General features: G+C 51.0%; 7 long non-coding RNA genes across 7 annotated transcripts; all 7 read right to left on the minus strand.

Annotated features, from left to right (window-relative positions):
- Positions 1–4,317: 4,317 nt before the first annotated feature.
- LOC308186368 lies at positions 4,318–7,405 on the minus strand. Its single transcript, XR_013944036.1, has 2 exons — positions 5,280–7,405; positions 4,318–5,165 (listed from the first exon to the last, which is right to left on the minus strand). It is a non-coding gene; the product is annotated as an uncharacterized lncRNA (long non-coding RNA).
- A 3,984-nt stretch (positions 7,406–11,389) lies between these two features.
- On the minus strand, positions 11,390–14,476 carry LOC308186365. The gene is made up of 2 exons (XR_013944034.1): positions 12,351–14,476; positions 11,390–12,236 (listed from the first exon to the last, which is right to left on the minus strand). It is a non-coding gene; the product is annotated as an uncharacterized lncRNA (long non-coding RNA).
- A 3,972-nt stretch (positions 14,477–18,448) lies between these two features.
- LOC308186364 lies at positions 18,449–21,610 on the minus strand. The gene is made up of 2 exons (XR_013944033.1): positions 19,412–21,610; positions 18,449–19,297 (listed from the first exon to the last, which is right to left on the minus strand). It is a non-coding gene; the product is annotated as an uncharacterized lncRNA (long non-coding RNA).
- A 3,937-nt stretch (positions 21,611–25,547) lies between these two features.
- On the minus strand, positions 25,548–28,690 carry LOC308186366. Its single transcript, XR_013944035.1, has 2 exons — positions 26,492–28,690; positions 25,548–26,377 (listed from the first exon to the last, which is right to left on the minus strand). It is a non-coding gene; the product is annotated as an uncharacterized lncRNA (long non-coding RNA).
- Positions 28,691–32,631: 3,941 nt separating this feature from the next.
- LOC308186373 lies at positions 32,632–35,152 on the minus strand. The gene is made up of 2 exons (XR_013944039.1): positions 33,576–35,152; positions 32,632–33,461 (listed from the first exon to the last, which is right to left on the minus strand). It is a non-coding gene; the product is annotated as an uncharacterized lncRNA (long non-coding RNA).
- A 4,563-nt stretch (positions 35,153–39,715) lies between these two features.
- LOC308186369 lies at positions 39,716–40,902 on the minus strand. The gene is made up of 2 exons (XR_013944037.1): positions 40,660–40,902; positions 39,716–40,545 (listed from the first exon to the last, which is right to left on the minus strand). It is a non-coding gene; the product is annotated as an uncharacterized lncRNA (long non-coding RNA).
- Positions 40,903–47,319: 6,417 nt separating this feature from the next.
- On the minus strand, positions 47,320–47,993 carry LOC308186370. Its single transcript, XR_013944038.1, has 2 exons — positions 47,751–47,993; positions 47,320–47,636 (listed from the first exon to the last, which is right to left on the minus strand). It is a non-coding gene; the product is annotated as an uncharacterized lncRNA (long non-coding RNA).
- Positions 47,994–59,418: the final 11,425 nt, after the last annotated feature.

Genomic DNA, 59,418 nt, shown 5'->3' on the forward strand with positions numbered 1-59,418 from the left:
CCTAATATTAAAAGTTCTTCCGCCCAATTTTGGGGGACCCCACAATTTTGACGTTCCTTCCCCTAACTTGGGGCTTCAACCCTTCAATTTCGGGGGGGGCTCCCACCCTCTTATTTTGGCCTTCCGCCCTAATATTAGGCCTAACCCCTAAGAACCTTGACCCCTAACGCTATGGCAACCACGGATCTAACCCTAACCCCTACCCCAACAAACCCTAGAAACCCTAACCCTAACCCTTACAGTCCTAACCCGATAAAATTTACCACCTAGACCTACGCCTAAAAGCCCTAACCCTAAAAATTAAGACCCTCTAAACCCTAACCCAAAACGTAAAGATTCTCAAAGCCCTAACGCTGGAGACCCTAACCTTAAAAAAACCCTAACCCTAAATACCTGACCATAACTAAAACCCTAAGACCCTAACCCTAAAAACCCTATCAACACTAAAACCACAAAATACTTTAAAACCTTAACACACTAACCCGCAAACCCTAACCCTTATAACTCCAACCCTAACAACCTTACAATCCTAACCCTAAACCCTGGAAACCCTAACCCTGAAACCCAACCCTAGTGCCTTAGCCCTGAAACCTTAAAACCCTAACACCTTATTAGAAACACTCTGTAACCAATACCATAGGCTCAGGCAAGTATCTCAGTGAGGTAGCATTTTTATTCACGATTGCAATGGCAGGCGTCCCACAAGCCACCTACTAGTTCCATAACACAGTTTATATAATTTTTTTTTTCCTCTCGGTGACCAGGACCCTCCCCAGTTTCCCCATTGACTGGGTAATCCATGTTCACGATCTATCCAGTGCTTCACAGAAAATACACAGCTGCTGGCCTGTTACTAGTCAATTTTATTTTTTTCTTGACTGTTTTCCTCTTTGAGGTGGTAATGTTTCTTACACCTTGATTTCCACCCAATTGCTCTAAGGATTCTGGTTGTCTGCATTTTACAAGGTTGTCTGTTAAGCTTTCTTATCACTGCAAGCATATATCAATACCACCTTCCTTCCCTCTAAACGATGTAACTCTGTGCAAAAACATTTTTATTCCCACAACCTTGATCCCTTACCCTAAAATCCTTATTCTCTTTAACCCTAACAACTCTAACCACAACCCTAACCCTTCATATCAACCCCCCGACGCTAATGACACTGACTAATGATCCAAACCCCAAACCCCAGGCAACCAACAAAGAAACAGACACAAAGCTGAAAACTACAAAAAAGGCAAAACCCTGGATACAGACCCCAAATCACAAACACGCTACCAAAATGCTACAGAAAAGCCCCAGACGCAGGCCCCAAGCACTACAGCTAGGCCCCAGAAGCTCTAGACACATCCCAAAGCCAAAATGCAATCCCCAAACACTACAGAAAAGCCCCCAAACACCAGACACAGGCTGCAGAAGTCTACAAGCAGGCCCCCAGCCCCCCCCCCCCCCCCCCGGATGCAGACCCCAACTGTCCACAAGCAGCTCCCAACCCACCCCCCCCATGAACTGGACCCCCCCCCACCACCACCCAGATGCATGCCCCAGGCCCCAGGCCTCAGCCCCAGCCCCCACACCCCAGACTCAGGCCCCAAAGGTGTACAACCAGCTCCCAACTGCCCCCCTCAAAGGGAGGCCCCAAAGCCTGCCAGAGGACCCTAGAGCGTACAAGCAGCTCCCAACGCCCCCGGCACAGGCCCCAACCCCCCCCGCAGACACAGGCCCCAAAGGTGTACAAGCAACTCCCCATCCTCCCCAGAGGCACGCCCCAAAGGTGTACAAACAGCCCCAACCCCCCAAGACCCAGACCCCTACAGCGTAGAAGCAGCTCCCAACCCCATGCCCCCAAGGCACATGCCCCAACCCCTCCCCCAAGGCAGGCCCTAACAGTGTACAAGCAGCTCCCACCCCCCCCCCAGACGCAGGCCCCAAAGGTGTACAAGCAGGCCCCTACAGTATACAAGCAGCTCACAACCACCCCCCCAAAGGCAGGCCCCAACCCCCTCCAGATGCAAGCCCGAAAGGTTAAAACCAGCTCCAACCCCCCAACCCCCCCCGCCCCGCGCAGACGCAGGCCCCAAAGGTGTACAAGCAGTTCCCAACCCCTCCAAGGCAGGCCCCAAAAGTGTACAGGCAGGCCCCTACAGTGTAGAAACGCTCCAACCCCCCCCGCTTCCACCTCGAGGGAGGCCCTCCCCCCCCAGTATACACGAAGCTCCCAACCCCCTCTCAGAGGAATGCCTAAAAAAGTATACAAGCAGCTCCTAACACCCCCCCCCCCCCCCCCCCCCAAAAGAGGCAGTCCCCAAAGGTGTACAAGCAGGCCCTCAAATCCCTTAGGTGTACAAGCAGGCCCTTCAAATCCCTTAGCCCCTGCGCCAGCTTTATTGGCGAGCAGCGAGGCTGGGGGGGGAGGGGGGCAAGACAGCCTTAAATAAAATACAAATATAAAAAGTGTTATAAATGGCTGTTATAAATCCAAATAGGATTACAATCAAAGTTTACAATTTATTAAACGAATAGAGGCAAGCAAGCAGCGCTGGGTGCGCCGGGAGTCTCTGCTCCCCCAGGACGCACGTCTGTTACGTAAGGCGGCTGGTTTTGATGCTCCCAGGCTAATACATATTCATTACTACTTCGAGAAGAGGCAGGGTTATTAGAATTGGTTTCCGGAATCCGAAACCCCTCCCAGGGGCGCCTGCGTACCAGTCTCTGGTGGTCTCTCGGGGCTTGCTCGGGCTGAATGCTGGTTGTCTTCCTCTCAGGCTTTTGTCCTTCAATTGTCCTTCAGCTCCCCCTTCCTCCTCGTTTGGGAGCCTCTGCGCCGGATTTCAGAAACTCTAGCAACATCCCCTGCAGTAGTCAGCACTTTTCCCTAAAAATCCCTTTGTTCTCTTATCACCTAGACCCGGGCCTCGATGTTAACCCTTCAAATCCCTTAGTGACACGAATTGCTGGACCATTCCTTACAAAAGGAAGGATAAAATATGTAGAGGAGCAATGGCACACGCGAAAGCCCAGCGCCGCGGGCAGAGGCAGCGAAGGTTGACGGCAGAACAGTGCTCGGTTTGAACACGGAGAGGGAAAGCGAGGGGAAGGTGGCCGAAGCCGGCCGCAGTCTCTGAGCTCTCCTCCTCCTGATTGTTTTCTCTCAAAGCCATTTCTGTGTGTGTGCGGGCACCCGGAGCCGGCAGAAGTCCCCGTGAAGTCCTTCGGCAGGACGGAGGGCTGCGTGGGCTCCAGTGAGAGAGGGAGTTAGGAGAATCTTATCAAGTAGAGATAGAGCGCTGACGGCGTTAAACTAGGATGCTACTTAGCGTCTTTGCTAACTATGGTGCATTGTGCCAATTAACTAAAGCAAGAAGCCTTGGGCCCCTTACCAAGGTCAGTCTCCTAATAAGAGAGTGAGCCTGTCTTAAGAAACTGGGAGAAACTGGTCCTGCAGATGGACAAGAGCCAAGGAGCAACTGAGTCTGTGCAAAGACAAGAGGTCAACTAGCGGTGACGAGGAAGAGTCATCAGTCTTCATGCCCACAACCTCCCGTGCTGCCCAGCGCTGAATAAACATACCTACTTTACAATCTCACTGATTGTGGAGTCCCTTTTCCGCAAGTCACTAGCAGCAGTTTCTTCCGCAGAGGTTTTCCCAGAGCCGCTTCAAAGCTTCCCTCGCGGAGCTGGGGCGTCGCAGGGGGTCGTCAAAGCACGCACACACACACACACACACACACACACACACACACAGGCGTTGTTGTCCAAACAGAAAGTATTTACAACAAATTCGACAAGCGGTTTTCCTCTGCCAGCAGCAAATGCCTGAGGGCCCCTACAGCTTCACAAATCATAGCACAAAGAGCCTAAAGTTCCTCTAAAATTTAGGGAAATGATTCAAAATAGATCTGCTAGGGGAAAACGATCACTGGCGGCAGGGTACACAATACACGCGAGTCTCAGCTCTCCTCCGCAGGGTCAGTGCCCACGCCCAAGTGCGACGCTGATGGCACCCGAACATTTGCTGTAGCAGGCAGCAGAGCCAGCAGCTCAGGGGAGCAATTTTAAAAACCAGGAGGCACTTAAACCAACCCTTAATTGACCCAGTTACTGCAGGAGAGTCCCGACTACTCGCCCTGGAGTCCTACTGTCACCAGCAAAAAGCACCAACCAAAGCTTGGGGGAACTTTGGTACAGGACAAGAGAAGGGAGTGGGGGTAGCGTAGCCGTATCGCAGAGCTGCTGCTTTTCACACCATTTTATCATCCCTGATAATTGAAAGTAAGGCCGGGTGGGCTGACCCCACCACCACCACTCCTGGCAGCATGTTTGGTCCACAACGCTAGAATAATTATTTTGCTCCCTCCCGCCCTTACAGCTTCATCATCTGAAAAGATTACAGTCAAAACAATGGCATACACAAATAAAAGTCAAGAGTTGACATAGTAACTCCGGGATTTGGGTATCAACTGTCCGAGAAATCAGAACACCCAGGCTTCACAATGTGCCCAACATCGAGCTGTGCCAAGGGGGGGCGGAAGGAAGAAGCTTTCCGTTTAAGCCTTCAGAGCATCGCTCCATCACTACGTCAATTCACAGCCACCACAGCGTGCCGATGGACATCTTTCTGTGCCAAAAGAAACAAGTGTTTTGTCCTCTTGATATCAAAGGTAGCCACCTCTACTTACGGAACCATGCACAAGACCTTAACTCTGACCAGCAGGGAAACTTAGGACAACTGAGTGCAAATCCTGCCAATTTCTACCAGTTCCAACTGTGCTTTAAGTCTCATTGCAAAGCCTCAGTTAGAAAAAGGATCACCTCAGGGTATCCAACAAGAAGAAGAGTTGTTTTTTTTTTTGTTTTTTTTTTGTTTTTTTTTTTTTTTAATATACCATAGGACTATGCAGTTCAATCATCAATCATCTTGGAAAGCTCAAGGAGGAGGTCATCCTCATCCTTCCCTGGGTCCAAGTCAAGCTCGGCTTCCAGTATGCCGTCTGAGAGTTCCCAAAGTAGCATCTCTAAATCCTCGTCTACAGATACGGGCGCGTTGCCTGTGGAACTCAGCCGGCGTGTCCTTGCTTCTTCTAGCTGGGAAGAAGCTGAAGTCGAGCTTGAGAACTCCATTGGCTCCACGGATTCTGCCTGGCTTCCAAGATGTGCTTCAGGTCTTGGCAGAGCAAGGAAGAGAACAATCAGTATATGCCATTTCTTAACGGGAAATCCCTTTTCTGCAAACCGGCTCTTAAAACCGTAGCCAACCCCTCCTGCACTTCAATCTTACCCAGGGATTGTTATTCAATTAACCCAGGGCTACATTTAGAGCCCAATATATTAGCAGGTACATTTTTCAGTTTGGGGGTTTCTCTGTGAAGCCAGAGCACCCGGAGTCTAGCAAAGATGGGAAACCAACATGGCCTCCCGGAAGCCCAGTGTCCGAGAACTACATCTCCCGGCATGCTCTGGGAAAACAATATGGACTCCCGGAAACCCGGTGGCCAAGAACTACATTTCCCAGCACTCCCCAGAAAATTGAGCCTCGCAGCGTGCCGTAGGACGCCATTTTTTGCTCTGTTACATTACCGGTTTCGTGTTTATGGAGGGTTTTCCCGCCGTTTTGGGGGGTTTCCCCTCAATTTCGGGTTTTCAGCTCTCCATTTCAGAGTTCTTCCCCGCAATTTTGGGGTTCCTTCCCCTAATTTGGTGCTTCGCCCCCCCCCCCACTTTTGGGGTTCCCCCTCCATTTTGGGGATTCCCCCCAATTCCAAGCCCCCCACAATTTTGGAGGCCCCCACCATCCTTTCTTGGCCTGCCACCCTAATATTAAGGTTCTTTCCCCCAATGTTGGGGTTCTCACCACATGTTTGAGGTTCCTTCCCTTAATTTGGGGCTTAGCTCCCCGGGATCTGGGGCTTTAACCCCAATTTTGGGGGTCCCCCCCAAGTTTGGGGATTCCTCCCCAGGTCTGGGGGGGGTCCACATTCAATTCTGGAATTTCACACTTCCATTTAAGTCTTCTTCCCCCCAATTTGGGGGTTCACCCACCCAATTTTGGGGGTTCCTCCCCTAATTTGGGGGGACCCGACCAATTTTGGGGGTCCCCCCCAATTGTAGAGTCCCCCACCCTCCTTTTTTGGGTTCCCCCCTAATATTAAAGAGTTCTTCCGCCCAATTTTGGGGGACCCCACAATTTGGCCGTTCCTTCCCCTAACTTGGGGCTTCAACCCTTCGATTTTGGGGGGGGCTCCCCCCCTCTTATTTTGGCCTTCCGCCCTAATATTAGGCCTAACCCCTAAGAACCTTGACCCCTAAGCCTATGGCAACCACGGATCTAACCCTAACCCCTACCCCAACAAACCCTAGAAACCCTAACCCTAGAAACCCTTGCAGCCCTAAGCCGATAAAATTTACCACACTAAACCCCTGAAGACTGTTCTGGGGGGTCCACATTCAATTCTGGAATTTCACACTTCCATTTAAGTGTTCTTCCCCCCCAATATGGGGGTTCGCCCACCCAATTTTGGGGGTTCCTCCCCTAATTGGGGGGGACACAACCAATTTTGGGGGGGACACAACCAATTTTGGGGGGGACACAACCAATTTTAGAGTCCCCCACCCTCCTTTTTTGGGTTTCCCCCAATATTAAGAGCTCTTCCGCTCAATTTTGGGGGACCCCACAATTTTGACGTTCCTTCCCCTAATTTTGGGCTTCAACCCTTCAATTTTGGGTGGGCTCCTCCCCTCTTATTTTGGCCTTCCGCCCTAATATTAGGCCTAACCCCTAAGAACCTTGACCCCTAACCCTATGGCAACCACGGATCTAACCCTAACCCCTACCCCAACAAACCCTAGAAACCCTAACCCTAAAAACCCTTACAGCCCTAACCCAATAAAATTTACCACACTAAACCCCTGAAGACTGTTCTGGGGGGTCCACATCCAATTCTGGAATTTCACACTTCCATTTAAGTCTTCTTCCCCCCAATTTGGGGGTTCGCCCACCCAATTTTGGGGGTTCCTCCCCTAATTTGGGGGGGACACAACCGATTTTAGAGTCCCCCACCCTCCTTTTTTGGGTTCCCCCCTAATATTAAAAGTTCTTCCGCCCAATTTTGGGGGACCCCACAATTTTGACGTTCCTTCCCCTAACTTGGGGCTTCAACCCTTCAATTTCGGGGGGGGCTCCCACCCTCTTATTTTGGCCTTCCGCCCTAATATTAGGCCTAACCCCTAAGAACCTTGACCCCTAACGCTATGGCAACCACGGATCTAACCCTAACCCCTACCCCAACAAACCCTAGAAACCCTAACCCTAAAAACCCTTACAGTCCTAACCCGATAAAATTTACCACACTAGACCTACGCCTAAAAGCCCTAACCCTAAAAATTAAGACCCTCTAAACCCTAACCCAAAACGTAAAGATTCTCAAAGCCCTAACGCTGGAGACCCTAACCTTAAAAAAACCCTAACCCTAAATACCTGACCATAACTAAAACCCTAAGACCCTAACCCTAAAAACCCTATCAACACTAAAACCACAAAATACTTTAAAACCTTAACACACTAACCCGCAAACCCTAACCCTTATAACTCCAACCCTAACAACCTTACAATCCTAACCCTAAACCCTGGAAACCCTAACCCTGAAACCCAACCCTAGTGCCTTAGCCCTGAAACCTTAAAACCCTAACACCTTATTAGAAACACTCTGTAACCAATACCATAGGCTCAGGCAAGTATCTCAGTGAGGTAGCATTTTTATTCACGATTGCAATGGCAGGCGTCCCACAAGCCACCTACTAGTTCCATAACACAGTTTATATAATTTTTTTTTTCCTCTCGGTGACCAGGACCCTCCCCAGTTTCCCCATTGACTGGGTAATCCATGTTCACGATCTATCCAGTGCTTCACAGAAAATACACAGCTGCTGGCCTGTTACTAGTCAATTTTATTTTTTTCTTGACTGTTTTCCTCTTTGAGGTGGTAATGTTTCTTACACCTTGATTTCCACCCAATTGCTCTAAGGATTCTGGTTGTCTGCATTTTACAAGGTTGTCTGTTAAGCTTTCTTATCACTGCAAGCATATATCAATACCACCTTCCTTCCCTCTAAACGATGTAACTCTGTGCAAAAACATTTTTATTCCCACAACCTTGATCCCCTTACCCTAAAATCCTTATTCTCTTTAACCCTAACAACTCTAACCACAACCCTAACCCTTCATATCAACCCCCCGACGCTAATGACACTGACTAATGATCCAAACCCCAAACCCCAGGCAACCAACAAAGAAACAGACACAAAGCTGAAAACTACAAAAAAGGCAAAACCCTGGATACAGACCCCAAATCACAAACACGCTACCAAAATGCTACAGAAAAGCCCCAGACGCAGGCCCCAAGCACTACAGCTAGGCCCCAGAAGCTCTAGACACATCCCAAAGCCAAAATGCAATCCCCAAACACTACAGAAAAGCCCCCAAACACCAGACACAGGCTGCAGAAGTCTACAAGCAGGCCCCAGCCACACCCGGATGCAGACCCCAACTGTCCACAAGCAGCTCCCAACCCACCCCCCCCATGAACTGGACCCCCCCCCACCACCACCCAGATGCATGCCCCAGGCCCCAGGCCTCAGCCCCAGCCCCCACACCCCAGACTCAGGCCCCAAAGGTGTACAACCAGCTCCCAACTGCCCCCCTCAAAGGGAGGCCCCAAAGCCTGCCAGAGGACCCTAGAGCGTACAAGCAGCTCCCAACGCCCCCGGCACAGGCCCCAACCCCCCCCGCAGACACAGGCCCCAAAGGTGTACAAGCAACTCCCCATCCTCCCCAGAGGCACGCCCCAAAGGTGTACAAACAGCCCCAACCCCCCAAGACCCAGACCCCTACAGCGTAGAAGCAGCTCCCAACCCCATGCCCCCAAGGCACATGCCCCAACCCCTCCCCCAAGGCAGGCCCTAACAGTGTACAAGCAGCTCCCACCCCCCCCCCAGACGCAGGCCCCAAAGGTGTACAAGCAGGCCCCTACAGTATACAAGCAGCTCACAACCACCCCCCCAAAGGCAGGCCCCAACCCCCTCCAGATGCAAGCCCGAAAGGTTAAAACCAGCTCCAACCCCCCAACCCCCCCCGCCCCGCGCAGACGCAGGCCCCAAAGGTGTACAAGCAGTTCCCAACCCCTCCAAGGCAGGCCCCAAAAGTGTACAGGCAGGCCCCTACAGTGTAGAAACGCTCCAACCCCCCCCGCTTCCACCTCGAGGGAGGCCCTCCCCCCCCAGTATACACGAAGCTCCCAACCCCCTCTCAGAGGAATGCCTAAAAAAGTATACAAGCAGCTCCTAACACCCCCCCCCCCCCCCCCCCAAAAGAGGCAGTCCCCAAAGGTGTACAAGCAGGCCCTCAAATCCCTTAGGTGTACAAGCAGGCCCTTCAAATCCCTTAGCCCCTGCGCCAGCTTTATTGGCGAGCAGCGAGGCTGGGGGGGGAGGGGGGCAAGACAGCCTTAAATAAAATACAAATATAAAAAGTGTTATAAATGGCTGTTATAAATCCAAATAGGATTACAATCAAAGTTTACAATTTATTAAACGAATAGAGGCAAGCAAGCAGCGCTGGGTGCGCCGGGAGTCTCTGCTCCCCCAGGACGCACGCCTGTTACGTAAGGCGGCTGGTTTTGATGCTCCCAGGCTAATACATATTCATTACTACTTCGAGAAGAGGCAGGGTTATTAGAATTGGTTTCCGGAATCCGAAACCCCTCCCAGGGGCGCCTGCGTACCAGTCTCTGGTGGTCTCTCGGGGTTTGCTCGGGCTGAATGCTGGTTGTCTTCCTCTCAGGCTTTTGTCCTTCAATTGTCCTTCAGCTCCCCCTTCCTCCTCGTTTGGGAGCCTCTGCGCCGGATTTCAGAAACTCTAGCAACATCCCCTGCAGTAGTCAGCACTTTTCCCTAAAAATCCCTTTGTTCTCTTATCACCTAGACCCGGGCCTCGATGTTAACCCTTCAAATCCCTTAGTGACACGAATTGCTGGACCATTCCTTACAAAAGGAAGGATAAAATATGTAGAGGAGCAATGGCACACGCGAAAGCCCAGCGCCGCGGGCAGAGGCAGCGAAGGTTGACGGCAGAACAGTGCTCGGTTTGAACACGGAGAGGGAAAGCGAGGGGAAGGTGGCCGAAGCCGGCCGCAGTCTCTGAGCTCTCCTCCTCCTGATTGTTTTCTCTCAAAGCCATTTCTGTGTGTGTGCGGGCACCCGGAGCCGGCAGAAGTCCCCGTGAAGTCCTTCGGCAGGACGGAGGGCTGCGTGGGCTCCAGTGAGAGAGGGAGTTAGGAGAATCTTATCAAGTAGAGATAGAGCGCTGACAGCGTTAAACTAGGATGCTACTTAGCGTCTTTGCTAACTATGGTGCATTGTGCCAATTAACTAAAGCAAGAAGCCTTGGGCCCCTTACCAAGGTCAGTCTCCTAATAAGAGAGTGAGCCTGTCTTAAGAAACTGGGAGAAACTGGTCCTGCAGATGGACAAGAGCCAAGGAGCAACTGAGTCTGTGCAAAGACAAGAGGTCAACTAGCGGTGACGAGGAAGAGTCATCAGTCTTCATGCCCACGACCTCCCGTGCTGCCCAGCGCTGAATAAACATACCTACTTTACAATCTCACTGATTGTGGAGTCCCTTTTCCGCAAGTCACTAGCAGCGGTTTCTTCCGCAGAGGTTTTCCCAGAGCCGCTTCAAAGCTTCCCTTGCGGAGCTGGGGCGTCGCAGGGGGTCGTCAAAGCACGCACGCACACACACACACACACACACACACACACACACAGGCGTTGTTGTCCAAACAGAAAGTATTTACAACAAATTCGACAAGCGGTTTTCCTCTGCCAGCAGCAAATGCCTGAGGGCCCCTACAGCTTCACAAATCATAGCACAAAGAGCCTAAAGTTCCTCTAAAATTTAGGGAAATGATTCAAAATAGATCTGCTAGGGGAAAACGATCACTGGCGGCAGGGTACACAATACACGCGAGTCTCAGCTCTCCTCCGCAGGGTCAGTGCCCACGCCCAAGTGCGACGCTGATGGCACCCGAACATTTGCTGTAGCAGGCAGCAGAGCCAGCAGCTCAGGGGAGCAATTTTAAAAACCAGGAGGCACTTAAACCAACCCTTAATTGACCCAGTTACTGCAGGAGAGTCCCGACTACTCGCCCTGGAGTCCTACTGTCACCAGCAAAAAGCACCAACCAAAGCTTGGGGGAACTTTGGTACAGCACAAGAGAAGGGAGTGGGGGTAGCGTAGCCGTATCGCAGAGCTGCTGCTTTTCACACCATTTTATCATCCCTGATAATTGAAAGTAAGGCCGGGTGGGCTGACCCCACCACCACCACTCCTGGCAGCATGTTTGGTCCACAACGCTAGAATAATTATTTTGCTCCCTCCCGCCCTTACAGCTTCATCATCTGAAAAGATTACAGTCAAAACAATGGCATACACAAATAAAAGTCAAGAGTTGACATAGTAACTCCGGGATTTGGGTATCAACTGTCCGAGAAATCAGAACACCCAGGCTTCACAATGTGCCCAACATCGAGCTGTGCCAAGGGGGGGCGGAAGGAAGAAGCTTTCCGTTTAAGCCTTCAGAGCATCGCTCCATCACTACGTCAATTCACAGCCACCACAGCGTGCCGATGGACATCTTTCTGTGCCAAAAGAAACAAGTGTTTTGTCCTCTTGATATCAAAGGTAGCCACCTCTACTTACGGAACCATGCACAAGACCTTAACTCTGACCAGCAGGGAAACTTAGGACAACTGAGTGCAAATCCTGCCAATTTCTACCAGTTCCAACTGTGCTTTAAGTCTCATTGCAAAGCCTCAGTTAGAAAAAGGATCACCTCAGGGTATCCAACAAGAAGAAGAGTTGGTTTTTTTTTTGGTTTTTTTTTTTTTTTTTTTTTTTTAATATACCATAGGACTATGCAGTTCAATCATCAATCATCTTGGAAAGCTCAAGGAGGAGGTCATCCTCATCCTTCCCTGGGTCCAAGTCGAGCTCGGCTTCCAGTATGCCGTCTGAGAGTTCCCAAAGTAGCATCTCTAAATCCTCGTCTACAGATACGGGCGCGTTGCCTGTGGAACTCAGCCGGCGTGTCCTTGCTTCTTCTAGCTGGGAAGAAGCTGAAGTCGAGCTTGAGAACTCCATTGGCTCCACGGATTCTGCCTGGCTTCCAAGATGTGCTTCAGGTCTTGGCAGAGCAAGGAAGAGAACAATCAGTATATGCCATTTCTTAACGGGAAATCCCTTTTCTGCAAACCGGCTCTTAAAACCGTAGCCAACCCCTCCTGCACTTCAATCTTACCCAGGGATTGTTATTCAATTAACCCAGGGCTACATTTAGAGCCCAATATATTAGCAGGTACATTTTTCAGTTTGGGGGTTTCTCTGTGAAGCCAGAGCACCCGGAGTCTAGCAAAGATGGGAAACCAACATGGCCTCCCGGAAGCCCAGTGTCCGAGAACTACATCTCCCGGCATGCTCTGGGAAAACAATATGGACTCCCGGAAACCCGGTGGCCAAGAACTACATTTCCCAGCACTCCCCAGAAAATTGAGCCTCGCACCGTGCCGTAGGACGCCATTTTTTGCTCTGTTACATTACCGGTTTCGTGTTTATGGAGGGTTTTCCCGCCGTTTTGGGGGGTTTCCCCTCAATTTCGGGTTTTCAGCTCTCCATTTCAGAGTTCTTCCCCGCAATTTTGGGGTTCCTTCCCCTAATTTGGTGCTTCGCCCCCCCCCCACTTTTGGGGTTCCCCCTCCATTTTGGGGATTCCCCCCAATTCCAAGCCCCCCACAATTTTGGAGGCCCCCACCATCCTTTCTTGGCCTGCCACCCTAATATTAAGGTTCTTTCCCCCAATGTTGGGGTTCTCACCACATGTTTGAGGTTCCTTCCCTTAATTTGGGGCTTAGCTCCCCGGGATCTGGGGCTTTAACCCCAAATTTGGGGGTCGCCCCCAAGTTTGGGGATTCCTCCCCAGGTCTGGGGGGGGGTCCACATTCAATTCTGGAATTTCACACTTCCATTTAAGTCTTCTTCCCCCCAATTTGGGGGTTCACCCACCCAATTTTGGGGGTTCCTCCCCTAATTTGGGGGGACCCGACCAGTTTTGGGGGTCCCCCCCAATTGTAGAGTCCCCCACCCTCCTTTTTTGGGTTCCCCCCTAATATTAAAGAGTTCTTCCGCCCAATTTTGGGGGACCCCACAATTTGGCCGTTCCTTCCCCTAACTTTGGGCTTCAACCCTTCGATTTTGGGGGGGGCTCCCCCCCTCTTATTTTGGCCTTCCGCCCTAATATTAGGCCTAACCCCTAAGAACCTTGACCCCTAAGCCTATGGCAACCACGGATCTAACCCTAACCCCTACCCCAACAAACCCTAGAAACCCTAACCCTAGAAACCCTTGCAGCCCTAAGCCGATAAAATTTACCACACTAAACCCCTGAAGACTGTTCTGGGGGGTCCACATTCAATTCTGGAATTTCACACTTCCATTTAAGTGTTCTTCCCCCCCAATATGGGGGTTCGCCCACCCAATTTTGGGGGTTCCTCCCCTAATTGGGGGGGACACAACCAATTTTGGGGGGGACACAACCAATTTTGGGGGGGACACAACCAATTTTAGAGTCCCCCACCCTCCTTTTTTGGGTTTCCCCCAATATTAAGAGCTCTTCCGCTCAATTTTGGGGGACCCCACAATTTTGACGTTCCTTCCCCTAATTTTGGGCTTCAACCCTTCAATTTTGGGTGGGCTCCTCCCCTCTTATTTTGGCCTTCCGCCCTAATATTAGGCCTAACCCCTAAGAACCTTGACCCCTAACCCTATGGCAACCACGGATCTAACCCTAACCCCTACCCCAACAAACCCTAGAAACCCTAACCCTAAAAACCCTTACAGCCCTAACCCAATAAAATTTACCACACTAAACCCCTGAAGACTGTTCTGGGGGGTCCACATCCAATTCTGGAATTTCACACTTCCATTTAAGTCTTCTTCCCCCCAATTTGGGGGTTCGCCCACCCAATTTTGGGGGTTCCTCTCCTAATTTGGGGGGGACACAACCGATTTTAGAGTCCCCCACCCTCCTTTTTTGGGTTCCCCCCTAATATTAAAAGTTCTTCCGCCCAATTTTGGGGGACCCCACAATTTTGACGTTCCTTCCCCTAACTTGGGGCTTCAACCCTTCAATTTCGGGGGGGGCTCCCACCCTCTTATTTTGGCCTTCCGCCCTAATATTAGGCCTAACCCCTAAGAACCTTGACCCCTAACGCTATGGCAACCACGGATCTAACCCTAACCCCTACCCCAACAAACCCTAGAAACCCTAACCCTAAAAACCCTTACAGTCCTAACCCGATAAAATTTACCACACTAGACCTACGCCTAAAAGCCCTAACCCTAAAAATTAAGACCCTCTAAACCCTAACCCAAAACGTAAAGATTCTCAAAGCCCTAACGCTGGAGACCCTAACCTTAAAAAAACCCTAACCCTAAATACCTGACCATAACTAAAACCCTAAGACCCTAACCCTAAAAACCCTATCAACACTAAAACCACAAAATACTTTAAAACCTTAACACACTAACCCGCAAACCCTAACCCTTATAACTCCAACCCTAACAACCTTACAATCCTAACCCTAAACCCTGGAAACCCTAACCCTGAAACCCAACCCTAGTGCCTTAGCCCTGAAACCTTAAAACCCTAACACCTTATTAGAAACACTCTGTAACCAATACCATAGGCTCAGGCAAGTATCTCAGTGAGGTAGCATTTTTATTCACGATTGCAATGGCAGGCGTCCCACAAGCCACCTACTAGTTCCATAACACAGTTTATATAATTTTTTTTTTCCTCTCGGTGACCAGGACCCTCCCCAGTTTCCCCATTGACTGGGTAATCCATGTTCACGATCTATCCAGTGCTTCACAGAAAATACACAGCTGCTGGCCTGTTACTAGTCAATTTTATTTTTTTCTTGACTGTTTTCCTCTTTGAGGTGGTAATGTTTCTTACACCTTGATTTCCACCCAATTGCTCTAAGGATTCTGGTTGTCTGCATTTTACAAGGTTGTCTGTTAAGCTTTCTTATCACTGCAAGCATATATCAATACCACCTTCCTTCCCTCTAAACGATGTAACTCTGTGCAAAAACATTTTTATTCCCACAACCTTGATCCCCTTACCCTAAAATCCTTATTCTCTTTAACCCTAACAACTCTAACCACAACCCTAACCCTTCATATCAACCCCCCGACGCTAATGACACTGACTAATGATCCAAACCCCAAACCCCAGGCAACCAACAAAGAAACAGACACAAAGCTGAAAACTACAAAAAAGGCAAAACCCTGGATACAGACCCCAAATCACAAACACGCTACCAAAATGCTACAGAAAAGCCCCAGACGCAGGCCCCAAGCACTACAGCTAGGCCCCAGAAGCTCTAGACACATCCCAAAGCCAAAATGCAATCCCCAAACACTACAGAAAAGCCCCCAAACACCAGACACAGGCTGCAGAAGTCTACAAGCAGGCCCCAGCCACACCCGGATGCAGACCCCAACTGTCCACAAGCAGCTCCCAACCCACCCCCCCCATGAACTGGACCCCCCCCCACCACCACCCAGATGCATGCCCCAGGCCCCAGGCCTCAGCCCCAGCCCCCACACCCCAGACTCAGGCCCCAAAGGTGTACAACCAGCTCCCAACTGCCCCCCTCAAAGGGAGGCCCCAAAGCCTGCCAGAGGACCCTAGAGCGTACAAGCAGCTCCCAACGCCCCCGGCACAGGCCCCAACCCCCCCCGCAGACACAGGCCCCAAAGGTGTACAAGCAACTCCCCATCCTCCCCAGAGGCACGCCCCAAAGGTGTACAAACAGCCCCAACCCCCCAAGACCCAGACCCCTACAGCGTAGAAGCAGCTCCCAACCCCATGCCCCCAAGGCACATGCCCCAACCCCTCCCCCAAGGCAGGCCCTAACAGTGTACAAGCAGCTCCCACCCCCCCCCCAGACGCAGGCCCCAAAGGTGTACAAGCAGGCCCCTACAGTATACAAGCAGCTCACAACCACCCCCCCAAAGGCAGGCCCCAACCCCCTCCAGATGCAAGCCCGAAAGGTTAAAACCAGCTCCAACCCCCCAACCCCCCCCGCCCCGCGCAGACGCAGGCCCCAAAGGTGTACAAGCAGTTCCCAACCCCTCCAAGGCAGGCCCCAAAAGTGTACAGGCAGGCCCCTACAGTGTAGAAACGCTCCAACCCCCCCCGCTTCCACCTCGAGGGAGGCCCTCCCCCCCCAGTATACACGAAGCTCCCAACCCCCTCTCAGAGGAATGCCTAAAAAAGTATACAAGCAGCTCCTAACACCCCCCCCCCCCCCCCCAAAAGAGGCAGTCCCCAAAGGTGTACAAGCAGGCCCTCAAATCCCTTAGGTGTACAAGCAGGCCCTTCAAATCCCTTAGCCCCTGCGCCAGCTTTATTGGCGAGCAGCGAGGCTGGGGGGGGAGGGGGGCAAGACAGCCTTAAATAAAATACAAATATAAAAAGTGTTATAAATGGCTGTTATAAATCCAAATAGGATTACAATCAAAGTTTACAATTTATTAAACGAATAGAGGCAAGCAAGCAGCGCTGGGTGCGCCGGGAGTCTCTGCTCCCCCAGGACACACACCTGTTACGTAAGGCGGCTGGTTTTGATGCTCCCAGGCTAATACATATTCATTACTACTTCGAGAAGAGGCAGGGTTATTAGAATTGGTTTCCGGAATCCGAAACCCCTCCCAGGGGCGCCTGCGTACCAGTCTCTGGTGGTCTCTCGGGGCTTGCTCGGGCTGAATGCTGGTTGTCTTCCTCTCAGGCTTTTGTCCTTCAATTGTCCTTCAGCTCCCCCTTCCTCCTCGTTTGGGAGCCTCTGCGCCGGATTTCAGAAACTCTAGCAACATCCCCTGCAGTAGTCAGCACTTTTCCCTAAAAATCCCTTTGTTCTCTTATCACCTAGACCCGGGCCTCGATGTTAACCCTTCAAATCCCTTAGTGACACGAATTGCTGGACCATTCCTTACAAAAGGAAGGATAAAATATGTAGAGGAGCAATGGCACACGCGAAAGCCCAGCGCCGCGGGCAGAGGCAGCGAAGGTTGACGGCAGAACAGTGCTCGGTTTGAACACGGAGAGGGAAAGCGAGGGGAAGGTGGCCGAAGCCGGCCGCAGTCTCTGAGCTCTCCTCCTCCTGATTGTTTTCTCTCAAAGCCATTTCTGTGTGTGTGCGGGCACCCGGAGCCGGCAGAAGTCCCCGTGAAGTCCTTCGGCAGGACGGAGGGCTGCGTGGGCTCCAGTGAGAGAGGGAGTTAGGAGAATCTTATCAAGTAGAGATAGAGCGCTGACGGCGTTAAACTAGGATGCTACTTAGCGTCTTTGCTAACTATGGTGCATTGTGCCAATTAACTAAAGCAAGAAGCCTTGGGCCCCTTACCAAGGTCAGTCTCCTAATAAGAGAGTGAGCCTGTCTTAAGAAACTGGGAGAAACTGGTCCTGCAGATGGACAAGAGCCAAGGAGCAACTGAGTCTGTGCAAAGACAAGAGGTCAACTAGCGGTGACGAGGAAGAGTCATCAGTCTTCATGCCCACAACCTCCCGTGCTGCCCAGCGCTGAATAAACATACCTACTTTACAATCTCACTGATTGTGGAGTCCCTTTTCCGCAAGTCACTAGCAGCAGTTTCTTCCGCAGAGGTTTTCCCAGAGCCGCTTCAAAGCTTCCCTCGCGGAGCTGGGGCGTCGCAGGGGGTCGTCAAAGCACGCACACACACACACACACACACACACACAGGCGTTGTTGTCCAAACAGAAAGTATTTACAACAAATTCGACAAGCGGTTTTCCTCTGCCAGCAGCAAATGCCTGAGGGCCCCTACAGCTTCACAAATCATAGCACAAAGAGCCTAAAGTTCCTCTAAAATTTAGGGAAATGATTCAAAATAGATCTGCTAGGGGAAAACGATCACTGGCGGCAGGGTACACAATACACGCGAGTCTCAGCTCTCCTCCGCAGGGTCAGTGCCCACGCCCAAGTGCGACGCTGATGGCACCCGAACATTTGCTGTAGCAGGCAGCAGAGCCAGCAGCTCAGGGGAGCAATTTTAAAAACCAGGAGGCACTTAAACCAACCCTTAATTGACCCAGTTACTGCAGGAGAGTCCCGACTACTCGCCCTGGAGTCCTACTGTCACCAGCAAAAAGCACCAACCAAAGCTTGGGGGAACTTTGGTACAGCACAAGAGAAGGGAGTGGGGGTAGCGTAGCCGTATCGCAGAGCTGCTGCTTTTCACACCATTTTATCATCCCTGATAATTGAAAGTAAGGCCGGGTGGGCTGACCCCACCACCACCACTCCTGGCAGCATGTTTGGTCCACAACGCTAGAATAATTATTTTGCTCCCTCCCGCCCTTACAGCTTCATCATCTGAAAAGATTACAGTCAAAACAATGGCATACACAAATAAAAGTCAAGAGTTGACATAGTAACTCCGGGATTTGGGTATCAACTGTCCGAGAAATCAGAACACCCAGGCTTCACAATGTGCCCAACATCGAGCTGTGCCAAGGGGGGGCGGAAGGAAGAAGCTTTCCGTTTAAGCCTTCAGAGCATCGCTCCATCACTACGTCAATTCACAGCCACCACAGCGTGCCGATGGACATCTTTCTGTGCCAAAAGAAACAAGTGTTTTGTCCTCTTGATATCAAAGGTAGCCACCTCTACTTACGGAACCATGCACAAGACCTTAACTCTGACCAGCAGGGAAACTTAGGACAACTGAGTGCAAATCCTGCCAATTTCTACCAGTTCCAACTGTGCTTTAAGTCTCATTGCAAAGCCTCAGTTAGAAAAAGGATCACCTCAGGGTATCCAACAAGAAGAAGAGTTGGTTTTTTTTTTGTTTTTTTGTTTTTTTTGTTTTTTTTTTAATATACCATAGGACTATGCAGTTCAATCATCAATCATCTTGGAAAGCTCAAGGAGGAGGTCATCCTCATCCTTCCCTGGGTCCAAGTCGAGCTCGGCTTCCAGTATGCCATCTGAGAGTTCCCAAAGTAGCATCTCTAAATCCTCGTCTACAGATACGGGCGCGTTGCCTGTGGAACTCAGCCGGCGTGTCCTTGCTTCTTCTAGCTGGGAAGAAGCTGAAGTCGAGCTTGAGAACTCCATTGGCTCCACGGATTCTGCCTGGCTTCCAAGATGTGCTTCAGGTCTTGGCAGAGCAAGGAAGAGAACAATCAGTATATGCCATTTCTTAACGGGAAATCCCTTTTCTGCAAACCGGCTCTTAAAACCGTAGCCAACCCCTCCTGCACTTCAATCTTACCCAGGGATTGTTATTCAATTAACCCAGGGCTACATTTAGAGCCCAATATATTAGCAGGTACATTTTTCAGTTTGGGGGTTTCTCTGTGAAGCCAGAGCACCCGGAGTCTAGCAAAGATGGGAAACCAACATGGCCTCCCGGAAGCCCAGTGTCCGAGAACTACATCTCCCGGCATGCTCTGGGAAAACAATATGGACTCCCGGAAACCCGGTGGCCAAGAACTACATTTCCCAGCACTCCCCAGAAAATTGAGCCTCGCAGCGTGCCGTAGGACGCCATTTTTTGCTCTGTTACATTACCGGTTTCGTGTTTATGGAGGGTTTTCCCGCCGTTTTGGGGGGTTTCCCCTCAATTTCGGGTTTTCAGCTCTCCATTTCAGAGTTCTTCCCCGCAATTTTGGGGTTCCTTCCCCTAATTTGGTGCTTCGCCCCCCCCCCCACTTTTGGGGTTCCCCCTCCATTTTGGGGATTCCCCCCAATTCCAAGCCCCCCACAATTTTGGAGGCCCCCACCATCCTTTCTTGGCCTGCCACCCTAATATTAAGGTTCTTTCCCCCAATGTTGGGGTTCTCACCACATGTTTGAGGTTCCTTCCCTTAATTTGGGGCTTAGCTCCCCGGGATCTGGGGCTTTAACCCCAATTTTGGGGGTCCCCCCCAAGTTTGGGGATTCCTCCCCAGGTCTGGGGGGGTCCACATTCAATTCTGGAATTTCACACTTCCATTTAAGTCTTCTTCCCCCCAATTTGGGGGTTCACCCACCCAATTTTGGGGGTTCCTCCCCTAATTTGGGGAGACCCGACCAATTTTGGGGGTCCCCCCCCAATTGTAGAGTCCCCCACCCTCCTTTTTTGGGTTCCCCCCTAATATTAAAGAGTTCTTCCGCCCAATTTTGGGAGACCCCACAATTTGGCCGTTCCTTCCCCTAACTTTGGGCTTCAACCCTTCGATTTTGGGGGGGGCTCCCCCCCTCTTATTTTGGCCTTCCGCCCTAATATTAGGCCTAACCCCTAAGAACCTTGACCCCTAACGCTATGGCAACCACGGATCTAACCCTAACCCCTACCCCAACAAACCCTAGAAACCCTAACCCTAAAAACCCTTGCAGCCCTAACCCGATAAAATTTACCACACTAAACCCCTGAAGACTGTTCTGGGGGGTCCACATTCAATTCTGGAATTTCACACTTCCATTTAAGTGTTCTTCCCCCCCAATATGGGGGTTCGCCCACCCAATTTTGGGGGTTCCTCCCCTAATTGGGGGGGACACAACCAATTTTGGGGGGGACACAACCAATTTTGGGGGGGACACAACCAATTTTAGAGTCCCCCACCCTCCTTTTTTGGGTTTCCCCCAATATTAAGAGCTCTTCTGCTCAATTTTGGGGGACCCCACAATTTTGACGTTCCTTCCCCTAACTTTGGGCTTCAACCCTTCAATTTTGGGTGGGCTCCTCCCCTCTTATTTTGGCCTTCCGCCCTAATATTAGGCCTAACCCCTAAGAACCTTGACCCCTAAGCCTATGGCAACCACGGATCTAACCCTAACCCCTACCCCAACAAACCCTAGAAACCCTAACCCTAAAAACCCTTACAGCCCTAACCCAATAAAATTTACCACACTAAACCCCTGAAGACTGTTCTGGGGGGTCCACATCCAATTCTGGAATTTCACACTTCCATTTAAGTCTTCTTCCCCCCAATTTGGGGGTTCGCCCACCCAATTTTGGGGGTTCCTCCCCTAATTTGGGGGGGACACAACCGATTTGGGGGGGGACACAACCAATTTGGGGGGTCCCCCCAATTTTAGAGTCCCCCACCCTCCTTTTTTGGGTTTCCCCCAATATTAAGAGCTCTTCCGCCCAATTTTGGGGGACCCCACAATTTTGACGTTTCTTCCCCTAAATTGGGGCTTCGACCCTTCAATTTTGGGGGGGGCTCCCCCCTTAGTTTGGCCTTCCACCCTAATATTGGGCCTTACCCCTAAGAACCCTGACCCCTAACACTACGGCTCCCACGGATCTAACCCTAACCCCTACCCCAAAAAACCCTAGAAACCCTAACCCTAAAAACCCTTACAGTCCTAACCCGATAAAATTTACCACACTAGACCTACGCCTAAAAGCCCTAACCCTAAAAATTAAGACCCTCTAAACCCTAACCCAAAACGTAAAGATTCTCAAAGCCCTAACGCTGGAGACCCTAACCTTAAAAAAACCCTAACCCTAAATACCTGACCATAACTAAAACCCTAAGACCCTAACCCTAAAAACCCTATCAACACTAAAACCACAAAATACTTTAAAACCTTAACACACTAACCCGCAAACCCTAACCCTTATAACTCCAACCCTAACAACCTTACAATCCTAACCCTAAACCCTGGAAACCCTAACCCTGAAACCCAACCCTAGTGCCTTAGCCCTGAAACCTTAAAACCCTAACACCTTATTAGAAACACTCTGTAACCAATACCATAGGCTCAGGCAAGTATCTCAGTGAGGTAGCATTTTTATTCACGATTGCAATGGCAGGCGTCCCACAAGCCACCTACTAGTTCCATAACACAGTTTATATAATTTTTTTTTTCCTCTCGGTGACCAGGACCCTCCCCAGTTTCCCCATTGACTGGGTAATCCATGTTCACGATCTATCCAGTGCTTCACAGAAAATACACAGCTGCTGGCCTGTTACTAGTCAATTTTATTTTTTTCTTGACTGTTTTCCTCTTTGAGGTGGTAATGTTTCTTACACCTTGATTTCCACCCAATTGCTCTAAGGATTCTGGTTGTCTGCATTTTACAAGGTTGTCTGTTAAGCTTTCTTATCACTGCAAGCATATATCAATACCACCTTCCTTCCCTCTAAACGATGTAACTCTGTGCAAAAACATTTTTATTCCCACAACCTTGATCCCCTTACCCTAAAATCCTTATTCTCTTTAACCCTAACAACTCTAACCACAACCCTAACCCTTCATATCAACCCCCCGACGCTAATGACACTGACTAATGATCCAAACCCCAAACCCCAGGCAACCAACAAAGAAACAGACACAAAGCTGAAAACTACAAAAAAGGCAAAACCCTGGATACAGACCCCAAATCACAAACACGCTACCAAAATGCTACAGAAAAGCCCCAGACGCAGGCCCCAAGCACTACAGCTAGGCCCCAGAAGCTCTAGACACATCCCAAAGCCAAAATGCAATCCCCAAACACTACAGAAAAGCCCCCAAACACCAGACACAGGCTGCAGAAGTCTACAAGCAGGCCCCAGCCACACCCGGATGCAGACCCCAACTGTCCACAAGCAGCTCCCAACCCACCCCCCCCATGAACTGGACCCCCCCCCACCACCACCCAGATGCATGCCCCAGGCCCCAGGCCTCAGCCCCAGCCCCCACACCCCAGACTCAGGCCCCAAAGGTGTACAACCAGCTCCCAACTGCCCCCCTCAAAGGGAGGCCCCAAAGCCTGCCAGAGGACCCTAGAGCGTACAAGCAGCTCCCAACCCCCCTGGCACATGCCCCAACCCCCCCGCAGACACAGGCCCCAAAGGTGTACAAGCAACTCCCCATCCTCCCCAGAGGCACGCCCCAAAGGTGTACAAACAGCCCCAACCCCCCAAGACCCAGACCCCTACAGCGTAGAAGCAGCTCCCAACCCCATGCCCCCAAGGCACATGCCCCAACCCCTCCCCCAAGGCAGGCCCTAACAGTGTACAAGCAGCTCCCACCCCCCCCCCAGACGCAGGCCCCAAAGGTGTACAAGCAGGCCCCTACAGTATACAAGCAGCTCACAACCACCCCCCCAAAGGCAGGCCCCAACCCCCTCCAGATGCAAGCCCGAAAGGTTAAAACCAGCTCCAACCCCCCAACCCCCCCCGCCCCGCGCAGACGCAGGCCCCAAAGGTGTACAAGCAGTTCCCAACCCCTCCAAGGCAGGCCCCAAAAGTGTACAGGCAGGCCCCTACAGTGTAGAAACGCTCCAACCCCCCCCGCTTCCACCTCGAGGGAGGCCCTCCCCCCCCAGTATACACGAAGCTCCCAACCCCCTCTCAGAGGAATGCCTAAAAAAGTATACAAGCAGCTCCTAACACCCCCCCACCCCCCCCCCAAAGAGGCAGTCCCCAAAGGTGTACAAGCAGGCCCTCAAATCCCTTAGGTGTACAAGCAGGCCCTTCAAATCCCTTAGCCCCTGCGCCAGCTTTATTGGCGAGCAGCGAGGCTGGGGGGGGAGGGGGGCAAGACAGCCTTAAATAAAATACAAATATAAAAAGTGTTATAAATGGCTGTTATAAATCCAAATAGGATTACAATCAAAGTTTACAATTTATTAAACGAATAGAGGCAAGCAAGCAGCGCTGGGTGCGCCGGGAGTCTCTGCTCCCCCAGGACGCACGCCTGTTACGTAAGGCGGCTGGTTTTGATGCTCCCAGGCTAATACATATTCATTACTACTTCGAGAAGAGGCAGGGTTATTAGAATTGGTTTCCGGAATCCGAAACCCCGCCCAGGGGCGCCTGCGTACCAGTCTCTGGTGGTCTCTCGGGGCTTGCTCGGGCTGAATGCTGGTTGTCTTCCTCTCAGGCTTTTGTCCTTCAATTGTCCTTCAGCTCCCCCTTCCTCCTCGTTTGGGAGCCTCTGCGCCGGATTTCAGAAACTCTAGCAACATCCCCTGCAGTAGTCAGCACTTTTCCCTAAAAACCCCTTTGTTCTCTTATCACCTAGACCCGGGCCTCGATGGTAACCCTTCAAATCCCTTAGTGACACGAATTGCTGGACCATTCCTTACAAAAGGAAGGATAAAATATGTAGAGGAGCAATGGCACACGCGAAAGCCCAGCGCCGCGGGCAGAGGCAGCGAAGGTTGACGGCAGAACAGTGCTCGGTTTGAACACGGAGAGGGAAAGCGAGGGGAAGGTGGCCGAAGCCGGCCGCAGTCTCTGAGCTCTCCTCCTCCTGATTGTTTTCTCTCAAAGCCATTTCTGTGTGTGTGCGGGCACCCGGAGCCGGCAGAAGTCCCCGTGAAGTCCTTCGGCAGGACGGAGGGCTGCGTGGGCTCCAGTGAGAGAGGGAGTTAGGAGAATCTTATCAAGTAGAGATAGAGCGCTGACGGCGTTAAACTAGGATGCTACTTAGCGTCTTTGCTAACTATGGTGCATTGTGCCAATTAACTAAAGCAAGAAGCCTTGGGCCCCTTACCAAGGTCAGTCTCCTAATAAGAGAGTGAGCCTGTCTTAAGAAACTGGGAGAAACTGGTCCTGCAGATGGACAAGAGCCAAGGAGCAACTGAGTCTGTGCAAAGACAAGAGGTCAACTAGCGGTGACGAGGAAGAGTCATCAGTCTTCATGCCCACGACCTCCCGTGCTGCCCAGCGCTGAATAAACATACCTACTTTACAATCTCACTGATTGTGGAGTCCCTTTTCCGCAAGTCACTAGCAGCGGTTTCTTCCGCAGAGGTTTTCCCAGAGCCGCTTCAAAGCTTCCCTCGCGGAGCTGGGGCGTCGCAGGGGGTCGTCAAAGCACGCACACACACACACACACACACACACACACACAGGCGTTGTTGTCCAAACAGAAAGTATTTACAACAAATTCGACAAGCGGTTTTCCTCTGCCAGCAGCAAATGCCTGAGGGCCCCTACAGCTTCACAAATCATAGCACAAAGAGCCTAAAGTTCCTCTAAAATTTAGGGAAATGATTCAAAATAGATCTGCTAGGGGAAAACGATCACTGGCGGCAGGGTACACAATACACGCGAGTCTCAGCTCTCCTCCGCAGGGTCAGTGCCCACGCCCAAGTGCGACGCTGATGGCACCCGAACATTTGCTGTAGCAGGCAGCAGAGCCAGCAGCTCAGGGGAGCAATTTTAAAAACCAGGAGGCACTTAAACCAACCCTTAATTGACCCAGTTACTGCAGGAGAGTCCCGACTACTCGCCCTGGAGTCCTACTGTCACCAGCAAAAAGCACCAACCAAAGCTTGGGGGAACTTTGGTACAGCACAAGAGAAGGGAGTGGGGGTAGCGTAGCCGTATCGCAGAGCTGCTGCTTTTCACACCATTTTATCATCCCTGATAATTGAAAGTAAGGCCGGGTGGGCTGACCCCACCACCACCACTCCTGGCAGCATGTTTGGTCCACAACGCTAGAATAATTATTTTGCTCCCTCCCGCCCTTACAGCTTCATCATCTGAAAAGATTACAGTCAAAACAATGGCATACACAAATAAAAGTCAAGAGTTGACATAGTAACTCCGGGATTTGGGTATCAACTGTCCGAGAAATCAGAACACCCAGGCTTCACAATGTGCCCAACATCGAGCTGTGCCAAGGGGGGGCGGAAGGAAGAAGCTTTCCGTTTAAGCCTTCAGAGCATCGCTCCATCACTACGTCAATTCACAGCCACCACAGCGTGCCGATGGACATCTTTCTGTGCCAAAAGAAACAAGTGTTTTGTCCTCTTGATATCAAAGGTAGCCACCTCTACTTACGGAACCATGCACAAGACCTTAACTCTGACCAGCAGGGAAACTTAGGACAACTGAGTGCAAATCCTGCCAATTTCTACCAGTTCCAACTGTGCTTTAAGTCTCATTGCAAAGCCTCAGTTAGAAAAAGGATCACCTCAGGGTATCCAACAAGAAGAAGAGTTGGTTTTTTTTTTTTTTTTTTTAATATACCATAGGACTATGCAGTTCAATCATCAATCATCTTGGAAAGCTCAAGGAGGAGGTCATCCTCATCCTTCCCTGGGTCCAAGTCGAGCTCGGCTTCCAGTATGCCGTCTGAGAGTTCCCAAAGTAGCATCTCTAAATCCTCGTCTACAGATACGGGCGCGTTGCCTGTGGAACTCAGCCGGCGTGTCCTTGCTTCTTCTAGCTGGGAAGAAGCTGAAGTCGAGCTTGAGAACTCCATTGGCTCCACGGATTCTGCCTGGCTTCCAAGATGTGCTTCAGGTCTTGGCAGAGCAAGGAAGAGAACAATCAGTATATGCCATTTCTTAACGGGAAATCCCTTTTCTGCAAACCGGCTCTTAAAACCGTAGCCAACCCCTCCTGCACTTCAATCTTACCCAGGGATTGTTATTCAATTAACCCAGGGCTACATTTAGAGCCCAATATATTAGCAGGTACATTTTTCAGTTTGGGGGTTTCTCTGTGAAGCCAGAGCACCCGGAGTCTAGCAAAGATGGGAAACCAACATGGCCTCCCGGAAGCCCAGTGTCCGAGAACTACATCTCCCGGCATGCTCTGGGAAAACAATATGGACTCCCGGAAACCCGGTGGCCAAGAACTACATTTCCCAGCACTCCCCAGAAAATTGAGCCTCGCACCTTGCCGTAGGACGCCATTTTTTGCTCTGTTACATTACCGGTTTCGTGTTTATGGAGGGTTTTCCCGCCGTTTTGGGGGGTTTCCCCTCAATTTCGGGTTTTCAGCTCTCCATTTCAGAGTTCTTCCCCGCAATTTTGGGGTTCCTTCCCCTAATTTGGTGCTTCGCCCCCCCCCCCACTTTTGGGGTTCCCCCTCCATTTTGGGGATTCCCCCCAATTCCAAGCCCCCCACAATTTTGGAGGCCCCCACCATCCTTTCTTGGCCTGCCACCCTAATATTAAGGTTCTTTCCCCCAATGTTGGGGTTCTCACCACATGTTTGAGGTTCCTTCCCTTAATTTGGGGCTTAGCTCCCCGGGATCTGGGGCTTTAACCCCAAATTTGGGGGTCGCCCCCAAGTTTGGGGATTCCTCCCCAGGTCTGGGGGGGGTCCACATTCAATTCTGGAATTTCACACTTCCATTTAAGTCTTCTTCCCCCCAATTTGGGGGTTCACCCACCCAATTTTGGGGGTTCCTCCCTTAATTTGGGGGGACACAACCAATTTTGGGGGTCCCCCCCAATTGTAGAGTCCCCCACCCTCCTTTTTTGGGTTCCCCCCTAATATTAAAGAGTTCTTCCGCCCAATTTTGGGGGACCCCACAATTTTGACGTTCCTTCCCCTAACTTTGGGCTTCAACCCTTCGATTTTGGGGGGGGCTCCCCCCCTCTTATTTTGGCCTTCCGCCCTAATATTAGGCCTAACCCCTAAGAACCTTGACCCCTAAGCCTATGGCAACCACGGATCTAACCCTAACCCCTACCCCAACAAACCCTAGAAACCCTAACCCTAAAAACCCTTGCAGCCCTAACCCGATAAAATTTACCACACTAAACCCCTGAAGACTGTTCTGGGGGGTCCACATTCAATTCTGGAATTTCACACTTCCATTTAAGTGTTCTTCCCCCCCAATATGGGGGTTCGCCCACCCAATTTTGGGGGTTCCTCCCCTAATTGGGGGGGACACAACCAATTTTGGGGGGGACACAACCAATTTTGGGGGGGACACAACCAATTTTAGAGTCCCCCACCCTCCTTTTTTGGGTTTCCCCCAATATTAAGAGCTCTTCCGCTCAATTTTGGGGGACCCCACAATTTTGACGTTCCTTCCCCTAACTTTGGGCTTCAACCCTTCAATTTTGGGTGGGCTCCTCCCCTCTTATTTTGGCCTTCCGCCCTAATATTAGGCCTAACCCCTAAGAACCTTGACCCCTAAGCCTATGGCAACCACGGATCTAACCCTAACCCCTACCCCAACAAACCCTAGAAACCCTAACCCTAAAAACCCTTACAGCCCTAACCCAATAAAATTTACCACACTAAACCCCTGAAGACTGTTCTGGGGGGTCCACATCCAATTCTGGAATTTCACACTTCCATTTAAGTCTTCTTCCCCCCAATTTGGGGGTTCGCCCACCCAATTTTGGGGGTTCCTCCCCTAATTTGGGGGGGACACAACCGATTTGGGGGGGGACACAACCAATTTGGGGGGTCCCCCCAATTTTAGAGTCCCCCACCCTCCTTTTTTGGGTTTCCCCCAATATTAAGAGCTCTTCCGCCCAATTTTGGGGGACCCCACAATTTTGACGTTTCTTCCCCTAAATTGGGGCTTCGACCCTTCAATTTTGGGGGGGGCTCCCCCCTTAGTTTGGCCTTCCACCCTAATATTGGGCCTTACCCCTAAGAACCCTGACCCCTAACACTACGGCTCCCACGGATCTAACCCTAACCCCTACCCCAAAAAACCCTAGAAACCCTAACCCTAAAAACCCTTACAGTCCTAACCCGATAAAATTTACCACACTAGACCTACGCCTAAAAGCCCTAACCCTAAAAATTAAGACCCTCTAAACCCTAACCCAAAACGTAAAGATTCTCAAAGCCCTAACGCTGGAGACCCTAACCTTAAAAAAACCCTAACCCTAAATACCTGACCATAACTAAAACCCTAAGACCCTAACCCTAAAAACCCTATCAACACTAAAACCACAAAATACTTTAAAACCTTAACACACTAACCCCCAAACCCTAACCCTTATAACTCCAACCCTAACAACCTTAAAATCCTAACCCTAAACCCTGGAAACCCTAACCCTGAAACCCAACCCTAGTGCCTTAGCCCTGAAACCTTAAAACCCTAACACCTTATTAGAAACACTCTGTAACCAATACCATAGGCTCAGGCAAGTATCTCAGTGAGGTAGCATTTTTATTCACGATTGCAATGGCAGGCGTCCCACAAGCCACCTACTAGTTCCATAACACAGTTTATATAATTTTTTTTTTCCTCTCGGTGACCAGGACCCTCCCCAGTTTCCCCATTGACTGGGTAATCCATGTTCACAATCTATCCAGTGCTTCACAGAAAATACACAGCTGCTGGCCTGTTACTAGTCAATTTTATTTTTTTCTTGACTGTTTTCCTCTTTGAGGTGGTAATGTTTCTTACACCGTGATTTCCACCCAATTGCTCTAAGGATTCTGGTTGTCTGCATTTTACAAGGTTGTCTGTTAAGCTTTCTTATCACTGCAAGCATATATCAATACCACCTTCCTTCCCTCTAAACGATGTAACTCTGTGCAAAAACATTTTTATTCCCGCAACCTTGATCCCCTTACCCTAAAATCCTTATTCTCTTTAACCCTAACAACTCTAACCACAACCCTAACCCTTCATATCAACCCCCCGACGCTAATGACACTGACTAATGATCCAAACCCCAAACCCCAGGCAACCAACAAAGAAACAGACACAAAGCTGAAAACTACAAAAAAGGCAAAACCCTGGATACAGACCCCAAATCACAAACACGCTACCAAAATGCTACAGAAAAGCCCCAGACGCAGGCCCCAAGCACTACAGCTAGGCCCCAGAAGCTCTAGACACATCCCAAAGCCAAAATGCAATCCCCAAACACTACAGAAAAGCCCCCAAACACCAGACACAGGCTGCAGAAGTCTACAAGCAGGCCCCAGCCACACCCGGATGCAGACCCCAACTGTCCACAAGCAGCTCCCAACCCACCCCCCCCATGAACTGGACCCCCCCCCACCACCACCCAGATGCATGCCCCAGGCCCCAGGCCTCAGCCCCAGCCCCCACACCCCAGACTCAGGCCCCAAAGGTGTACAACCAGCTCCCAACTGCCCCCCTCAAAGGGAGGCCCCAAAGCCTGCCAGAGGACCCTAGAGCGTACAAGCAGCTCCCAACCCCCCCGGCACAGGCCCCAACCCCCCCCCAGACACAGGCCCCAAAGGTGTACAAGCAACTCCCCATCCTCCCCAGAGGCACGCCCCAAAGGTGTACAAACAGCCCCAACCCCCCAAGACCCAGACCCCTACAGCGTAGAAGCAGCTCCCAACCCCATGCCCCCAAGGCACATGCCCCAACCCCTCCCCCAAGGCAGGCCCTAACAGTGTACAAGCAGCTCCCACCCCCCCCCCAGACGCAGGCCCCAAAGGTGTACAAGCAGGCCCCTACAGTATACAAGCAGCTCACAACCACCCCCCCAAAGGCAGGCCCCAACCCCCTCCAGATGCAAGCCCGAAAGGTTAAAACCAGCTCCAACCCCCCAACCCCCCCCGCCCCGCGCAGACGCAGGCCCCAAAGGTGTACAAGCAGTTCCCAACCCCTCCAAGGCAGGCCCCAAAAGTGTACAGGCAGGCCCCTACAGTGTAGAAACGCTCCAACCCCCCCCGCTTCCACCTCGAGGGAGGCCCTCCCCCCCCAGTATACACGAAGCTCCCAACCCCCTCTCAGAGGAATGCCTAAAAAAGTATACAAGCAGCTCCTAACACCCCCCCACCCCCCCCCCAAAGAGGCAGTCCCCAAAGGTGTACAAGCAGGCCCTCAAATCCCTTAGGTGTACAAGCAGGCCCTTCAAATCCCTTAGCCCCTGCGCCAGCTTTATTGGCGAGCAGCGAGGCTGGGGGGGGAGGGGGGCAAGACAGCCTTAAATAAAATACAAATATAAAAAGTGTTATAAATGGCTGTTATAAATCCAAATAGGATTACAATCAAAGTTTACAATTTATTAAACGAATAGAGGCAAGCAAGCAGCGCTGGGTGCGCCGGGAGTCTCTGCTCCCCCAGGACGCACGCCTGTTACGTAAGGCGGCTGGTTTTGATGCTCCCAGGCTAATACATATTCATTACTACTTCGAGAAGAGGCAGGGTTATTAGAATTGGTTTCCGGAATCCGAAACCCCTCCCAGGGGCGCCTGCGTACCAGTCTCTGGTGGTCTCTCGGGGCTTGCTCGGGCTGAATGCTGGTTGTCTTCCTCTCAGGCTTTTGTCCTTCAATTGTCCTTCAGCTCCCCCTTCCTCCTCGTTTGGGAGCCTCTGCGCCGGATTTCAGAAACTCTAGCAACATCCCCTGCAGTAGTCAGCACTTTTCCCTAAAAACCCCTTTGTTCTCTTATCACCTAGACCCGGGCCTCGATGGTAACCCTTCAAATCCCTTAGTGACACGAATTGCTGGACCATTCCTTACAAAAGGAAGGATAAAATATGTAGAGGAGCAATGGCACACGCGAAAGCCCAGCGCCGCGGGCAGAGGCAGCGAAGGTTGACGGCAGAACAGTGCTCGGTTTGAACACGGAGAGGGAAAGCGAGGGGAAGGTGGCCGAAGCCGGCCGCAGTCTCTGAGCTCTCCTCCTCCTGATTGTTTTCTCTCAAAGCCATTTCTGTGTGTGTGCGGGCACCCGGAGCCGGCAGAAGTCCCCGTGAAGTCCTTCGGCAGGACGGAGGGCTGCGTGGGCTCCAGTGAGAGAGGGAGTTAGGAGAATCTTATCAAGTAGAGATAGAGCGCTGACGGCGTTAAACTAGGATGCTACTTAGCGTCTTTGCTAACTATGGTGCATTGTGCCAATTAACTAAAGCAAGAAGCCTTGGGCCCCTTACCAAGGTCAGTCTCCTAATAAGAGAGTGAGCCTGTCTTAAGAAACTGGGAGAAACTGGTCCTGCAGATGGACAAGAGCCAAGGAGCAACTGAGTCTGTGCAAAGACAAGAGGTCAACTAGCGGTGACGAGGAATAGTCATCAGTCTTCATGCCCACGACCTCCCGTGCTGCCCAGCGCTGAATAAACATACCTACTTTACAATCTCACTGATTGTGGAGTCCCTTTTCCGCAAGTCACTAGCAGCGGTTTCTTCCGCAGAGGTTTTCCCAGAGCCGCTTCAAAGCTTCCCTCGCGGAGCTGGGGCGTCGCAGGGGGTCGTCAAAGCACGCACACACACACACACACACACACACACACACACACAGGCGTTGTTGTCCAAACAGAAAGTATTTACAACAAATTCGACAAGCGGTTTTCCTCTGCCAGCAGCAAATGCCTGAGGGCCCCTACAGCTTCACAAATCATAGCACAAAGAGCCTAAAGTTCCTCTAAAATTTAGGGAAATGATTCAAAATAGATCTGCTAGGGGAAAACGATCACTGGCGGCAGGGTACACAATACACGCGAGTCTCAGCTCTCCTCCGCAGGGTCAGTGCCCACGCCCAAGTGCGACGCTGATGGCACCCGAACATTTGCTGTAGCAGGCAGCAGAGCCAGCAGCTCAGGGGAGCAATTTTAAAAACCAGGAGGCACTTAAACCAACCCTTAATTGACCCAGTTACTGCAGGAGAGTCCCGACTACTCGCCCTGGAGTCCTACTGTCACCAGCAAAAAGCACCAACCAAAGCTTGGGGGAACTTTGGTACAGCACAAGAGAAGGGAGTGGGGGTAGCGTAGCCGTATCGCAGAGCTGCTGCTTTTCACACCATTTTATCATCCCTGATAATTGAAAGTAAGGCCGGGTGGGCTGACCCCACCACCACCACTCCTGGCAGCATGTTTGGTCCACAACGCTAGAATAATTATTTTGCTCCCTCCCGCCCTTACAGCTTCATCATCTGAAAAGATTACAGTCAAAACAATGGCATACACAAATAAAAGTCAAGAGTTGACATAGTAACTCCGGGATTTGGGTATCAACTGTCCGAGAAATCAGAACACCCAGGCTTCACAATGTGCCCAACATCGAGCTGTGCCAAGGGGGGGCGGAAGGAAGAAGCTTTCCGTTTAAGCCTTCAGAGCATCGCTCCATCACTACGTCAATTCACAGCCACCACAGCGTGCCGATGGACATCTTTCTGTGCCAAAAGAAACAAGTGTTTTGTCCTCTTGATATCAAAGGTAGCCACCTCTACTTACGGAACCATGCACAAGACCTTAACTCTGACCAGCAGGGAAACTTAGGACAACTGAGTGCAAATCCTGCCAATTTCTACCAGTTCCAACTGTGCTTTAAGTCTCATTGCAAAGCCTCAGTTAGAAAAAGGATCACCTCAGGGTATCCAACAAGAAGAAGAGTTGGTTTTTTTTTTTTTTTTTTTAATATACCATAGGACTATGCAGTTCAATCATCAATCATCTTGGAAAGCTCAAGGAGGAGGTCATCCTCATCCTTCCCTGGGTCCAAGTCGAGCTCGGCTTCCAGTATGCCGTCTGAGAGTTCCCAAAGTAGCATCTCTAAATCCTCGTCTACAGATACGGGCGCGTTGCCTGTGGAACTCAGCCGGCGTGTCCTTGCTTCTTCTAGCTGGGAAGAAGCTGAAGTCGAGCTTGAGAACTCCATTGGCTCCACGGATTCTGCCTGGCTTCCAAGATGTGCTTCAGGTCTTGGCAGAGCAAGGAAGAGAACAATCAGTATATGCCATTTCTTAACGGGAAATCCCTTTTCTGCAAACCGGCTCTTAAAACCGTAGCCAACCCCTCCTGCACTTCAATCTTACCCAGGGATTGTTATTCAATTAACCCAGGGCTACATTTAGAGCCCAATATATTAGCAGGTACATTTTTCAGTTTGGGGGTTTCTCTGTGAAGCCAGAGCACCCGGAGTCTAGCAAAGATGGGAAACCAACATGGCCTCCCGGAAGCCCAGTGTCCGAGAACTACATCTCCCGGCATGCTCTGGGAAAACAATATGGACTCCCGGAAACCCGGTGGCCAAGAACTACATTTCCCAGCACTCCCCAGAAAATTGAGCCTCGCAGCGTGCCGTAGGACGCCATTTTTTGCTCTGTTACATTACCGGTTTCGTGTTTATGGAGGGTTTTCCCGCCGTTTTGGGGGGTTTCCCCTCAATTTCGGGTTTTCAGCTCTCCATTTCAGAGTTCTTCCCCGCAATTTTGGGGTTCCTTCCCCTAATTTGGTGCTTCGCCCCCCCCCCCACTTTTGGGGTTCCCCCTCCATTTTGGGGATTCCCCCCAATTCCAAGCCCCCCACAATTTTGGAGGCCCCCACCATCCTTTCTTGGCCTGCCACCCTAATATTAAGGTTCTTTCCCCCAATGTTGGGGTTCTCACCACATGTTTGAGGTTCCTTCCCTTAATTTGGGGCTTAGCTCCCCGGGATCTGGGGCTTTAACCCCAAATTTGGGGGTCGCCCCCAAGTTTGGGGATTCCTCCCCAGGTCTGGGGGGGGTCCACATTCAATTCTGGAATTTCACACTTCCATTTAAGTCTTCTTCCCCCCAATTTGGGGGTTCACCCACCCAATTTTGGGGGTTCCTCCCTTAATTTGGGGGGACACAACCAATTTTGGGGGTCCCCCCCAATTGTAGAGTCCCCCACCCTCCTTTTTTGGGTTCCCCCCTAATATTAAAGAGTTCTTCCGCCCAATTTTGGGGGACCCCACAATTTTGACGTTCCTTCCCCTAACTTTGGGCTTCAACCCTTCGATTTTGGGGGGGGCTCCCCCCCTCTTATTTTGGCCTTCCGCCCTAATATTAGGCCTAACCCCTAAGAACCTTGACCCCTAAGCCTATGGCAACCACGGATCTAACCCTAACCCCTACCCCAACAAACCCTAGAAACCCTAACCCTAAAAACCCTTGCAGCCCTAACCCGATAAAATTTACCACACTAAACCCCTGAAGACTGTTCTGGGGGGTCCACATTCAATTCTGGAATTTCACACTTCCATTTAAGTGTTCTTCCCCCCCAATATGGGGGTTCGCCCACCCAATTTTGGGGGTTCCTCCCCTAATTGGGGGGGACACAACCAATTTTGGGGGGGACACAACCAATTTTGGGGGGGACACAACCAATTTTAGAGTCCCCCACCCTCCTTTTTTGGGTTTCCCCCAATATTAAGAGCTCTTCCGCTCAATTTTGGGGGACCCCACAATTTTGACGTTCCTTCCCCTAACTTTGGGCTTCAACCCTTCAATTTTGGGTGGGCTCCTCCCCTCTTATTTTGGCCTTCCGCCCTAATATTAGGCCTAACCCCTAAGAACCTTGACCCCTAAGCCTATGGCAACCACGGATCTAACCCTAACCCCTACCCCAACAAACCCTAGAAACCCTAACCCTAAAAACCCTTACAGCCCTAACCCAATAAAATTTACCACACTAAACCCCTGAAGACTGTTCTGGGGGGTCCACATCCAATTCTGGAATTTCACACTTCCATTTAAGTCTTCTTCCCCCCAATTTGGGGGTTCGCCCACCCAATTTTGGGGGTTCCTCCCCTAATTTGGGGGGGACACAACCGATTTGGGGGGGGACACAACCAATTTGGGGGGTCCCCCCAATTTTAGAGTCCCCCACCCTCCTTTTTTGGGTTTCCCCCAATATTAAGAGCTCTTCCGCCCAATTTTGGGGGACCCCACAATTTTGACGTTTCTTCCCCTAAATTGGGGCTTCGACCCTTCAATTTTGGGGGGGGCTCCCCCCTTAGTTTGGCCTTCCACCCTAATATTGGGCCTTACCCCTAAGAACCCTGACCCCTAACACTACGGCTCCCACGGATCTAACCCTAACCCCTACCCCAAAAAACCCTAGAAACCCTAACCCTAAAAACCCTTACAGTCCTAACCCGATAAAATTTACCACACTAGACCTACGCCTAAAAGCCCTAACCCTAAAAATTAAGACCCTCTAAACCCTAACCCAAAACGTAAAGATTCTCAAAGCCCTAACGCTGGAGACCCTAACCTTAAAAAAACCCTAACCCTAAATACCTGACCATAACTAAAACCCTAAGACCCTAACCCTAAAAACCCTATCAACACTAAAACCACAAAATACTTTAAAACCTTAACACACTAACCCCCAAACCCTAACCCTTATAACTCCAACCCTAACAACCTTAAAATCCTAACCCTAAACCCTGGAAACCCTAACCCTGAAACCCAACCCTAGTGCCTTAGCCCTGAAACCTTAAAACCCTAACACCTTATTAGAAACACTCTGTAACCAATACCATAGGCTCAGGCAAGTATCTCAGTGAGGTAGCATTTTTATTCACGATTGCAATGGCAGGCGTCCCACAAGCCACCTACTAGTTCCATAACACAGTTTATATAATTTTTTTTTTCCTCTCGGTGACCAGGACCCTCCCCAGTTTCCCCATTGACTGGGTAATCCATGTTCACAATCTATCCAGTGCTTCACAGAAAATACACAGCTGCTGGCCTGTTACTAGTCAATTTTATTTTTTCTTGACTGTTTTCCTCTTTGAGGTGGTAATGTTTCTTACACCCGTGATTTCCACCAATTGCTCTAAGGATTCTGGTTGTCTGCATTTTACAAGGTTGTCCTGTTAAGCTTTCTTATCACTGCAAGCATATATCAATACCACCTTCCTTCCCTCTAAACGATGTAACTCTGTGCAAAAACATTTTTATTCCCGCAACCTTGATCCCCTTACCCTAAAATCCTTATTCTCTTTAACCCTAACAACTCTAACCACAACCCTAACCCTTCATATCAACCCCCCGACGCTAATGACACTGACTAATGATCCAAACCCCAAACCCCAGGCAACCAACAAAGAAACAGACACAAAGCTGAAAACTACAAAAAAGGCAAAACCCTGGATACAGACCCCAAATCACAAACACGCTACCAAAATGCTACAGAAAAGCCCCAGACGCAGGCCCCAAGCACTACAGCTAGGCCCCAGAAGCTCTAGACACATCCCAAAGCCAAAATGCAATCCCCAAACACTACAGAAAAGCCCCCAAACACCAGACACAGGCTGCAGAAGTCTACAAGCAGGCCCCAGCCACACCCGGATGCAGACCCCAACTGTCCACAAGCAGCTCCCAACCCACCCCCCCCATGAACTGGACCCCCCCCCACCACCACCCAGATGCATGCCCCAGGCCCCAGGCCTCAGCCCCAGCCCCCACACCCCAGACTCAGGCCCCAAAGGTGTACAACCAGCTCCCAACTGCCCCCCTCAAAGGGAGGCCCCAAAGCCTGCCAGAGGACCCTAGAGCGTACAAGCAGCTCCCAACCCCCCCGGCACAGGCCCCAACCCCCCCCCAGACACAGGCCCCAAAGGTGTACAAGCAACTCCCCATCCTCCCCAGAGGCACGCCCCAAAGGTGTACAAACAGCCCCAACCCCCCAAGACCCAGACCCCTACAGCGTAGAAGCAGCTCCCAACCCCATGCCCCCAAGGCACATGCCCCAACCCCTCCCCCAAGGCAGGCCCTAACAGTGTACAAGCAGCTCCCACCCCCCCCCCAGACGCAGGCCCCAAAGGTGTACAAGCAGGCCCCTACAGTATACAAGCAGCTCACAACCACCCCCCCAAAGGCAGGCCCCAACCCCCTCCAGATGCAAGCCCGAAAGGTTAAAACCAGCTCCAACCCCCCAACCCCCCCCGCCCCGCGCAGACGCAGGCCCCAAAGGTGTACAAGCAGTTCCCAACCCCTCCAAGGCAGGCCCCAAAAGTGTACAGGCAGGCCCCTACAGTGTAGAAACGCTCCAACCCCCCCCGCTTCCACCTCGAGGGAGGCCCTCCCCCCCCAGTATACACGAAGCTCCCAACCCCCTCTCAGAGGAATGCCTAAAAAAGTATACAAGCAGCTCCTAACACCCCCCCACCCCCCCCCCAAAGAGGCAGTCCCCAAAGGTGTACAAGCAGGCCCTCAAATCCCTTAGGTGTACAAGCAGGCCCTTCAAATCCCTTAGCCCCTGCGCCAGCTTTATTGGCGAGCAGCGAGGCTGGGGGGGGAGGGGGGCAAGACAGCCTTAAATAAAATACAAATATAAAAAGTGTTATAAATGGCTGTTATAAATCCAAATAGGATTACAATCAAAGTTTACAATTTATTAAACGAATAGAGGCAAGCAAGCAGCGCTGGGTGCGCCGGGAGTCTCTGCTCCCCCAGGACGCACGCCTGTTACGTAAGGCGGCTGGTTTTGATGCTCCCAGGCTAATACATATTCATTACTACTTCGAGAAGAGGCAGGGTTATTAGAATTGGTTTCCGGAATCCGAAACCCCTCCCAGGGGCGCCTGCGTACCAGTCTCTGGTGGTCTCTCGGGGCTTGCTCGGGCTGAATGCTGGTTGTCTTCCTCTCAGGCTTTTGTCCTTCAATTGTCCTTCAGCTCCCCCTTCCTCCTCGTTTGGGAGCCTCTGCGCCGGATTTCAGAAACTCTAGCAACATCCCCTGCAGTAGTCAGCACTTTTCCCTAAAAACCCCTTTGTTCTCTTATCACCTAGACCCGGGCCTCGATGGTAACCCTTCAAATCCCTTAGTGACACGAATTGCTGGACCATTCCTTACAAAAGGAAGGATAAAATATGTAGAGGAGCAATGGCACACGCGAAAGCCCAGCGCCGCGGGCAGAGGCAGCGAAGGTTGACGGCAGAACAGTGCTCGGTTTGAACACGGAGAGGGAAAGCGAGGGGAAGGTGGCCGAAGCCGGCCGCAGTCTCTGAGCTCTCCTCCTCCTGATTGTTTTCTCTCAAAGCCATTTCTGTGTGTGTGCGGGCACCCGGAGCCGGCAGAAGTCCCCGTGAAGTCCTTCGGCAGGACGGAGGGCTGCGTGGGCTCCAGTGAGAGAGGGAGTTAGGAGAATCTTATCAAGTAGAGATAGAGCGCTGACGGCGTTAAACTAGGATGCTACTTAGCGTCTTTGCTAACTATGGTGCATTGTGCCAATTAACTAAAGCAAGAAGCCTTGGGCCCCTTACCAAGGTCAGTCTCCTAATAAGAGAGTGAGCCTGTCTTAAGAAACTGGGAGAAACTGGTCCTGCAGATGGACAAGAGCCAAGGAGCAACTGAGTCTGTGCAAAGACAAGAGGTCAACTAGCGGTGACGAGGAAGAGTCATCAGTCTTCATGCCCACGACCTCCCGTGCTGCCCAGCGCTGAATAAACATACCTACTTTACAATCTCACTGATTGTGGAGTCCCTTTTCCGCAAGTCACTAGCAGCGGTTTCTTCCGCAGAGGTTTTCCCAGAGCCGCTTCAAAGCTTCCCTTGCGGAGCTGGGGCGTCGCAGGGGGTCGTCAAAGCACGCACACACACACACACACACACACACACACACACACAGGCGTTGTTGTCCAAACAGAAAGTATTTACAACAAATTCGACAAGCGGTTTTCCTCTGCCAGCAGCAAATGCCTGAGGGCCCCTACAGCTTCACAAATCATAGCACAAAGAGCCTAAAGTTCCTCTAAAATTTAGGGAAATGATTCAAAATAGATCTGCTAGGGGAAAACGATCACTGGCGGCAGGGTACACAATACACGCGAGTCTCAGCTCTCCTCCGCAGGGTCAGTGCCCACGCCCAAGTGCGACGCTGATGGCACCCGAACATTTGCTGTAGCAGGCAGCAGAGCCAGCAGCTCAGGGGAGCAATTTTAAAAACCAGGAGGCACTTAAACCAACCCTTAATTGACCCAGTTACTGCAGGAGAGTCCCGACTACTCGCCCTGGAGTCCTACTGTCACCAGCAAAAAGCACCAACCAAAGCTTGGGGGAACTTTGGTACAGCACAAGAGAAGGGAGTGGGGGTAGCGTAGCCGTATCGCAGAGCTGCTGCTTTTCACACCATTTTATCATCCCTGATAATTGAAAGTAAGGCCGGGTGGGCTGACCCCACCACCACCACTCCTGGCAGCATGTTTGGTCCACAACGCTAGAATAATTATTTTGCTCCCTCCCGCCCTTACAGCTTCATCATCTGAAAAGATTACAGTCAAAACAATGGCATACACAAATAAAAGTCAAGAGTTGACATAGTAACTCCGGGATTTGGGTATCAACTGTCCGAGAAATCAGAACACCCAGGCTTCACAATGTGCCCAACATCGAGCTGTGCCAAGGGGGGGCGGAAGGAAGAAGCTTTCCGTTTAAGCCTTCAGAGCATCGCTCCATCACTACGTCAATTCACAGCCACCACAGCGTGCCGATGGACATCTTTCTGTGCCAAAAGAAACAAGTGTTTTGTCCTCTTGATATCAAAGGTAGCCACCTCTACTTACGGAACCATGCACAAGACCTTAACTCTGACCAGCAGGGAAACTTAGGACAACTGAGTGCAAATCCTGCCAATTTCTACCAGTTCCAACTGTGCTTTAAGTCTCATTGCAAAGCCTCAGTTAGAAAAAGGATCACCTCAGGGTATCCAACAAGAAGAAGAGTTGGTTTTTTTTTTTTTTTTTTTAATATACCATAGGACTATGCAGTTCAATCATCAATCATCTTGGAAAGCTCAAGGAGGAGGTCATCCTCATCCTTCCCTGGGTCCAAGTCGAGCTCGGCTTCCAGTATGCCGTCTGAGAGTTCCCAAAGTAGCATCTCTAAATCCTCGTCTACAGATACGGGCGCGTTGCCTGTGGAACTCAGCCGGCGTGTCCTTGCTTCTTCTAGCTGGGAAGAAGCTGAAGTCGAGCTTGAGAACTCCATTGGCTCCACGGATTCTGCCTGGCTTCCAAGATGTGCTTCAGGTCTTGGCAGAGCAAGGAAGAGAACAATCAGTATATGCCATTTCTTAACGGGAAATCCCTTTTCTGCAAACCGGCTCTTAAAACCGTAGCCAACCCCTCCTGCACTTCAATCTTACCCAGGGATTGTTATTCAATTAACCCAGGGCTACATTTAGAGCCCAATATATTAGCAGGTACATTTTTCAGTTTGGGGGTTTCTCTGTGAAGCCAGAGCACCCGGAGTCTAGCAAAGATGGGAAACCAACATGGCCTCCCGGAAGCCCAGTGTCCGAGAACTACATCTCCCGGCATGCTCTGGGAAAACAATATGGACTCCCGGAAACCCGGTGGCCAAGAACTACATTTCCCAGCACTCCCCAGAAAATTGAGCCTCGCAGCGTGCCGTAGGACGCCATTTTTTGCTCTGTTACATTACCGGTTTCGTGTTTATGGAGGGTTTTCCCGCCGTTTTGGGGGGTTTCCCCTCAATTTCGGGTTTTCAGCTCTCCATTTCAGAGTTCTTCCCCGCAATTTTGGGGTTCCTTCCCCTAATTTGGTGCTTCGCCCCCCCCCCCCACTTTTGGGGTTCCCCCTCCATTTTGGGGATTCCCCCCAATTCCAAGCCCCCCACAATTTTGGAGGCCCCCACCATCCTTTCTTGGCCTGCCACCCTAATATTAAGGTTCTTTCCCCCAATGTTGGGGTTCTCACCACATGTTTGAGGTTCCTTCCCTTAATTTGGGGCTTAGCTCCCCGGGATCTGGGGCTTTAACCCCAAATTTGGGGGTCGCCCCCAAGTTTGGGGATTCCTCCCCAGGTCTGGGGGGGGTCCACATTCAATTCTGGAATTTCACACTTCCATTTAAGTCTTCTTCCCCCCAATTTGGGGGTTCACCCACCCAATTTTGGGGGTTCCTCCCTTAATTTGGGGGGACACAACCAATTTTGGGGGTCCCCCCCAATTGTAGAGTCCCCCACCCTCCTTTTTTGGGTTCCCCCCTAATATTAAAGAGTTCTTCCGCCCAATTTTGGGGGACCCCACAATTTTGACGTTCCTTCCCCTAACTTTGGGCTTCAACCCTTCGATTTTGGGGGGGGCTCCCCCCCTCTTATTTTGGCCTTCCGCCCTAATATTAGGCCTAACCCCTAAGAACCTTGACCCCTAAGCCTATGGCAACCACGGATCTAACCCTAACCCCTACCCCAACAAACCCTAGAAACCCTAACCCTAAAAACCCTTGCAGCCCTAACCCGATAAAATTTACCACACTAAACCCCTGAAGACTGTTCTGGGGGGTCCACATTCAATTCTGGAATTTCACACTTCCATTTAAGTGTTCTTCCCCCCCAATATGGGGGTTCGCCCACCCAATTTTGGGGGTTCCTCCCCTAATTGGGGGGGACACAACCAATTTTGGGGGGGACACAACCAATTTGGGGGGGGACACAACCAATTTTAGAGTCCCCCACCCTCCTTTTTTGGGTTTCCCCCAATATTAAGAGCTCTTCCGCTCAATTTTGGGGGACCCCACAATTTTGACGTTCCTTCCCCTAACTTTGGGCTTCAACCCTTCAATTTTGGGTGGGCTCCTCCCCTCTTATTTTGGCCTTCCGCCCTAATATTAGGCCTAACCCCTAAGAACCTTGACCCCTAAGCCTATGGCAACCACGGATCTAACCCTAACCCCTACCCCAACAAACCCTAGAAACCCTAACCCTAAAAACCCTTACAGCCCTAACCCAATAAAATTTACCACACTAAACCCCTGAAGACTGTTCTGGGGGGTCCACATCCAATTCTGGAATTTCACACTTCCATTTAAGTCTTCTTCCCCCCAATTTGGGGGTTCGCCCACCCAATTTTGGGGGTTCCTCCCCTAATTTGGGGGGGACACAACCGATTTGGGGGGGGACACAACCAATTTGGGGGGTCCCCCCAATTTTAGAGTCCCCCACCCTCCTTTTTTGGGTTTCCCCCAATATTAAGAGCTCTTCCGCCCAATTTTGGGGGACCCCACAATTTTGACGTTTCTTCCCCTAAATTGGGGCTTCGACCCTTCAATTTTGGGGGGGGCTCCCCCCTTAGTTTGGCCTTCCACCCTAATATTGGGCCTTACCCCTAAGAACCCTGACCCCTAACACTACGGCTCCCACGGATCTAACCCTAACCCCTACCCCAAAAAACCCTAGAAACCCTAACCCTAAAAACCCTTACAGTCCTAACCCGATAAAATTTACCACACTAGACCTACGCCTAAAAGCCCTAACCCTAAAAATTAAGACCCTCTAAACCCTAACCCAAAACGTAAAGATTCTCAAAGCCCTAACGCTGGAGACCCTAACCTTAAAAAAACCCTAACCCTAAATACCTGACCATAACTAAAACCCTAAGACCCTAACCCTAAAAACCCTATCAACACTAAAACCACAAAATACTTTAAAACCTTAACACACTAACCCCCAAACCCTAACCCTTATAACTCCAACCCTAACAACCTTAAAATCCTAACCCTAAACCCTGGAAACCCTAACCCTGAAACCCAACCCTAGTGCCTTAGCCCTGAAACCTTAAAACCCTAACACCTTATTAGAAACACTCTGTAACCAATACCATAGGCTCAGGCAAGTATCTCAGTGAGGTAGCATTTTTATTCACGATTGCAATGGCAGGCGTCCCACAAGCCACCTACTAGTTCCATAACACAGTTTATATAATTTTTTTTTTCCTCTCGGTGACCAGGACCCTCCCCAGTTTCCCCATTGACTGGGTAATCCATGTTCACAATCTATCCAGTGCTTCACAGAAAATACACAGCTGCTGGCCTGTTACTAGTCAATTTTATTTTTTTCTTGACTGTTTTCCTCTTTGAGGTGGTAATGTTTCTTACACCGTGATTTCCACCCAATTGCTCTAAGGATTCTGGTTGTCTGCATTTTACAAGGTTGTCTGTTAAGCTTTCTTATCACTGCAAGCATATATCAATACCACCTTCCTTCCCTCTAAACGATGTAACTCTGTGCAAAAACATTTTTATTCCCGCAACCTTGATCCCCTTACCCTAAAATCCTTATTCTCTTTAACCCTAACAACTCTAACCACAACCCTAACCCTTCATATCAACCCCCCGACGCTAATGACACTGACTAATGATCCAAACCCCAAACCCCAGGCAACCAACAAAGAAACAGACACAAAGCTGAAAACTACAAAAAAGGCAAAACCCTGGATACAGACCCCAAATCACAAACACGCTACCAAAATGCTACAGAAAAGCCCCAGACGCAGGCCCCAAGCACTACAGCTAGGCCCCAGAAGCTCTAGACACATCCCAAAGCCAAAATGCAATCCCCAAACACTACAGAAAAGCCCCCAAACACCAGACACAGGCTGCAGAAGTCTACAAGCAGGCCCCAGCCACACCCGGATGCAGACCCCAACTGTCCACAAGCAGCTCCCAACCCACCCCCCCCATGAACTGGACCCCCCCCCACCACCACCCAGATGCATGCCCCAGGCCCCAGGCCTCAGCCCCAGCCCCCACACCCCAGACTCAGGCCCCAAAGGTGTACAACCAGCTCCCAACTGCCCCCCTCAAAGGGAGGCCCCAAAGCCTGCCAGAGGACCCTAGAGCGTACAAGCAGCTCCCAACCCCCCCGGCACAGGCCCCAACCCCCCCCCAGACACAGGCCCCAAAGGTGTACAAGCAACTCCCCATCCTCCCCAGAGGCACGCCCCAAAGGTGTACAAACAGCCCCAACCCCCCAAGACCCAGACCCCTACAGCGTAGAAGCAGCTCCCAACCCCATGCCCCCAAGGCACATGCCCCAACCCCTCCCCCAAGGCAGGCCCTAACAGTGTACAAGCAGCTCCCACCCCCCCCCAGACGCAGGCCCCAAAGGTGTACAAGCAGGCCCCTACAGTATACAAGCAGCTCACAACCACCCCCCCAAAGGCAGGCCCCAACCCCCTCCAGATGCAAGCCCGAAAGGTTAAAACCAGCTCCAACCCCCCAACCCCCCCCCGCCCCGCGCAGACGCAGGCCCCAAAGGTGTACAAGCAGTTCCCAACCCCTCCAAGGCAGGCCCCAAAAGTGTACAGGCAGGCCCCTACAGTGTAGAAACGCTCCAACCCCCCCCGCTTCCACCTCGAGGGAGGCCCTCCCCCCCCAGTATACACGAAGCTCCCAACCCCCTCTCAGAGGAATGCCTAAAAAAGTATACAAGCAGCTCCTAACACCCCCCCACCCCCCCCCAAAAAGAGGCAGTCCCCAAAGGTGTACAAGCAGGCCCTCAAATCCCTTAGGTGTACAAGCAGGCCCTTCAAATCCCTTAGCCCCTGCGCCAGCTTTATTGGCGAGCAGCGAGGCTGGGGGGGGAGGGGGGCAAGACAGCCTTAAATAAAATACAAATATAAAAAGTGTTATAAATGGCTGTTATAAATCCAAATAGGATTACAATCTAAGTTTACAATTTATTAAACGAATAGAGGCAAGCAAGCAGCGCTGGGTGCGCCGGGAGTCTCTGCTCCCCCAGGACGCACACCTGTTACGTAAGGCGGCTGGTTTTGATGCTCCCAGGCTAATACATATTCATTACTACTTCGAGAAGAGGCAGGGTTATTAGAATTGGTTTCCGGAATCCAAAACCCCTCCCAGGGGCGCCTGCGTACCAGTCTCTGGTGGTCTCTCGGGGCTTGCTCGGGCTGAATGCTGGTTGTCTTCCTCTCAGGCTTTTGTCCTTCAATTGTCCTTCAGCTCCCCCTTCCTCCTCGTTTGGGAGCCTCTGCGCCGGATTTCAGAAACTCTAGCAACATCCCCTGCAGTAGTCAGCACTTTTCCCTAAAAACCCCTTTGTTCTCTTATCACCTAGACCCGGGCCTCGATGTTAACCCTTCAAATCCCTTAGTGACACGAATTGCTGGACCATTCCTTACAAAAGGAAGGATAAAATATGTAGAGGAGCAATGGCACACGCGAAAGCCCAGCGCCGCGGGCAGAGGCAGCGAAGGTTGACGGCAGAACAGTGCTCGGTTTGAACACGGAGAGGGAAAGCGAGGGGAAGGTGGCCGAAGCCGGCCGCAGTCTCTGAGCTCTCCTCCTCCTGATTGTTTTCTCTCAAAGCCATTTCTGCCTGTGTGCGGGCACCCGGAGCCGGCAGAAGTCCCCGTGAAGTCCTTCGGCAGGACGGAGGGCTGCGTGGGCTCCAGTGAGAGAGGGAGTTAGGAGAATCTTATCAAGTAGAGATAGAGCGCTGACGGCGTTAAACTAGGATGCTACTTAGCGTCTTTGCTAACTATGGTGCATTGTGCCAATTAACTAAAGCAAGAAGCCTTGGGCCCCTTACCAAGGTCAGTCTCCTAATAAGAGAGTGAGCCTGTCTTAAGAAACTGGGAGAAACTGGTCCTGCAGATGGACAAGAGCCAAGGAGCAACTGAGTCTGTGCAAAGACAAGAGGTCAACTAGCGGTGACGAGGAAGAGTCATCAATCTTCATGCCCACGACCTCCCGTGCTGCCCAGCGCTGAATAAACATACCTACTTTACAATCTCACTGATTGTGGAGTCCCTTTTCCGCAAGTCACTAGCAGCGGTTTCTTCCGCAGAGGTTTTCCCAGAGCCGCTTCAAAGCTTCCCTCGCGGAGCTGGGGCGTCGCAGGGGGTCGTCAAAGCACGCACACACACACACACACACACACACACAGGCGTTGTTGTCCAAACAGAAAGTATTTACAACAAATTCGACAAGCGGTTTTCCTCTGCCAGCAGCAAATGCCTGAGGGCCCCTACAGCTTCACAAATCATAGCACAAAGAGCCTAAAGTTCCTCTAAAATTTAGGGAAATGATTCAAAATAGATCTGCTAGGGGAAAACGATCACTGGCGGCAGGGTACACAATACACGCGAGTCTCAGCTCTCCTCCGCAGGGTCAGTGCCCACGCCCAAGTGCGACGCTGATGGCACCCGAACATTTGCTGTAGCAGGCAGCAGAGCCAGCAGCTCAGGGGAGCAATTTTAAAAACCAGGAGGCACTTAAACCAACCCTTAATTGACCCAGTTACTGCAGGAGAGTCCCGACTACTCGCCCTGGAGTCCTACTGTCACCAGCAAAAAGCACCAACCAAAGCTTGGGGGAACTTTGGTACAGCACAAGAGAAGGGAGTGGGGGTAGCGTAGCCGTATCGCAGAGCTGCTGCTTTTCACACCATTTTATCATCCCTGATAATTGAAAGTAAGGCCGGGTGGGCTGACCCCACCACCACCACTCCTGGCAGCATGTTTGGTCCACAACGCTAGAATAATTATTTTGCTCCCTCCCGCCCTTACAGCTTCATCATCTGAAAAGATTACAGTCAAAACAATGGCATACACAAATAAAAGTCAAGAGTTGACATAGTAACTCCGGGATTTGGGTATCAACTGTCCGAGAAATCAGAACACCCAGGCTTCACAATGTGCCCAACATCGAGCTGTGCCAAGGGGGGGCGGAAGGAAGAAGCTTTCCGTTTAAGCCTTCAGAGCATCGCTCCATCACTACGTCAATTCACAGCCACCACAGCGTGCCGATGGACATCTTTCTGTGCCAAAAGAAACAAGTGTTTTGTCCTCTTGATATCAAAGGTAGCCACCTCTACTTACGGAACCATGCACAAGACCTTAACTCTGACCAGCAGGGAAACTTAGGACAACTGAGTGCAAATCCTGCCAATTTCTACCAGTTCCAACTGTGCTTTAAGTCTCATTGCAAAGCCTCAGTTAGAAAAAGGATCACCTCAGGGTATCCAACAAGAAGAAGAGTTGGTTTTTTTTTTGTTTTTTGTTTTTTTTTTTTTTAATATACCATAGGACTATGCAGTTCAATCATCAATCATCTTGGAAAGCTCAAGGAGGAGGTCATCCTCATCCTTCCCTGGGTCCAAGTCGAGCTCGGCTTCCAGTATGCCGTCTGAGAGTTCCCAAAGTAGCATCTCTAAATCCTCGTCTACAGATACGGGCGCGTTGCCTGTGGAACTCAGCCGGCGTGTCCTTGCTTCTTCTAGCTGGGAAGAAGCTGAAGTCGAGCTTGAGAACTCCATTGGCTCCACGGATTCTGCCTGGCTTCCAAGATGTGCTTCAGGTCTTGGCAGAGCAAGGAAGAGAACAATCAGTATATGCCATTTCTTAACGGGAAATCCCTTTTCTGCAAACCGGCTCTTAAAACCGTAGCCAACCCCTCCTGCACTTCAATCTTACCCAGGGATTGTTATTCAATTAACCCAGGGCTACATTTAGAGCCCAATATATTAGCAGGTACATTTTTCAGTTTGGGGGTTTCTCTGTGAAGCCAGAGCACCCGGAGTCTAGCAAAGATGGGAAACCAACATGGCCTCCCGGAAGCCCAGTGTCCGAGAACTACATCTCCCGGCATGCTCTGGGAAAACAATATGGACTCCCGGAAACCCGGTGGCCAAGAACTACATTTCCCAGCACTCCCCAGAAAATTGAGCCTCGCAGCGTGCCGTAGGACGCCATTTTTTGCTCTGTTACATTACCGGTTTCGTGTTTATGGAGGGTTTTCCCGCCGTTTTGGGGGGTTTCCCCTCAATTTCGGGTTTTCAGCTCTCCATTTCAGAGTTCTTCCCCGCAATTTTGGGGTTCCTTCCCCTAATTTGGTGCTTCGCCCCCCCCCCCCCACTTTTGGGGTTCCCCCTCCATTTTGGGGATTCCCCCCAATTCCAAGCCCCCCACAATTTTGGAGGCCCCCACCATCCTTTCTTGGCCTGCCACCCTAATATTAAGGTTCTTTCCCCCAATGTTGGGGTTCTCACCACATGTTTGAGGTTCCTTCCCTTAATTTGGGGCTTAGCTCCCCGGGATCTGGGGCTTTAACCCCAAATTTGGGGGTCGCCCCCAAGTTTGGGGATTCCTCCCCAGGTCTGGGGGGGGTCCACATTCAATTCTGGAATTTCACACTTCCATTTAAGTCTTCTTCCCCCCAATTTGGGGGTTCACCCACCCAATTTTGGGGGTTCCTCCCTTAATTTGGGGGGACACAACCAATTTTGGGGGTCCCCCCCAATTGTAGAGTCCCCCACCCTCCTTTTTTGGGTTCCCCCCTAATATTAAAGAGTTCTTCCGCCCAATTTTGGGGGACCCCACAATTTTGACGTTCCTTCCCCTAACTTTGGGCTTCAACCCTTCGATTTTGGGGGGGGCTCCCCCCCTCTTATTTTGGCCTTCCGCCCTAATATTAGGCCTAACCCCTAAGAACCTTGACCCCTAAGCCTATGGCAACCACGGATCTAACCCTAACCCCTACCCCAACAAACCCTAGAAACCCTAACCCTAAAAACCCTTGCAGCCCTAACCCGATAAAATTTACCACACTAAACCCCTGAAGACTGTTCTGGGGGGTCCACATTCAATTCTGGAATTTCACACTTCCATTTAAGTGTTCTTCCCCCCCAATATGGGGGTTCGCCCACCCAATTTTGGGGGTTCCTCCCCTAATTGGGGGGGACACAACCAATTTTGGGGGGGACACAACCAATTTTGGGGGGGACACAACCAATTTTAGAGTCCCCCACCCTCCTTTTTTGGGTTTCCCCCAATATTAAGAGCTCTTCCGCTCAATTTTGGGGGACCCCACAATTTTGACGTTCCTTCCCCTAACTTTGGGCTTCAACCCTTCAATTTTGGGTGGGCTCCTCCCCTCTTATTTTGGCCTTCCGCCCTAATATTAGGCCTAACCCCTAAGAACCTTGACCCCTAAGCCTATGGCAACCACGGATCTAACCCTAACCCCTACCCCAACAAACCCTAGAAACCCTAACCCTAAAAACCCTTACAGCCCTAACCCAATAAAATTTACCACACTAAACCCCTGAAGACTGTTCTGGGGGGTCCACATCCAATTCTGGAATTTCACACTTCCATTTAAGTCTTCTTCCCCCCAATTTGGGGGTTCGCCCACCCAATTTTGGGGGTTCCTCCCCTGATTTGGGGGGGACACAACCGATTTGGGGGGGGACACAACCAATTTGGGGGGTCCCCCCAATTTTAGAGTCCCCCACCCTCCTTTTTTGGGTTTCCCCCAATATTAAGAGCTCTTCCGCCCAATTTTGGGGGACCCCACAATTTTGACGTTTCTTCCCCTAAATTGGGGCTTCGACCCTTCAATTTTGGGGGGGGCTCCCCCCTTAGTTTGGCCTTCCACCCTAATATTGGGCCTTACCCCTAAGAACCCTGACCCCTAACACTACGGCTCCCACGGATCTAACCCTAACCCCTACCCCAAAAAACCCTAGAAACCCTAACCCTAAAAACCCTTACAGTCCTAACCCGATAAAATTTACCACACTAGACCTACGCCTAAAAGCCCTAACCCTAAAAATTAAGACCCTCTAAACCCTAACCCAAAACGTAAAGATTCTCAAAGCCCTAACGCTGGAGACCCTAACCTTAAAAAAACCCTAACCCTAAATACCTGACCATAACTAAAACCCTAAGACCCTAACCCTAAAAACCCTATCAACACTAAAACCACAAAATACTTTAAAACCTTAACACACTAACCCCCAAACCCTAACCCTTATAACTCCAACCCTAACAACCTTAAAATCCTAACCCTAAACCCTGGAAACCCTAACCCTGAAACCCAACCCTAGTGCCTTAGCCCTGAAACCTTAAAACCCTAACACCTTATTAGAAACACTCTGTAACCAATACCATAGGCTCAGGCAAGTATCTCAGTGAGGTAGCATTTTTATTCACGATTGCAATGGCAGGCGTCCCACAAGCCACCTACTAGTTCCATAACACAGTTTATATAATTTTTTTTTTCCTCTCGGTGACCAGGACCCTCCCCAGTTTCCCCATTGACTGGGTAATCCATGTTCACAATCTATCCAGTGCTTCACAGAAAATACACAGCTGCTGGCCTGTTACTAGTCAATTTTATTTTTTTCTTGACTGTTTTCCTCTTTGAGGTGGTAATGTTTCTTACACCGTGATTTCCACCCAATTGCTCTAAGGATTCTGGTTGTCTGCATTTTACAAGGTTGTCTGTTAAGCTTTCTTATCACTGCAAGCATATATCAATACCACCTTCCTTCCCTCTAAACGATGTAACTCTGTGCAAAAACATTTTTATTCCCACAACCTTGATCCCCTTACCCTAAAATCCTTATTCTCTTTAACCCTAACAACTCTAACCACAACCCTAACCCTTCATATCAACCCCCCGACGCTAATGACACTGACTAATGATCCAAACCCCAAACCCCAGGCAACCAACAAAGAAACAGACACAAAGCTGAAAACTACAAAAAAGGCAAAACCCTGGATACAGACCCCAAATCACAAACACGCTACCAAAATGCTACAGAAAAGCCCCAGACGCAGGCCCCAAGCACTACAGCTAGGCCCCAGAAGCTCTAGACACATCCCAAAGCCAAAATGCAATCCCCAAACACTACAGAAAAGCCCCCAAACACCAGACACAGGCTGCAGAAGTCTACAAGCAGGCCCCAGCCACACCCGGATGCAGACCCCAACTGTCCACAAGCAGCTCCCAACCCACCCCCCCCATGAACTGGACCCCCCCCCACCACCACCCAGATGCATGCCCCAGGCCCCAGGCCTCAGCCCCAGCCCCCACACCCCAGACTCAGGCCCCAAAGGTGTACAACCAGCTCCCAACTGCCCCCCTCAAAGGGAGGCCCCAAAGCCTGCCAGAGGACCCTAGAGCGTACAAGCAGCTCCCAACCCCCCCGGCACAGGCCCCAACCCCCCCCCAGACACAGGCCCCAAAGGTGTACAAGCAACTCCCCATCCTCCCCAGAGGCACGCCCCAAAGGTGTACAAACAGCCCCAACCCCCCAAGACCCAGACCCCTACAGCGTAGAAGCAGCTCCCAACCCCATGCCCCCAAGGCACATGCCCCAACCCCTCCCCCAAGGCAGGCCCTAACAGTGTACAAGCAGCTCCCACCCCCCCCCCAGACGCAGGCCCCAAAGGTGTACAAGCAGGCCCCTACAGTATACAAGCAGCTCACAACCACCCCCCCAAAGGCAGGCCCCAACCCCCTCCAGATGCAAGCCCGAAAGGTTAAAACCAGCTCCAACCCCCCAACCCCCCCCGCCCCGCGCAGACGCAGGCCCCAAAGGTGTACAAGCAGTTCCCAACCCCTCCAAGGCAGGCCCCAAAAGTGTACAGGCAGGCCCCTACAGTGTAGAAACGCTCCAACCCCCCCCGCTTCCACCTCGAGGGAGGCCCTCCCCCCCCAGTATACACGAAGCTCCCAACCCCCTCTCAGAGGAATGCCTAAAAAAGTATACAAGCAGCTCCTAACACCCCCCCACCCCCCCCCAAAAAGAGGCAGTCCCCAAAGGTGTACAAGCAGGCCCTCAAATCCCTTAGGTGTACAAGCAGGCCCTTCAAATCCCTTAGCCCCTGCGCCAGCTTTATTGGCGAGCAGCGAGGCTGGGGGGGGAGGGGGGCAAGACAGCCTTAAATAAAATACAAATATAAAAAGTGTTATAAATGGCTGTTATAAATCCAAATAGGATTACAATCTAAGTTTACAATTTATTAAACGAATAGAGGCAAGCAAGCAGCGCTGGGTGCGCCGGGAGTCTCTGCTCCCCCAGGACGCACACCTGTTACGTAAGGCGGCTGGTTTTGATGCTCCCAGGCTAATACATATTCATTACTACTTCGAGAAGAGGCAGGGTTATTAGAATTGGTTTCCGGAATCCAAAACCCCTCCCAGGGGCGCCTGCGTACCAGTCTCTGGTGGTCTCTCGGGGCTTGCTCGGGCTGAATGCTGGTTGTCTTCCTCTCAGGCTTTTGTCCTTCAATTGTCCTTCAGCTCCCCCTTCCTCCTCGTTTGGGAGCCTCTGCGCCGGATTTCAGAAACTCTAGCAACATCCCCTGCAGTAGTCAGCACTTTTCCCTAAAAACCCCTTTGTTCTCTTATCACCTAGACCCGGGCCTCGATGTTAACCCTTCAAATCCCTTAGTGACACGAATTGCTGGACCATTCCTTACAAAAGGAAGGATAAAATATGTAGAGGAGCAATGGCACACGCGAAAGCCCAGCGCCGCGGGCAGAGGCAGCGAAGGTTGACGGCAGAACAGTGCTCGGTTTGAACACGGAGAGGGAAAGCGAGGGGAAGGTGGCCGAAGCCGGCCGCAGTCTCTGAGCTCTCCTCCTCCTGATTGTTTTCTCTCAAAGCCATTTCTGCCTGTGTGCGGGCACCCGGAGCCGGCAGAAGTCCCCGTGAAGTCCTTCGGCAGGACGGAGGGCTGCGTGGGCTCCAGTGAGAGAGGGAGTTAGGAGAATCTTATCAAGTAGAGATAGAGCGCTGACGGCGTTAAACTAGGATGCTACTTAGCGTCTTTGCTAACTATGGTGCATTGTGCCAATTAACTAAAGCAAGAAGCCTTGGGCCCCTTACCAAGGTCAGTCTCCTAATAAGAGAGTGAGCCTGTCTTAAGAAACTGGGAGAAACTGGTCCTGCAGATGGACAAGAGCCAAGGAGCAACTGAGTCTGTGCAAAGACAAGAGGTCAACTAGCGGTGACGAGGAAGAGTCATCAATCTTCATGCCCACGACCTCCCGTGCTGCCCAGCGCTGAATAAACATACCTACTTTACAATCTCACTGATTGTGGAGTCCCTTTTCCGCAAGTCACTAGCAGCGGTTTCTTCCGCAGAGGTTTTCCCAGAGCCGCTTCAAAGCTTCCCTCGCGGAGCTGGGGCGTCGCAGGGGGTCGTCAAAGCACGCACACACACACACACACACACACACACACACAGGCGTTGTTGTCCAAACAGAAAGTATTTACAACAAATTCGACAAGCGGTTTTCCTCTGCCAGCAGCAAATGCCTGAGGGCCCCTACAGCTTCACAAATCATAGCACAAAGAGCCTAAAGTTCCTCTAAAATTTAGGGAAATGATTCAAAATAGATCTGCTAGGGGAAAACGATCACTGGCGGCAGGGTACACAATACACGCGAGTCTCAGCTCTCCTCCGCAGGGTCAGTGCCCACGCCCAAGTGCGACGCTGATGGCACCCGAACATTTGCTGTAGCAGGCAGCAGAGCCAGCAGCTCAGGGGAGCAATTTTAAAAACCAGGAGGCACTTAAACCAACCCTTAATTGACCCAGTTACTGCAGGAGAGTCCCGACTACTCGCCCTGGAGTCCTACTGTCACCAGCAAAAAGCACCAACCAAAGCTTGGGGGAACTTTGGTACAGCACAAGAGAAGGGAGTGGGGGTAGCGTAGCCGTATCGCAGAGCTGCTGCTTTTCACACCATTTTATCATCCCTGATAATTGAAAGTAAGGCCGGGTGGGCTGACCCCACCACCACCACTCCTGGCAGCATGTTTGGTCCACAACGCTAGAATAATTATTTTGCTCCCTCCCGCCCTTACAGCTTCATCATCTGAAAAGATTACAGTCAAAACAATGGCATACACAAATAAAAGTCAAGAGTTGACATAGTAACTCCGGGATTTGGGTATCAACTGTCCGAGAAATCAGAACACCCAGGCTTCACAATGTGCCCAACATCGAGCTGTGCCAAGGGGGGGCGGAAGGAAGAAGCTTTCCGTTTAAGCCTTCAGAGCATCGCTCCATCACTACGTCAATTCACAGCCACCACAGCGTGCCGATGGACATCTTTCTGTGCCAAAAGAAACAAGTGTTTTGTCCTCTTGATATCAAAGGTAGCCACCTCTACTTACGGAACCATGCACAAGACCTTAACTCTGACCAGCAGGGAAACTTAGGACAACTGAGTGCAAATCCTGCCAATTTCTACCAGTTCCAACTGTGCTTTAAGTCTCATTGCAAAGCCTCAGTTAGAAAAAGGATCACCTCAGGGTATCCAACAAGAAGAAGAGTTGGTTTTTTTTTTGTTTTTTTTTTTTTTTTTTTTTTTAATATACCATAGGACTATGCAGTTCAATCATCAATCATCTTGGAAAGCTCAAGGAGGAGGTCATCCTCATCCTTCCCTGGGTCCCAGTCGAGCTCGGCTTCCAGTATGCCGTCTGAGAGTTCCCAAAGTAGCATCTCTAAATCCTCGTCTACAGATACGGGCGCGTTGCCTGTGGAACTCAGCCGGCGTGTCCTTGCTTCTTCTAGCTGGGAAGAAGCTGAAGTCGAGCTTGAGAACTCCATTGGCTCCACGGATTCTGCCTGGCTTCCAAGATGTGCTTCAGGTCTTGGCAGAGCAAGGAAGAGAACAATCAGTATATGCCATTTCTTAACGGGAAATCCCTTTTCTGCAAACCGGCTCTTAAAACCGTAGCCAACCCCTCCTGCACTTCAATCTTACCCAGGGATTGTTATTCAATTAACCCAGGGCTACATTTAGAGCCCAATATATTAGCAGGTACATTTTTCAGTTTGGGGGTTTCTCTGTGAAGCCAGAGCACCCGGAGTCTAGCAAAGATGGGAAACCAACATGGCCTCCCGGAAGCCCAGTGTCCGAGAACTACATCTCCCGGCATGCTCTGGGAAAACAATATGGACTCCCGGAAACCCGGTGGCCAAGAACTACATTTCCCAGCACTCCCCAGAAAATTGAGCCTCGCAGCGTGCCGTAGGACGCCATTTTTTGCTCTGTTACATTACCGGTTTCGTGTTTATGGAGGGTTTTCCCGCCGTTTTGGGGGGTTTCCCCTCAATTTCGGGTTTTCAGCTCTCCATTTCAGAGTTCTTCCCCGCAATTTTGGGGTTCCTTCCCCTAATTTGGTGCTTCGCCCCCCCCCCACTTTTGGGGTTCCCCCTCCATTTTGGGGATTCCCCCCAATTCCAAGCCCCCCACAATTTTGGAGGCCCCCACCATCCTTTCTTGGCCTGCCACCCTAATATTAAGGTTCTTTCCCCCAATGTTGGGGTTCTCACCACATGTTTGAGGTTCCTTCCCTTAATTTGGGGCTTAGCTCCCCGGGATCTGGGGCTTTAACCCCAAATTTGGGGGTCGCCCCCAAGTTTGGGGATTCCTCCCCAGGTCTGGGGGGGGTCCACATTCAATTCTGGAATTTCACACTTCCATTTAAGTCTTCTTCCCCCCAATTTGGGGGTTCATCCACCCAATTTTGGGGGTTCCTCCCTTAATTTGGGGGGACACAACCAATTTTGGGGGTCCCCCCCAATTGTAGAGTCCCCCACCCTCCTTTTTTGGGTTCCCCCCTAATATTAAAGAGTTCTTCCGCCCAATTTTGGGGGACCCCACAATTTTGACGTTCCTTCCCCTAACTTTGGGCTTCAACCCTTCGATTTTGGGGGGGGCTCCCCCCCTCTTATTTTGGCCTTCCGCCCTAATATTAGGCCTAACCCCTGAGAACCTTGACCCCTAAGCCTATGGCAACCACGGATCTAACCCTAACCCCTACCCCAAAAAACCCTAGAAACCCTAACCCTAAAAACCCTTGCAGCCCTAACCCGATAAAATTTACCACACTAAACCCCTGAAGACTGTTCTGGGGGGTCCACATTCAATTCTGGAATTTCACACTTCCATTTAAGTGTTCTTCCCCCCCAATATGGGGGTTCGCCCACCCAATTTTGGGGGTTCCTCCCCTAATTGGGGGGGACACAACCAATTTTGGGGGGGACACAACCAATTTTGGGGGGGACACAACCAATTTTAGAGTCCCCCACCCTCCTTTTTTGGGTTTCCCCCAATATTAAGAGCTCTTCCGCTCAATTTTGGGGGACCCCACAATTTTGACGTTCCTTCCCCTAACTTTGGGCTTCAACCCTTCAATTTTGGGTGGGCTCCTCCCCTCTTATTTTGGCCTTCCGCCCTAATATTAGGCCTAACCCCTAAGAACCTTGACCCCTAAGCCTATGGCAACCACGGATCTAACCCTAACCCCTACCCCAACAAACCCTAGAAACCCTAACCCTAAAAACCCTTACAGCCCTAACCCAATAAAATTTACCACACTAAACCCCTGAAGACTGTTCTGGGGGGTCCACATCCAATTCTGGAATTTCACACTCCATTTAAGTCTTCTTCCCCCCAATTTGGGGGTTCGCCCACCCAATTTTGGGGGTTCCTCCCCTAATTTGGGGGGGACACAATCAATTTTGGGGGGGACACAACCAATTTTGGGGGGGACACAACCAATTTGGGGGGGTCCCCCCAATTTTAGAGTCCCCCACCCTCCTTTTTTGGGTTTCCCCCAATATTAAGAGCTCTTCCGCCCAATTTTGGGGGACCCCACAATTTTGACGTTTCTTCCCCTAAATTGGGGCTTCGACCCTTCAATTTTGGGGGGGGCTCCCCCCTTAGTTTGGCCTTCCACCCTAATATTGGGCCTTACCCCTAAGAACCCTGACCCCTAACACGACGGCTCCCACGGATCTAACCCTAACCCCTACCCCAACAAACCCTAGAAACCCTAACCCTAAAAACCCTTACAGTCCTAACCCGATAAAATTTACCACACTAAACCCCTGAAGACTGTTCTGGGGGGTCCACATTCAATTCTGGAATTTCACACTTCCATTTAAGTGTTCTGCCCCCCCAATCTGGGGGTTCGCCCACCCAATTTTGGGGGTTCCTCCCCTAATTGGGGGGGACACAACCAATTTTGGGGGGGACACAACCAATTTGGGGGGGGACACAACCAATTTGGGGGGGTCCCCCCAATTTTAGAGTCCCCCACCCTCCTTTTTTGGGTTTCCCCCAATATTAAGAGCTCTTCCGCCCAATTTTAGGGGACCCCACAATTTTGACGTTTCTTCCCCTAAATTGGGGCTTCGACCCTTCAATTTTGGGGGGGGCTCCCCCCTTAGTTTGGCCTTCCACCCTAATATTGGGCCTTACCCCTAAGAACCCTGACCCCTAACACTACGGCTCCCACGGATCTAACCCTAACCCCTACCCCAAAAAACCCTAGAAACCCTAACCCTAAAAACCCTTACAGTCCTAACCCGATAAAATTTACCACACTAGACCTACGCCTAAAAGCCCTAACCCTAAAAATTAAGACCCTCTAAACCCTAACCCAAAACGTAAAGATTCTCAAAGCCCTAACGCTGGAGACCCTAACCTTAAAAAAAAAAAATAAGACCTTAAAACCCTAACCCTAAATACCTGACCATAACTAAAACCCTAAGACCCTAACCCTAAAAACCCTATCAACACTAAAACCACAAAATACTTTAAAACCTTAACACACTAACCCGCAAACCCTAACCCTTATAACTCCAACCCTAACAACCTTACAATCCTAACCCTAAACCCTGGAAACCCTAACCCTGAAACCCAACCCTAGTGCCTTAGCCCTGAAACCTTAAAACCCTAACACCTTATTAGAAACACTCTGTAACCAATACCATAGGCTCAGGCAAGTATCTCAGTGAGGTAGCATTTTTATTCACGATTGCAATGGCAGGCGTCCCACAAGCCACCTACTAGTTCCATAACACAGTTTATATAATTTTTTTTTTCCTCTCGGTGACCAGGACCCTCCCCAGTTTCCCCATTGACTGGGTAATCCATGTTCACGATCTATCCAGTGCTTCACAGAAAATACACAGCTGCTGGCCTGTTACTAGTCAATTTTATTTTTTTCTTGACTGTTTTCCTCTTTGAGGTGGTAATGTTTCTTACACCTTGATTTCCACCCAATTGCTCTAAGGATTCTGGTTGTCTGCATTTTACAAGGTTGTCTGTTAAGCTTTCTTATCACTGCAAGCATATATCAATACCACCTTCCTTCCCTCTAAACGATGTAACTCTGTGCAAAAACATTTTTATTCCCACAACCTTGATCCCCTTACCCTAAAATCCTTATTCTCTTTAACCCTAACAACTCTAACCACAACCCTAACCCTTCATATCAACCCCCCGACGCTAATGACACTGACTAATGATCCAAACCCCAAACCCCAGGCAACCAACAAAGAAACAGACACAAAGCTGAAAACTACAAAAAAGGCAAAACCCTGGATACAGACCCCAAATCACAAACAGGCTACCAAAATGCTACAGAAAAGCCCCAGACGCAGGCCCCAAGCACTACAGCTAGGCCCCAGAAGCTCTAGACACATCCCAAAGCCAAAATGCAATCCCCAAACACTACAGAAAAGCCCCCAAACACCAGACACAGGCTGCAGAAGTCTACAAGCAGGCCCCAGCCACACCCGGATGCAGACCCCAACTGTCCACAAGCAGCTCCCAACCCACCCCCCCCATGAACTGGACCCCCCCCCACCACCACCCAGATGCATGCCCCAGGCCCCAGGCCTCAGCCCCAGCCCCCACACCCCAGACTCAGGCCCCAAAGGTGTACAATCAGCTCCCAACTGCCCCCCTCAAAGGGAGGCCCCAAAGCCTGCCAGAGGACCCTAGAGCGTACAAGCAGCTCCCAACCCCCCCGGCACAGGCCCCAACCCCCCCTGCAGACACAGGCCCCAAAGGTGTACAAGCAACTCCCCATCCTCCCCAGAGGCACGCCCCAAAGGTGTACAAACAGCCCCAACCCCCCAAGACCCAGACCCCTACAGCGTAGAAGCAGCTCCCAACCCCATGCCCCCAAGGCACATGCCCCAACCCCTCCCCCAAGGCAGGCCCTAACAGTGTACAAGCAGCTCCCACCCCCCCCCCAGACGCAGGCCCCAAAGGTGTACAAGCAGGCCCCTACAGTATACAAGCAGCTCACAACCACCCCCCCAAAGGCAGGCCCCAACCCCCTCCAGATGCAAGCCCGAAAGGTTAAAACCAGCTCCAACCCCCCAACCCCCCCCGCCCCGCGCAGACGCAGGCCCCAAAGGTGTACAAGCAGTTCCCAACCCCTCCAAGGCAGGCCCCAAAAGTGTACAGGCAGGCCCCTACAGTGTAGAAACGCTCCAACCCCCCCCGCTTCCACCTCGAGGGAGGCCCTCCC

Source organism: Anser brachyrhynchus (genome assembly GCF_964034855.1).
Source record: "Anser brachyrhynchus genome assembly, contig: SCAFFOLD_206, whole genome shotgun sequence".
Lineage (NCBI taxonomy): Eukaryota > Metazoa > Chordata > Aves > Anseriformes > Anatidae > Anser > Anser brachyrhynchus.